The 72,089-nt window shown below is 42.1% G+C and overlaps 1 protein-coding gene and 1 long non-coding RNA gene across 3 annotated transcripts in view; one reads left to right on the top strand and one right to left on the bottom strand.

Moving 5' to 3' along the window:
• LOC130211214 (uncharacterized) overlaps nucleotides 1–720 on the bottom strand; it is an 802-nt gene extending 82 nt beyond the window's left edge. Inside the window, exons 1-2 of the long non-coding RNA XR_008834967.1 lie at nucleotides 433–720; nucleotides 150–318 (exon numbers count right to left, since the gene is read on the bottom strand). This is a non-coding gene — a long non-coding RNA (uncharacterized LOC130211214). The remainder of the gene's footprint in view (nucleotides 1–149; nucleotides 319–432) is intronic.
• A 25,259-nt stretch (nucleotides 721–25,979) lies between these two features.
• On the top strand, nucleotides 25,980–70,072 carry gpr4 (G protein-coupled receptor 4). 2 transcript variants are annotated; one of them, XM_056441778.1, is made up of 4 exons: nucleotides 25,980–26,121; nucleotides 63,534–64,333; nucleotides 65,877–66,141; nucleotides 66,924–70,072. In XM_056441778.1, the coding sequence occupies exons 2-4, from the start codon at nucleotides 64,205–64,207 to the stop codon at nucleotides 67,643–67,645; spliced, it is 1,116 nt and encodes a 371-aa protein (XP_056297753.1). In that variant the 5' UTR covers nucleotides 25,980–26,121; nucleotides 63,534–64,204; the 3' UTR covers nucleotides 67,646–70,072. The 2 variants fall into 2 exon arrangements, with proteins under 2 accessions (XP_056297753.1, XP_056297754.1); XM_056441779.1 differs by lacking the exon at nucleotides 25,980–26,121 and adding an exon at nucleotides 27,561–27,623.
• The last annotated feature ends 2,017 nt before the right edge of the window (nucleotides 70,073–72,089 follow it).

Raw genomic sequence — 72,089 nt, 5'->3', positions numbered from 1 at the left:
AGATATTTTATAAATAAGAAAATAAAGCAATGGAAAAGAAAACATTATTTTTGCCTTCAACAGCTACTTAATAACTCTTTATTTCAATTTAGTTTTAATGGACTTGGCAATTTGGGCATTTTTTACACAGAAAAACTGTCCATATTTACCAAAGTCATTCTCAGCCTCAGTGTCAAAAGCCAGCAACTCCTCGACATGGAGACTTCGGAGAAGACTCTGGCATTCTGCGATGACTTTGTCATTGAAATATGAAGGCCACTTTGCAAGAAACTCCCCAGATACTTCAGCCCCAAACATCATTGAGAAATCCTGTTCAATCTTTAAACAGAAACACAATGGCCATATACAGGTTAATGAAGTATGCTTTGCATTTAGAAGGATTCAGTTTTGAAATATTTCAAATAAGATGAAATAATCAATGCATATCCTTACCAATCCAGGTGTGTCAAGAAAGCGCTGAAAAACATCCAAGACGGAAGATGTTATAACCACAGATTGATCAGTTGAGTGTTGAATTGTTGAGAGAGCCTCTCTGCACTCCTCACCAAAGAGCTGTCCACCAATTAACAGAGTCTCTCGTTGGGTTGTTGGGCTGTCCTGGAAATCGTTCCTGGAACGCCGACGAAAGCCGTCATAGGTGGTGCGTTGGACTGTTTTGAGTCTCCAAGCTAGATAGCCAGTGTTGGCCTCAGCATCATAGAATTGTTCCTGCTCATGCATGAAAAACATGTACATATAACAATGCACAAACAAACACACACATATAAGAAGTACAAATTAATTGAATTATTAAAAACATTAAGCAGTCCATTGACAATTTTACAACACGGACTGGATTTTAAATTGATATTAAAACTTACGTATCCATTTTTGGAATATGGATCTTGGAGATCAGGGAAAAGGGTCACAATTCCAAAGTGCACAAATGTGTAAATTAAAAAAGCAAGACTGCTGTAACGCTTATCCGTTCCCAACTTGAGTTTCCCGAAGCATAATGACAGCAACAGACCAGCATTGATGTTTCTTAATGCTTATTCATTGCTCAGCGCTCTTTTAGGCTGTTTGTGTGCGCAGCAGAAGGCATTACAGCGGTCTGTACGCGCCGTGCGTAAGACACACACACAAACAGCCGTTGCCCTCATCGTGCTTCGGGAAACTCAAGTTGGGAACGGAGAACTTTACTATAACTAAAACTTTTTGTTCTTCTTTTCTTTCACAATTTTTTTTTTTCTTTCTATAATAATTAAAATACTCGGCGGGCCGGATTAAAACGTAGCGTAGTTTGCCCACCCCTAGTCTAAACCCATGGCCCGCCACTGTCTTCAGCATTATTGGGAGTGAATCAGCTAGGTTAGCTTAATGCTAAGCTAACGCTAATGTTAAGTGTAGTGATGGCACACAGTAACGCCACCGTTATAACACAAGACTAACGGTGGCTCATCATGCCAGAAGAGAAATATCAATATTAAAACATATAACTTACTTAACAGAAAAGTACTTACCGAAAATGTTATGCTAAAAAACCACGGTCATGGACGAAGTTTCTGCCTTCTTGTTGAACTCGGATACTCACTGGCTTGATTCAGTCGGTGTGTAACGTACATGAGGGCAGAGCTACCAACTCTCACGGTTTCGCCGTGTGACACACGCTTTTGCCTGTTTTCACACGCTCTCACGCCACACAACCAATTTCTCACGGCAAAAGAAATTCTGATTTTGGGCCGAGGCGCATTGGTTTCTTTTCAAACTCCGCGATGATAGATGGCGCTAAGGAGCGCATCTATAAACCTATTCGCTGCATTCACATCCTATTTACCCCAAAGAGACCCGGAGTCAGCAACAGAAGAAGATTTTCAAACGGACACAACGAGCAGAGACTACGGTGTGTTAATGCAGGGCTCTCAAGTGTCACGCATTGAGCGTGACAGTCACGCATTTCGGTCTTACGTCACGCACTCCCGCCACACATCGTATTTCTCACGCTGAAAAAGCTCTCGGCTATTTAATGTTTTAATGTGCCGCAGCGCGCAAACATGAACTGGCCGCGCTGCCCTTACCGTGGAGGAATCAAGCGCTCCCCTGGAGTTCTGCTGTGAGGAGCCACTTATCCGCCAATCAAAAAAAAGAAATGGGCTACACAATAGCCAATCAGAAAAAAACCTATCTGGGTAAGATTTAATCCAGCAACCAATGAAAATAAAGCATCCTGGATAGATATGTCACTCTTGCCTGTCTTCAAAACTTAAGAGCCCTGTTAATGACATGCGGTTCAATTAAGTACTCACTCTCTTAAACTTTAAATCTTGAAATTATTCGTTGTTTGTGCGTGTGATTTTGTGTGGTGATGTAAACTCAGCTGTCATAACAAGCAGCAGGAGAGCACCTTGTTAACCTCTTGGTATACTGCATGCTCAAAACATCATAGCATTGTTTGTTAAGGCTGCCCACATAGCATTTATCACTTTATTCACAGGCCTAGGAAAAGCACCCTCTCAAAAATTTTACAAACAGCACTTTGAACAAGTAAGATGTATTATAAAGAATTTAACATAAAGACAGGACATTTGTGCAATAGAATTAGGCATGTTTTTGTAAATGAGAGTAGTTATTAAAAAACATTTTAATTCTTTAAGGTAGCAAAGATGTCTCGTAAAAGACCTTTGCCAGGCCAGAATGTAGGGTACAACATGGATACAACGCCACATTAATTCAAATTTCCTGATATTATAGCCACCAACGTGTGTGGTTGCGTGCCACAAGTCAGGTGTCACAAGTCAGGTTCGGAGTTCAGACTTAAAGATTCAGAGTTAACGTAACTGAAGTGACACCTACAGATTTAATTAGCATACTTTTTGTTTAGACACTCGGTTTTGACACTGACTATTTGTCAACTGAGAGTTACATATACAAGATTTGATTCTATATAGGGTCAAATTAACTCTACATCTGCTCACATTTCACCAACACCAACAAATTAACTCTTTTCAATTTGCTGTGTATATACTCTTATTTACTATTATTTTATGTTGTTTCGCCTGCGTACTATGACAGCAATAGGCGTTGTAACGGATCCCCGTATGAATTGGCGTGAAGAATTACTTTTGCTGAAACTTCTTTATTTTCCTTCTTTATTTTTATTTATTTATTTAGAGAATAAGGGACAGTGCATATTGATAGACAGTACAATGTACATGTAAATATGCCAGATTATAGCCGGGAGGCTAGTTTCCATCTGTAGTCCCTTGGCAGGTTGATGTAGTTTAAGAATACAAGCACAGTGAAATAGAAAGCACACATCACTTCACACGTAATGACAGTACAGCAATGCAAAAGAAGAAAAGAAGATTAATAAAAAGGTGCATTTAGGACATTTGGATACCGTGCGGATTAACTCTAATGGTCACAGGGCTGATTAAGTCTGAGCCATGCCTTCAGGTGGCCTTTGAAGGTGACCAGGCTGGGGCTTTCCCTTATAGAAGGAGGTAGGCTGTTCCACATCATGCATCCTTTGAAGGACAGCACATTTTGCCCAAACAGGGTTTTTCTAAATGGGACCTCACAGTCCCTGTTTGTGACAGCTCTGGTGGACAGAGTGGAGTTAATAGATCTATGTTTGATAAAGGTTTTAAGGGGGGTGGCGCTAGGCCATTTAGTACTTTGTAAATCAAACAGGCCGAAGTGAATTTTCTAAAGTTATTAAAACTTAACATGTTGTATTTGGTTAAAATATAGCAATGATGATACTTAAAAGGTTTTTTATCCAGTATTTTCAATGCTTTTTTATAGAGTAGTTCGACCGGTTTAATAATTATTGAGCTTGTCATAGACCAACTGGTTAAGCAGTAGCTCACATGTGAAAGTATCATAGAATGTAAAAACAGCAAAGCGGCATTATTCGATAGAGAGTTTCTTATTTGTTTGAAATTATGTATATGGAAATTTATGGTTTTCGACATCATTTTAACATGGCTCCTAAAGGAGAGTGTGGAATCAAGCATAATGCCTAAGTATTTGAACTCATGAACAACATTCAATTTCTCAGTTCCCAAAAACACATTAGAATGTGCAACAGTTAAGGATTGCTTAGAAAAGAACATACACACTGTTTTTTTAGTGTTCAATAAGAGACAGGACCTGGTGAGCCAGCCTTGAATATGACTCAGAGCAGTAGAGAGCACTCGTGCTGCCTCCTCACTATTTTTGGCCACCGTAAAAATGACCGTGTCATCAGCATACAGCTGAACATCCACATTGAAGCAAGAGTCAGGTAAGTCATTAATATAAAGAGAAAATAAAATGGGCGCCAGTATGGATCCTTGGGGGACCCCTACTGGACAGCCCAGGTAAGAGGAGCTGACACCATCAACCACAGTACATTGTTCTCTATGGGATAAATAAGATCCAAACCATTTGATGGCTTGATCAGAGAAGTTAAAGCCTAACAGTTTGCTTAGTAACACATCATGGTTAACTGTATCGAACGCTCTTTTTAAATCTAAAAATACAGCACCTATGCAGCTCTTCTTATCTAATAAACTTTTAAATTTCTCCATGAGCGTAACCAGTGCAGATTCCGAGGAATGATGCGGTCGAAAACCAAACTGCATGGGGTGCAGGAGGGTTTGACCATTATTAAGAAATTCTATTATTTGTTTCGCGATCCATTTTTCTATAATTTTAGAGATGATAGGCAAAATACTAATTGGTCTGTAGTTGTTCATATCGGAGCTATCCCCCGATTTGAACACAGGGATAACTGAGGCCATCTTCCATGCTCCAGGAACCATCGAGTGTCTAATCGATAGGTTCACTAGGTGCATGATTGGGGGTGCCAGCGCCTCCTTGGTGACAATACATTTATTAAAACTCGTAAAATATCACCACCGTATGACCACCGTAAGAGAGTTAGCCTCATATGGGTCCATTAAACTATTACACTTTTTAGAAAATTTGCATCTGTCCATGAGATCTCTCGCCGTACCATCAACTTCATATTTTAACATAAAAACAATCTTCGCTTCTTTTTATCTTTCAAAATAAAAGTCTAAATTATCAATTAAGCGGAAGTTGATTAAAACGTCTATAAAATATTCAAATCATACAATATATAAGGCATACATAAAAAATCAATAGGGCAAATGCAAAACAGTCAATAAACTCAAAACAATAAACCTTTCATGGGGTTACAACAGGTGTTTACTTCTCATAAAACAAAAAGTGAGGTATCCGTTAAAAAATCTGGGAAATAATTTGTGAATCTTTAATAAAACATCATTTACCCTTCCTTTTCCACTGACATGCATGCAAACTAACACATCTTTTCACACACACTACTCTGCAGACTGACCTTCGACATTCAAATTTTCTCTAGAATATAACCTTACTGCTTTATATTCAACATAAGTCTTTTAGTTAATTTGTCATACTTCCAATCTACTTAGAGATGTGGATCCTTTTCAAATTCAAAGAAGGGCATCTGAATACCCTAAGGTTTAGAACCGATAGGTCTGAGTTAAGGTCCCCAAAAATAGGTCCAAAGGGTCAAATTGGGCCTTATTCTCTTGTATTTGCATATTTATTGACAGGTGCAAAAATGGCCATAATGTCCAAAATATTATTCCTGGAAATTCTAAATTGAACGCAGACACTCAATACAGGGCCTACAATGATGTGTTGATGACATTTCCTCCAAAACACCCACAAGAGTTAATTGGCTGTCTGAAATCCAGGACTTGAAGAGGGTGTGTGATTTAGCAAATCTGAGACCCTGTTGTGAGTTTGAGCGGATTTTAGCTTTTCTTTTTTCTAAACATGTCAGAGCTTAGCTTTCTTTCCCAGGTTGTAGCCACTCCCACATGGGGCCCAACCATGAAGGCTGGCAATATATAGGGGTACGCAATTTTTACTCAAAACAAGTTCCAAACAAAGTGATTGATCTCTGAATTTTCCCAGCTGCTCCTGAACGCATCATCTCACTCTTCCGGTAAGCTCTGGTTGCCAGCTCAACAGCGAGCATGACTTCTTCTTCTCTCCCTCCCGCTCCCTCTTGCTCAGTGTGTCTCATGTATAGTTATCCCCCTGCCTCCCTTAATGATAACGATACATGCAACAAGTGTAGTTTATTTGCTAGGTTGGAGGCAGGTCTAAGTGGGTTAGATGCACGGCTCCGCGCTATCGAAGCTCAGACAGCTATGCTAGTTAGCCCGCCCTCTCCCGTAGTCGGCGCGGAGCTACAGTCAGCTGATAGCTGTTCCCCGGCGGTAACCGTGCAGCCGGATGGTTGGGTAACTGTTCGCAGGAGTAGTAAGTCTACACAGAAGCCCGCTGTGCACCAACCACTTCTTGAACCAGTTTCAGTTTCCCTGCTCAGCGACACACCCGCTGAGGAACACACCCTGGTTATCGGGAGCTCTATAGTCAGGAACGTGAAAATAGCGAAGCCGCGGACCAGAGTCGTGTGCCTCCCGGGGGCCAGAGCGGGCGACGTGGAGTCTTGTTTGAAGCTGCTGGCTAAGGACAAGCGGAGATACAGTCAGATTGTAATACACGCCGGTGGTAATGACGCCGAGCCCGTCGGTCGGAAGTCACTAAAATTAATGTGGAATCGGTGTGCTTATGCCAAGACGTTGTCGGACACCGTAATTTTCTCTGGCCCTCTCCCAAATTTGCAGACAGACGAATTGTATAGCCGAATGTCGTCTTTCAACCGCTGGCTGTCGAGGTGGTGCCCAGCGAATAATGTGGGCTACGTAGACAACTGGAAGACTTTCTGGGGAAAACCTGATCTGATGAGGAGAGACGGCATTCATCCCACGTTGGACGGAGCGTCTCATTTCTGCGAATATGACCAAGTTGATCACCGGACTTAATCTATGACAACCCAGGGTTCAGATCAGGAACCGGGAGCAGAGTTGTAGTTTAACACCCTTCTCTGCTCTTCCATTCGAGCAGTTACCCTCCCATGACTTTAGAGTAGAGACTGTGTCTGTCCCACGGCCACTTCAATTAAATAAATCAAAAGTAAGCAGAAGAGAAGTCGTACACAATAACCTTATACAAGTTAACACCATTATTTCAGCAGTGCAACAAAATAGGTCTATTAAATGTGGTCTCCTAAATATTCGATCTCTGTCATCTAAAGCTGTGTTACTAAATGATTTAATATCAGATAATCACATTGATTTATGTTGCCTAACTGAAACCTGGCTGAGCCATGAAGAATATGTCTGCCTGAATGAATCGACTCCTCCAAGTCATATTAATACTCACATTCCTCGAGGCACCGGTCGAGGAGGTGGAGTAGCAGCCATCTTTGAATCGAGCCTATTAATTAATCCTCAACCAAAATTACACTACACCTCATTTGAAAGCCTTGTTCTTAGTCTTTCACATCCAACCTGGAAAACACTACAGCCAATTCGATTTGTGATTCTGTACCGGCCACCAGGTCCATATTCAGAGTTTATATCTGAATTCTCAGAATTTATATCAAGTTTGGTTCTTAAAACCGATAAAGTTATTATTGTTGGAGATTTTAATATCCATGTGGATGTTGATAATGATTGCCTTAGTGCTGCATTCATCTCCTTGTTGGACTCGATTGGCTTCTGTCAGAGAGTACAGAAACCCACTCACAGCTTTGGCCACACGCTTGATCTTGTTCTTACTTATGGCGTTGACATTGAGCATTTGAACGTCTTCCCACAGAATCCTCTTCTGTCAGACCACAACCTCATAACTTTTGAATTTATACTACCGGAGTGTACTCCGTTAGTCAAAAGTTTCTACACCAGATGTCTAACTGACAGTGCTGTAGCTAAATTTAAAGAAGCGATTCCTTCTGTATTTGATTCGATACCACGTCTCAATATAACAGAGGACTCCTGGTCTAACTTTAGTCCATCCCAGATTGATCATCTTGTTGACAGTGCCACAGGCTCTTTGAGAATGACACTGGACTCGATAGCCCCTCTGAAGAAGAAGACAGTGAGGAAGAGGAGGTTTGCTCCCTGGTATAACCCTCAGACCCGCAAACTGAAGCAAACGTCACGAAAGCTTGAAAGCATATAGCGTTCAACTAATCTCGAAGAATCCCGCTTAGTTTGGCGAGATAGTTTTAAAACATATAAGAAGGCCCTCCGTAATGCCAGAGCAGCCTATTACTCATCAGTAATAGAAAAAAATAAAAACAACCCCAGGTTTCTCTTCAGCACTGTAGCCAGGCTGACAGAGAGTCACAGCTCTGTGGAGCCGAGCATCCCTATAAACCTTAGTGGTAATGACTTTATGAACTTCTTTAATGAAAAGATTTTAACTATTAGGGACAAGATTAATATTCTCTTGCCCATAACCAGTGCCAATCTGTCCTCAAGTGGAATGGCCTTGGAAACCGCTGTATACCCTGGTGTATATTTGGAGGGCTTTTCTCCCATCAACCGTGACCAATTATCTTCAACGGTTTCTACTTCGAACACGTCTACCTGTCTCTTGGACCCCATCCCGACGAGGCTGCTTAAAGATGTTTTGCCTTTAATTGGAGGCTCTCTATTAGATATTATCAATGTGTCTCTGCTAACAGGCCACGTACCACACTCCTTCAAGGTGGCTGTTATTAAACCTCTCCTGAAGAAGCCCACTCTGGATCCAGAGGTATTGGCTAACTACAGACCGATCTCTAACCTCCCCTTCCTCCCCAAGATCCTTGAGAAAGTGGTCGCAAATCAGTTGTGCGACTTTCTACATCATAATAGTTTATTTGAGAAATTTCAATCAGGATTTAGAAAACACCACAGCACCGAGATGGGAGCCAGAGCCTTTAGTTATCAGCTCCTCTTTTATGGAACCAGCTTCCAATTTCAGTCCGGGAGGCAGACACAGTCACCTCGTTTAAGAGTAGACTTAAGACCTTCCTCTTTGACAGAGCTTATAGTTAGGGCTGAATCAGGTTTGCCCTGGTCCAGCCCCTTGATATGCTGCTATAGGCTTATAGCTGCCGGGGGACGTTTTAGGATGCACTGAGTGATGAATTTTCATCTCTCAATCACACCTTATTAACTCTGCTTTCTCCCCGGAGTCCTTTTGACTTCACGTCTCATGGGGTCATCGGACCCTATGAGACGGCATAGATCCTATCTGCCTGATGGATCGTCTGGGTCGTGGAATTCCTGCTCCTGACTACACCACTGTCCTGTTGAGACTCCGCCCACTGTTGAGACTCCGCCCACTCCTCCTCCCCACCGCCATCTGCCTGATGGATCATGGAGGTCTCCATCGTGGAATATGCCTACTATGAACTATTCATACACTCTGTCATATTCATTGAATGTATTTTAACTCTAAATCTGTCCTTCTGTACACATTACATCTATTGCATCTGTCCATCCTGGAGAGGGATCCTCCTCTGTTGCTCTCCTGCAGGTTTCTTCCCTTTTTTCCCCTGAAGGGTTATTTGGGAGTTTTTCCTGGTCCGATGTGAGGTTTTGGGGCAGGGATGTCTATGTGTACAGATTGTAAAGCACTCCGAGACAAATTTGTAATTTGTGAAATTGGGCTATACAAATAAACTGAATTGAATTGAATTAAGTAAAAAAACAACAACAACAGCATATGCAACAATATTTCAACACAGAAACAATTCAGTTATAATTAACCAAATCTACTCATTAAGTAAGTAGTCATATGGCAATAACTTTACCAGCATTCACAAAAAATAATAACATGGTTAGCAACAAAAAGTCTCAGGAAGAGTTTTTTCAAATTCTTGGCGAGTTTTTCCAAAGTGTATGCAGTGTATTTAAGTGAATAATTAGGTGCGCGGAAGGAAATTGTCCTGGGGATGTAAGTCAGTGGGGGACCCGGGTGAGAGGAGTCAGCTACAATCTTCCTTGCTCGCTTCAGGGTCCTGGAAGCAGACAAGTCCTGGAGGGATGGCAGATTGCAGCCAATCACTCTCAGCAGAGCGGATGATCCGCTGCAGTCTGGCTCTGTCCTTAGCAGTGGCTGCAGCGTACCAGACGGTGATGGAGGGGCAGAGGATGGACTCGATGATGGCAGTGTAGGAGTGCACCATCATGGTCTTTGGCAGGTTGAATTCAGCTACGTCAGGAAGAACGTCCCCTGCCATGCCTTTTTAGTGATGGAGCTGATGTTCAGCTCCCTTGAGGTCCTGTTATTTAGCTGACTTGAACTTGAATTTCCTGAAAGTTTGTAGAGTAATATCTCATTAAAATAACCATGGGGCTAGCAGAGATCACCATTAACAAGACTGCAGTGTAATTTTTTTCAAGAAAGTTACAGATTTGCTTAAAATAAAATTCAAATATTGCCATAATATTAAGAATATTTATTTTTCGCTAAATCTAAATTGAATTTATTCAAAATCCACACAGTAATATCTCATGAAAATAATCATGGCCCTAGCAGAGGTCACCATTAACAAGACTGCAGTGTAAGTTTTTTCAAGAAAGTTACAGATTTGCTTAAAATAAAATTCAAATATTGGCATAATATATATAATATTTATTTTTCGCTAACTTTAAATTGAATTCATTCAAAATCCACAGAGTAATATCTCATGTAAATAATCATGGGCCTAGCTGAGGTCACCACTAACAAGACTGCAGTGTAATTTCTTTCAAGAAAGTTACGGATTAGCTTCAAAGAAATATCAAATATTGGAAATATATTACTATTATTTTCTTTATGAAGTGCTTTCATTTAGAAATCAAACGTCAGAATGTCTTGATTATCTCTGGGTGACACCTTGAGGTACTGTAAAGAATATATATTATAGCTTAGCATAGCCTAGTATTGTTTGCATAAATATTATGTGGAAGATGGAAAAGACTGGAGGAAAGTTAAAATCTTTAACGGGGCATCTGGCGCCTGGACTGATCTAAAGAAAGATAACAGTGACACTTGGTGAGGTTTTGTAAGCCCCCCTCCCCCGCCTCACGTACATTCCAGAGGTGATCACATACAAAGTGCTCTCTATACTCTCAGAGCAGGAGAAGGCAACAGAGACATTTACTGAGCGCAGATAAGATAAGGAAAGGTCCAGATGGGGCCATTATTCTCCGGAGCCCCCCCCTCACTGACCCCTCACACACACTCACACACACATGGCCTTTCTCCGACCCACACACACACGTGAAGGACCCCTTTTGACAAACGACCTCCAGCGCATCCCACCTCGGAAGAGATAAGATTATCTTAGAAAACTCCCGAGCTCAGACAAAGGAAGCTACATGTGAACTCTCTTCTCTTCCAACACTTTTCACAACATATGCTCTCATTGGCAGGCCACGAAGAACCAATGAATGAACGACAGCGATGGAGGCAGAGAGACGAAGAACCAATGAGAAGACACCGCCCTCTCTTCGCCGGACCAATCAGAACTGGTCATGATGATTATTTAAACCGTTGCGCCCTCTGCTAAGGCGGCTCTCTCTGGTCTGAATACTCTAGGTACCAGCCGGAGGGGGGTCCATGCATGATGTCTACTTGTATCCTTATTTCTGAATAAAACGCTAATAAATGTAAAGTAGAAGTCTACTGCTGTTTCTTTCAGTCAGTGCCGTCCAGGTGGTGTCCAACTCCAACAGTACTCTACCATGAATCAGAAGTGAAAGTATTTTGTAACTACGCACCATTGTGTTCTAAATCTATTCTGAAATTAGACACACAATTTGCGCATGAATGTGATTTTCTATATCTTTTATTTTGAAATTTTAAATCAGAACATCCAATATTGGAATAATTACCTTCTTTTATGTATTGTATTCATCATTCATTCAATTCGTGATTTTTCATCTCTTCAATTAGTTTAATCTATCACTATATCTGTATTTAAAGGCGTGTTTCGTCATATCACGTTCACCGGAAGTTCGCTCTTATTTTGAAGACAGTTTTCACACGCTCGTACCGTAATGCTTGGTATATACGTGTACTGAAAAAAATCATGTGGGCTGGCTTGACTGTGTTTTCCGAAGTGGCGGCTGGCTTGACCGCAGTATATAGATGGGGGTGCAAAAAGAAACTGCCCAGTAAATTAAAAAAAAATCCAATTTACGAAGATTCTGAATCAGGAAAATAAATAGTTTTCTGATTGTTTTGTGGCAGTTATGATCTCAGCAGAAATTAAACACACACACACCTTTTCAAAAACATGTCGGAAGGTGCCGGATCTTTAATGTTTGCAGCCCAAAGCTTCATCCAGCTGTTGCGGCCAAACGCAAGGCCCAAACGCTCTCTGCTGACGCCCAGAAACAGAGGCAAGGGGCACATTTAGACACCGCCATGGACTTCAAGTGGGTCGAAAGTGATGATTGGGAAAGGATTGTTTTTGTATAAAAATTGTTGCATAATATACCATTAAAAAAAGAAGGGTAAAAAAAGGGACGTCTTTGCATTTGTAGCCACAGAGATTCAGATGTTCTGGGATCAGATTCTAGAGAAGCTCTTCAAACACATCTGGACTGGAGGGATGCTTGTGGAAAACCAAAACAGTGACACGTCCACGTTTTCTTCTTAATTTGTATATCCACTTCAGTTACGCCAAGGTTGGTGTTTAGGGAGGAGACACTTTGATTTACAAGTCTAGTTATTTACTTGTGTTGCATTGTGAAGAGGGAGTTGTTTGGCAACTGTATTTATTTGTAGTTTCTGTAGGTGTTGCATCCTTAATTTGTTAAAAGGGTTTTCCAGCCAGTAAATGCAATATGTTCTTCTCGTGTGTTATTTAGCAAGGTCAATGTGTTTAGTTACGGTTTTACAGCATGTTGTGTTCATCTGCGTTTGTTGACGTCTTTTGGGACGTCATTTAATCAATATCCTCTTATGCTTGTGTTGAATTTGATCCAAAACACGTGTCCTCTTGCCTGCCTCCTCAGACTTTCCTGGCTTTGTGAAGCTTTCATCCACATCTCACATCTTCTTCCGCTAACAAAGTTAAAGAAGAAAACTCAATACAGTATTTGAGCGACAACATGACAACGCCTGAGTCAATTAGTAGAGATGCACGAGATGAACTCCCAATCTGGAGTTTAGTTGAAGCTGCTCATCAACATGTTTATATCATTAGCATATGAAATGACGATAAGATAACTGTCACCACATGTACATGTCATGATGGAGTGATCTAAGCATCTTCCAGCTCATTGTTTTGGTTTTACAGCCTGCAGCTCATCACCATTTAGCGTTCATTTAAACTTCAGAAGTTGATGCTACACATTGTCTCCAGCCAAGTGTCCAAAAGTAATCACTTATTGCATCGCTGCAGTTCATTTCAACACAAGCGACAAATTGACAGCCCAGAATGAGGTGGAAATATTAATATGATAACAACAACTCTACACACATTACTTTGATTAATCTATATTATGAACTGTGTTGCATTAAACAATGCAATGATTAAGTGACAAGTCGTCTCTTTCTGTGTGCATATATACATGGATATTAAACTGCCTGTAGTCACTACTGTCGCGAACATATCCACCTTTATTTATTATTTATATTGATTCATTAATGTTCTGCTAACGTTACCCTGCTATGTGTTTGCATCATAGAAGACTGTAAATACGAATATCTATCACTGGCTTTCATTTTGACTTTCATTTAAGCACTTCCGTTTTCTCGTTTTTCGATTCAGACGACAGAAACGGAAAACCACTTCTGTTTTCCGTTTTTGGTTTCAAACGGAAAACGAAGAAACCACGTTATTTCTGTATTCCGTTCAAAAGACAAAAACAAAACGTACACAGACCCAAATACCCCTTAACGACACACGTGTGTGTATGTGGAAGGGACAAAGTCCATAGACAGATGAGGTGCATCTCTGATTCCCTATTGACTGTCAGTGCTGGCTGCCCTTATCCAAGTGTTTATTATTGTAACCATGGCATTGAAGGCCCCCTAACCTTAACAAAGTACTAAGTTTGACCTAAATCGTGAGGTTTTCCCTTTTTTTTGGCTCAAACTTTAACACTGTGGCGGTGCATGTTAACGTTTTGAGGATACGTTGTAGTGTAGCAGTGTTTGTTAGCAAACCAGGTATGAGAAGTTGCATTCACCCCACATCCTGAACCAGACCTCCACGTTTGTGTCTGACTGCATACAGATGAGAAGTATGAACAGGAGGTTGTTTTCTCCGAAAAAATTGGGGCCGAGAAAGAGAGCAGAAAAAGAAAGATGAGAGAACAGGATACAAAGTCAGAAACAGGGATGGGAGGAGAGGAAAATGGAGGGGAGAAGGTTAAGAATGCAGGTTGTGTATAACGGGCTATTCTCCGCTCCGCCAGGGCGTCTGAGGTGCTGCCAACGGCCCGTTGTGCAGCGTGTTGAAGTATGGGGCGTCTGCTGGTTGTCCCGCAGAGCGAAAAAAAAAGAAAAACTGGAAGAGAACCGTTTTGTATGTCCAGTATGTGTCCAGTTTCTGCTTTCAGTGTTACTGCCATGTCAGCATCTGTACAGCTGTAGAAATAGATGCAGGTGCACATCACATTTGCAATATATACATGTATATTAGTGCTGTGAAAAATAACGCGTTAACTCAGTTAATTCAATTACAGGTTTAACTAGTTAATTTTTTTAAACGCATTTAACGCATGCGCAGAATGAGCTTCCAATCCGTCTGTTGTTGGTCGTCGGGACGAAAAAAAAGTCACTTGCAAAATGAGCTTCCAATACACCACTTCAATCTGAACTCTGTCCGCTCTCATGCAGACGGTCTGTTCATCGGTAATGATCCTTCCGCAGGTTCACCTACGGAAACCTTGTTACGACTTTTACTTCCTGTAGATCAGGGTAGAACAGCTTCTTCAGTCAGGCCATCAGGCTGCTGAACAAGGACTGAGACCCTCATTAAAACTATACACCAGAACATATTCTGTGAATATCTATGGCCATGGTGTATATTTTCTTACATTGTTTTATATATATATATATTGTATATATATATTGTATGTATATACATATATATATTGTCTCAAAAAAGTGTATATTTTATTACATTGTTTTATATATATATATTGTCATGATGTATATTCTATTACATTGTTTTATATATATATTGTTAATACTTTCTTCTTTTTTTTGTGTGTGGATATTGTATAGTTTATTCTCATTCTTATTCTTTTTTTAGTCTGCTACTGCTGTCGGGTGTTTTGCACATAAGAATTTCACAAACCGATTATACTTGTATAAAAGGGGATGTGACAATAAAAACTTGAAACTTGAAACTTGAAACGGGGTCTCAACACGTCGATCGCGACCTGCCAGTCGATCGTGGCGTAGTGTTGGTAGATCGCATGACATTAAAAAGATTGGCCCGCCCCCTGACATGTTCTCTATAGCACGTCTTTGTTCTTTTATTAAACTAAACGTCTGTTGTTGATCGTATCTCCACAGCAGCATGTCATTTCTGTCTCTTCGCATTGCGTTAACACTTATCGATCTCCGTTTCGCGCGCCACAGAGCTCCGTGCGCGCGCATCGGGACCGAGCAAAAAAGTCACTTGTCAATCTATCCACCTGTCCGGGCCGGTGAGGTTTCAGCTTTGCAGCGGTGTCCCCGCCGTCCCTTTCATCACGGCCCAGTTCATGAAGAAAACCCACACAGTCAGTTTGCCTCAGCAGCTGCTAGAGGAAGACTAGAGGCCTTTAGATTGTATCATGGTGGAGTTAATGGTTGACAAACAAGAGAAAAATGTTCTGTTTAACCCTCCTGTTACCTTTACATTTACTAACATATTTTACCCTCGGGGTCAATTTGACCCCAGCAATTAAAACCTCCAGAAAATTATTAGAATTAATATTGCTTCCCAAGTTTAAGTGTGAGGTACTTTATGTTTGTTTGTTGACTACCTAAATAGCCCTTTAAATAAATAAAAAAGTTGATATTTCTTATATGTTTGACACAGTGAAAAACAGCCTGGGTCAAATTGACCCCAAAGAACACCGACATTAACCCTTGTGTTGCCTTAGGGTCATTATGACCCGAATCAATATTACACCCTCCCCCCGCCTTTGGGTCATTTTGACCCGATTCAATGTTTCACCCTCCTGTTACCTTTATATTTACTAACATATTTTACCCTTTGGGTTCAATTTGACGCCAGCAATTAAAACCTCCAGAAAATTATTAGAATTAATATTGTTTTCCAAGTTTAAGTGTGAGGCACTTTATGTTTGTTTGTTGACTACCGAAAGAACACCGACATTAAACATTGAATGGGGTCAAATTAATCCTAAGGCGGGGGGAGGGTGTAATATTGATTCGGGTCAAAATGACCCTAAGGCAACACAAGGGTTAAACATTGAATGGGGTCAAATTGACCCGAAAGGTAACAGGAGGGTTAAACATTCTGTTTAGGATGAAGATGTATTAATGTTCCATATGGAAGAAAACTGCTAAATAACTGCTGAGTTGCAGCACCATTGTATAGAAGAATGTATAAATGTATATATCCGTCTTTTGTCATAAATCTCTATGTTCTCACAAAATATACCAAGAATATCGGTAATATGTGATTAATCATGATTAATCCACAAAAACCTGTGATTAACCCGATTAAAAATGTTAATCGTTTCACAGCCCTAATGTATATATATATTTTTTAAACTCTTTTTATTTAGTTTTCAACAACATAACAATATGTATTTTCATACAGTCATTTTCAGTTGTATGTCTTGGTACACATGGTATTCAGGTACAGTGTACAACACAGAGAGAACAACAAACATCAAATGGCGCTCACTCCATGAAAAGAAAAGAGGGTAATAATGAATAGATTGCATTAAAGATAATTAAATACAAATAAAGTAATTTATTAAAATAATAGTTGTCCACTCCTGAGTGTAGTGTTGTATGTGCTATGTATGCTTACAGAGAGGATTGTGTATGAAGTGTGTGCACAGAGTAAAAGAGAGCAGTTCAAACAGAGGGCCGAGCAACATACAGCACAACAGTCATTGTAATAATAAAGCTGCGACAGGACCCCATCGTTTAGTAAAGATAGGCATCTGGAGCCTTAATAAGGATGTGATTCGCTCCATTTGGTAGATGTCCCATAATTTTGGATCCATATGTCGTATGTCGGGGGATCCGGTTTTAACCATCTGATTGTTATACCCTTCAATGCTGCTGTGAGTAATATGTTTAGGAGGTATTTTTTGGCCCTCCCATCCAGGCCCTCAGGTATCGCTCCCAATAGCGCTACTGTGGGCGTCATGTGGATGTCCTGTTGACATATTTGTTTAAGGGCATCAAAGACTTCTCCCCAGTATGCATTTAATTTTGGGCATAGCCAGAATATATGTGTGTGATTGGCAGCACGTCCACAGTTCCGCCAACATAAGTTGGAATATGTTGGGCCCAACTTGGCTACTATTTCTGGTGTTCTGAAGAATCTGGTGATTGTTTTCCATTTAAGTTCCCTCCAGGTGTTTGAATTTGTAACCAAGTGTGCCTCTGTGCACATTTCCTCCCAGGTATTCTGTGATATGATCGTGTTCATTTCCGCTTCCCATCTCTGCTTTATCTGTTGAGAATTATGTAGATTCATAGATAGAAATATGTTGTATAATTTACTTATTGTTTTCTTATCTTCCTTCCCCATCTGTATCTCCATTAAAAACCTTTCGAGAGGTGAACGTTTCACAAGCTTTCCCTATTCTTTGTGTGTTGTTAGAAAAGTTCTCAATTGTAGGTATCTGGAGAAATCTGTTTTGGGACGATCAAAATCTTTTTTCAGCTGTTCGAATATAACAATATAATATAAGATTTATTTTTATTAACAACATTTTTTTTACAGGATATTTGTGGTGAAATAGCCAGCATTTACAGTTTGTTATACTGAAATTCTCATTTTACAAAAAGAAAATACGCAAATGTATAACCTTATAGAAACACCACACAAAGGATGATGGGTCTTTTTTAACATCATAAGATGAAAACAAGGAGAAAATAAAACAAGACAAAACAAAACAAAAATATTACACAAACTTTTCCCCATCCCACCCCCTCCCCTTGTATGGCTCTCAATTTCCTTTCATTTATATATCTACACAGTCTTTATACAATTTACATACACCCATCCGTACACATTTATATCTACATACATTTGAATATCTTGAGGTTATTCTCATTAAATACCTGGTGCAGGTAACCAGCCCCATGTCTGACCACTTTCTAAAGCCTGTATCTAGACTGTTAGGTGTGAAGGTCTTCATAGATCCAATGCTTGTTAATAATGAGATTGAATTTGGAAGCCCAAAAGCTGTCAGTATTTTGTTCCAGATTTTGAGAGTAACCTGAGTCCACTATGCCACTTCTTTTATGGGCGTATCTAAAAAAGGCAAGATTTGTAAGGGCTCTGGGCATAGGTTTTTCTCAATATTAAGCCATTGAGTTTGTGTGCCATTCCTTATCCACACTATCAGAGGTTTCATTTGTGCAGCCCAGAAGTAATATTTTAAATGTGGGAGTTTAAGGCCTCCATTTACTTTAGATAGTTGTAATGTTTTAAGTCTAATTCTAGGATGCTTTTTTTGCCAGATAAATTTGGAAATTATTTTATCCAGGTAATCAAAGCTAGATTTTGGAATTACTAGAAGTAGCATCTGAAATAAGTAGAGTAGTCTGGGCAGGAGATTCATGCGAATACTTTCAACAAGACCGAGCAGGGACAAAGGGAGCGTAGACCATCGTTCCAGGTCACTATCAATATACCGAATTATTCGACTATAATTGGCCTCATATGAATTCTGTAGGGGTGAGGGGAAGTATATGCCAAGGTATTTTATGCCGTCTTTTGGCCATTTAAATCCACCTTGGAGCTTTACATTTCCTGAGATGTCTCCATTGATATCCATAGCCTCTGTTTTTTCCACATTTATCTTGTATCCTAAGTAGTATCAATACTGTGAGATGAGGTCCTTTAGATGTGGTATTGTTGATGCAGGTTGCATCAGATATAATACATCATCAGCATATAGTGATATGTTATGCTCCTCTTCGTGTATTACAGTTCCTTTTATGTTATTATCATCTCTGATGCGCTGGGCCAGCGGTTCGATACTAATTGCAAACAGCAGAGGTGATAAGGGGCAGCTTTGTCTGCAGCCGCGTTCCAGTGTGAATCTTTGTGATCTATATCCGTTCCCTTTAACAGCTGCTTGTGGTGACGAATATAGTGTTTGTATCCAATTCAGGAAGTTGGGGCCAAATTTGAACCGTTTCAGTGTTTGGAATAAATATTGCCATGATACCCGGTCAAATGCTTTTTGACCATCTAAGGACAGAATCATTGCTTCTACTTTCTCTTCTTTTTGATGGGATGTTATGTTAATAAGCGTCGTAATTTGCAATATTTAAACTCAAATCTATATTGTGGTTTTCTTTCCCGTTTAGTTTTTTTGCATTGTGGACAAGAATGGCTCGCAAACCAAAAAAAAAGAAAAACAAAAGTTCCCTTTTCACCTGTGAAAGCCAGATAGCAAAAGCATTGATTAAAAACTAACAAGGAATTCAGCTGTGAAACACATGGTCCCTTCAACATGATGTATTATGTTAGAGGCAGTTCGTCTCTAATGACTTCCAGGAAGGTTAGACCTCCTTGAACTTGGACCGTATGAACCTAAACAAACTAAACACAAAGATACAACAAAGTAAACTTATATGGTAAACTGTTTGCACCCAAACGGCTGCACAGTGTCCTGGAATGCTGCACTTCTGGCTGCTGCACAGATTTGCTAACGATATTTGGGGTTCGTCCTCCAAAGGGCCGTGAATGTGAGCACTCAACTGGAAATACAACCAATTGTTGTTGAGATATTTCAGTCTCGACCTACCCACTGACTGATCTAAATACCTGGAACCACCGTGCATTTTTCAGGTATTGTTCGAGGCTCGCCCACCTCACAGGCACGGAGTGTTGTGCCGAGCCCAGCGATGAAGATAAAGCTTGGCTCTTTCATCTCCGCGTGCGCCGATTCCTGGATCCGTTCGGCGAACTCCACCTGTCTAAATAAAGTTGGCACATGGCGATAGGTGTGTGTATATAGAAATATTTAAATGTGTGTGTAAATACATGCTAACAGGCACATGTTGAAGTGTACTGCACAGAGACGGACCTATTACATAAAAGCCTTTCGTACAGCGTGGGAAGACCGGGTTGCAGCTATGCAGGAACTCCCGCACGGTTCGGCATGCATGTGAACCGCGGGTTAATCACACTGTTTAACCAACATATTGTGAAATACAGTTTACTGACTCATTGATATCCTAGCCGATCTAAGTAATGGGCGAAATGATTCTTAGGCAAAGGTCAATTCTAACGTTATGATGTTGTCACATTTTGGTGATGAACTCTAATACACAGAGTTGTTAGAAGGAGATGTCAAATATCAAGAACATGTGAAGAGGATCCGCTTCCTATGTAGATATAAATGGCTCCTTTAAGATAACACAAACATTTCAGCTGATTAAACACGAAAGAAATTTTATTATATTCCATTTCTACTAATTGATCCCCCTAAATAATAGCTATTGTACTTTTTAAATAAAATTGATAATACCACACCAAGAAAATACTCCATTAGAAGTAAAAGCCTGACATTCAAACCTTACTCCAATAAAAGTATTATACTTCCAAGTATAAACGGTTAAAATGCAAGATGTTTTTAACTCTCCTCGACTAGTTTAATCTACAGCAATGGATCGTATTCAGATACTTCCAGTGAGAATCGCGTATCTCTCTAAAAAAACAGCTGCTCCAAGAGGCTTCTTGGAAGAGATTATTTAACTTAAGAGGATTGTCTTCAACTCATAAAGGAACACTTCATTCTTCAGTTTATCACAAACATTCAACGTCAACACATCCAGAGTTACGTTTGTTTTTTACTGTAAAGGACTGGGGGGTCAAAGTAAAGTAACTGAAGCTGAAGTGAAGTGTGGAGGAGAAGAATGAAGTATAGCATGAAATATAAATATTCAAATAGAGTACAAGTACCTTGATACTTGAGATGAAGGAAAGTGTGTGTGGAGCCACTTGTCCTCTGTAGCGTAGCATGATGCTACATGTTAGGCCTGCCCCCCTTTTAGTGGTCCAATCAAATGCAATGGGTTTAATTTAAATCCCTGTTATAACTGCAGGTAGAAATATTCTGTTTCACCGGGACTTCAAGTACAGAAGTACCTTGGCATACCGAGGGATTTCAGTAAAAGAATATTTTAGAAAGACGGTAGGCATCCTCTTTTGACTTGAACCATCACCGATCTTGCACGTAGTCCTACCTACCGTCCCCACAGGTTTTAAGTCCCCCGAGGGGGGACTCCGATCCCAACGAGCTGTCCCTGCTCAATGATGCTGGTGAGCTGTCTTCAATGCGAGCAGTGGTTGCATACTGGAACGAACTGGGAGCAGGCGGAAACTGCATGATTACAGGGAACACAGTGGCTGTGGACTGCAGGCGTCATTAATGATCCGGCAAACAAGGAGGTTGAACGCTGGGTCTGTTTATAGTGTGGAGCTAACGACTGGGAGGGGAACCTGATCAGGTGGGACTAGTGGACAGGTTTGTCACAGCAGACTTTTGGTGTCACCGTTATAGCTCCGTTCTATTCAGGTGTTCCAGGAAGCTGTGACAACAAGCCAGCGGGAACTAAGTCAGGATACTGAAACTGAACTTAAGCCGCGACATGACAGAAACCATGTGGCAGGGGGCTCAGCAGTGATGATGATGTGATTAATATGTTATACGAGGCGCTCGTCATAAAAACCTCTGTAGAGACTCAGTGTGACTGACTTGAAGCGCATCAGCATCCGCAGGAGCCCGATCTCACGGAAGAAGAAACGTATTTTGTAGCAATGTCCGTTTCCTCGCTTTAATTGAACGTTATGAAAGCCAACAGGTCTGCAGACGATGCAGTCAACATGGCCCTTCACTACATCCTCCAGCATCTGGACTCCCGAGGAACCTACGCCAGGATCCTGTTTGTGGACTTCAGCTCTGCCTTCAATTCCATCATCCCGTCCCTGCTGCAGGACAAGCTCTCCCAGCTGCACGTGCCCGACTCCACCTGCAGGTGGATCACAGACTTCCTGACCGACAGGAAGCAGCACGTGAGGCTGGGGAAACACGTCTCAGGCTCCCGGACCACCAGCACGGGTTCCCCCCAAGGCTGTGTTCTCTCCTCTGCTGTTCTCCTGTACACCAACAGCTGCACCTCCAGTCACCAGTCCGTCAAGCTCCTAAAGTTCGCGGATGACACCACCCTCATTGGACTCATCTCTGGCGGGACGAGACCGCCTACAGGTGGGAGACTGACCACCTGGTGACCTGGTGCAGCCAGAACAACCTGGAGCTCAACGCTCTGAAGACAGTGGAGATGGTTGTGGATTTCAGGAGGAATGCAGCCCCACCCGCCCCTCATCCTGTGTGACTCCCCGACGCTGTGGAGTCCTACCGCTTCCTGGGCTCCATCATCTCCCAGGACCTCAAGTGGGAGCTGAACATCGGCTCCATCTCCAAGAAGACCCAGCAGAGGATGTTCTTCCTGAGGCAGCTGAGGAAATTCAACCTGCCAGGGAAGATGATGGTACAGTTCTACACGGCCATCGTTGAGTCCATCATCTGCTCCTCCATCACCGTCTGGCACCCTGCAGCCACAGCCAAAGACAAGCGCAGGCTGCAGAGCATCATCCGCTCGGCCGAGAGGGTTATCGGCTGCAATCTGCCTTCTCTCCAGGTCCTGTTCACTTCCAGGTCACTGAAGCGGGCCAGAAAGATTGTCGCTGACCCTCCCACCCTGGACACTCCTGTTCGAGTCCCTCCTCGGGAGGAGGCTGCGTCCATCATGACCACGACCTCCCGCCACACCAATAGCTTTTTCCCGACGGCGGTCGGGCTCATCAATGGAGCCCCGGACTAGCTGACTGTCACCCCAGGACTACCACCTCTTCTTCCACCTTCCTCTCCTCCTTCTTCCCGCTCCTTCCTCTTCCTCCTCCTCCCTCTTCCTCCCACTCCTCCTCCCTCCTTGCGTTGATTGTTGTTTGTCATGTCCAAATGTTGCACCTTCCACCAAAAAAAATTCCTCGTTTGTTTGTGAAAACATTCATTCTTTGGCAATAAACCTGTTTCTGATTCTGATTCTGATTCTGATTCTGATTCACCCTAAAAAGCTGTCGCAGCACCGCCACTGCATCGAAAGAAAAGACAAGATATGGGGAAATCAGATCAGCGCTCGCTTTCCATAAGACGGCGTAAATGAGCTGGATGGAGTTTTAATGGGGGCATGATGAGGTCACCGCTGGGAGATGTTTTACACCAACGAGCTTGGCTTTTATTTGAGTGAGACACACACACACACACAGCTCTTTTAACTTCCTGGAGGCAGACCCCCAGTCAACTGAAACTTCAGCGTGTTTAGCGGGATATTGTGTACAATTTAACCACACAGAATTATTGTCCCCCCACAATGCAGTTATCCTCGGGTCTGTTTCCAGCAAAAGAAAGTGTGTCTACCATGCACGTACATTCAGGAATAAGGAATGGAAAACATCAGTTTCACGGGGTAGACATGACATACAAGACTGGTTTTGTACAGACTATTATAGGTAAACGTTAAAATGTATCTACTTCTCTCACGCCACCATGTTGCTACTTTGGGAGCCACTTGAATCAGATGGCGGCTGGAGGTTCCTCAGTGTTGATCTCACTAGAAAGTCGGAGAACTGCGGTGGACTACAATGGGAACATTACAATGCTAAAGGCTCTCTAGAGCCAAAGTTTGGTTTGTCTGTTCTGGGGTATGTTACATTCGCAAACGTTTCTGAGGCCAGTGGTAGAGACTCCGGAGCAGAGGAAAACACAGGAGTTTAGGTGAGGTGAAAAAACTCTCTTTTACTTTGTAAAAAAGTCGGCCGAGGACCACACAGGAAGTACATCACTATCAGGCACAGGGCAAGGATTAGACAGAGAAGCCGTTTCTCAATTGCGTTCTTGTCCGTACTTTTCTGTACTTGTGGACTCGTGAAACGTCATCAGTCGCAGCCCGAGTACATGTTCAAATTCAAAGTTCGCTTCTCGCAAAGCACGGTCAAAATACCCGGATGTGACTTGATCCTCCCACTTTCCGAAGGATGCATCAGAGGAGACTTGTGCGTACTCTGGCCAGCCGATATCCCAGAATGCATTTCACACCAGCAACCGGAAACAATAGCAGAGGAGAATTTAAACAACTGACAGTTTACTTTTTATAAATACTACTGTTGTTGAGTTACGGAATGTAATTTTACGATGTTTTCAGGCGAGAAGTTAGTAGTTTAACAATCAAATCTGTGGTCGGTTTATTATGATTCAGCCTAATAAAGATCTGCGCCGTAGATTTGAGGTTCTGCTCGCTCACTGAGCTCTGCAGCGCCGGGTGGTCAGCGCACTGTGTGGCCGCTGAGAGCAACCTGATCTCAGCAGGACTTTTTTAAATGCTCCACTGGCTCTGACGTCTCCGTAGCGGTTAAACGAGATATAATTCGGTTTGGCGGATCTAACGAGCACAAAGAGTTTATTATTTATTCACAGATAACGTTACATCAGTTTGGCTAAGGGTTAAGATTCATAACGTAATATTTTAATTAAACTTTTAAAGTTGAACTCATGGTGTCTTTATACTTTTGACCGAATTGTTTGCAATTACATATATAATTATATATTCATACAAATATATATATATAAATATATATGTATGTATATAACATATTTATTATATATATATATTTATATATAATCTAAATATTTACAAACAATATATATATATACATGTTTTTATTTTGTACACAATATTAATACAATTATATGTGTATGATTATTTTATATTTAATTGTGTGCATATAAATATATATATATATAAAAAATTGACTAAAAAATAATTTACAGTGAATAATTGGAGTAAACTCAGGAGCAAGAACAGCTGAGGTGGTGACGTCATCAAGTAAGCTGCTGTTCCAATAGCAGAAAGACCGTCCTCCCGTCCTCTCGTCCTTCGGAGTCTGGACTCCCAAGACCAAACTCCAAAAGAATACAAGTCTGTACTCAGTGTACTTTGAATTGAGAAATGGCTAGAGACTAAATATACAGAGGAACAAGACACAGGTTTCGGGCATGAACAATCAGGGAGGCAGAGGAGTGGCTGAGGGAAGGTGAAGGGAATGAACAATCAGGTACAGGGCAATCACAAGGACAGGGAGTGCAGGGAAACAGAGGACACGAGAGACAGGACTTCAAAATAAAACAGGAAGCACACAGGATGTGACAGGGTACTGTAGAGACACAATGGTGCAACATAGTCTCTCTGGAGAGGACCTACTCCTTGTGGAGATATGAAGGGCTCATTCTAAGTGAACAAAACAAACACGTTGCTTCTTAGTTTCAGGTGATTAATCACTGTGAAAACATTATGAATATGATGTTCCATTTCTGTTAATAGTTAATCAATAATGAGGTCAAAAAGCAGTTGGCCCCGAACTTGTGCAACATATCTAATCAATACATTGTTTTACTCTTTCTTGTTTGATCTCACTTTTAGCCCTTCAGTAATATGACTGACTTTCAGGGTTAAATGTTTCACAAACTTGTTGCCCACAAGAATCACGTGCATTTATTTGATCTTTCATGGTAATTGCTTTAACCGCCATAATATTAGACATGAGAACAACTAACGTTAAGTGTGTACTTGCTCGTGTGTGTGTGTGTGTGTGTGTGTGTGTGAGAGAGAGAGAGAGAGAGAGAGAGAATTGTGCTTTACTTGAAGACTGTTCCGCCCTCCCACCCTCTCTCCCCCCCTTTCTCCTTTCTCTCTCTCTGTTTTCTCTCTCTCTCTCTCTCTCGCTCTCTGTTCTCTCCCCCTCTCTCGGTGTCTCTCAGTCTGCCGGCCGCCGTCTCTCTGTCCGCAGTGTGGAGGCTGTTTAAACCGACCAACAACTCCACGACTGAGCGGGCTTTTTCTTCTTCCTGCGGAGACACACTCACTCTCTCTCTCTCGCTCTCTCTCTCCCCCTCTCTCCCCCCCTCTCTGGATACGCGCTGTCGTTGGAGGGGACGTCGCTGCCCGTAGGAGCGCGCGGTGAGTAGTGTTTGCCTCTTGCTCTCTTCTCGTCCGTCTTCACGCGCAGGGGGAAGAGGTGAAGCACCTGCCGCAGAAAGCGGGACTCTGCTCCGGGTACGCAGCGGGCATGTGGGCGTAAATGTGTATTTGCAGACCCATTATTCATATAGATTAACACGCACTAATGAGGTGCCTATGTTAACAAATACTGAATTACATTCATATTAATATGTTCGTACATCTTTCATATAATGTGGGCTTTCTATTTAATCCTGCGCAATTATGGCAATTTTCTAGCTCACCAAATATCTGCTGTTTTTTCTAGTATACGTGTCACTGCAGGAATATACAAGTGATGGGAAAAGGAGTCCATCAATCAATCTATCTATCTGTATCTCTCTGTCTGTCTGTCTCTATATATAGTCCCTAAATCAATAAATGAATCGATCAACCTTTCTATCCATCCATCAACACATTTTCTGTAGTGCTTCAGAAGTTGTTTGTGTTATTCCTCGCGGTGGATCATGAGGTCAGTTTGTCATGTGTTTCTCATCCCATTACAGTCACACGTCGCTTCAGTGTTCAGGATCAAATGCGCCACAGTAAGTGAACAAAAATGCTCTCACCGTAGATAATAAACGCTCGTCGGATGGACTTTAAAGCCATCAAAGGAAAATGTCATGCAGGGCATGCTGTGAGAGAACATCTCCGCTCTCTCTCTGCAAGCCTCTAAACTCAGCTTGTCTCCCACACTCGTCACACAGCAGGCTTCTGTTTTTGCTCCCATTAACTTGTTGCAAAAGCAAGTCGAATTGCATTAGCGAGGGGATGAGCTGGAAGCGCTGATGGTACAGTACAGCGGGCACTTCTGTGTCTGCCACCGCTTCAGGGGTTTAGACTGCAGGCCATAAATAAATCATGAGACTGTACAACTAAATCAGCCGCCTGTGTCACTGAACCCCTCTGACTTCATCTCGCTCTGTGCAGCGGACCGGACCAGACCGCCGAGCCAGCGACGATGTTATTCAGAACGCAGTTTGTTCTGTGTTGAATCGAGCTCAACGGGTTCAAGATCATATATCACCGTAAAAAAAACATTTGATGGAGACAGCTCGTGTCAATCAGAGTTGAAGCTTCACTGCCCACCACTAATTCAATATGGTTATTTGTCGTATTCTAATGGAATCACTTTGTGATTATTGCTTGCGGAGATGGATTACCTCGCGCCACAGAAGTTGATTTCCATGCTGTACGAGCATGAAGCCGCTTGCTTATCCTTCGTAGTCCTGAGGAATTATTGTTTTTAACACGAATGAGATCGCTTATGTGATTTTGCCGTTCAGCAGTTTAGCATACGAGGCAGGGAGGGAGAGAGAGGGGGACTGTGATCTCTGGAAAGCATCGCGCTTCATTGAGCTGCAGGGTGATATTTCGACAGCCCTTAATGGTCTTCTTTTAGTAAACAGCCGGCACAATGAATCCTCTGTTCCTCCTACAGAATTCCTCCTTTCAACGGCAAGGTAAACAGTTGTCATATTAAAATCTGTAAGATCTTTTTTTCTCTGCTTCCTCATAAGTCTGCACTCTTCCCCTCCTTTTCTATTCCCTCACTCGCTGTCTTTTTATTGCGATGAGCGTCAGTTTCTTTTCTTTCTTTCTTTTCGTGGGATTCAAATTCTCAGTTCTTTTTACTTGCTTCAATGTAAGACACACACGAAAAGAATATATATAGAAAAAGTAACTATGTTTATCTGTTCCTGTATTTCATTTATAACGACGTTTCAAGTAACCCATCCTCTCCTGCTTCATCCTCTCGCACTGAAATTGTGCCGACTTCGTCGGAGAGATAATCCTTATTTTTTTGTTTGCCCTTGAAGGCAGAAGGATGACTGCTTTACTTAGTGATCGCTTTTACCGCTCCCCAACCAATCTCCCCCACCCCCGACCCGACCCGACACAGAGTTCTCTCTCCCATCCCCCATTGTTTGCCGTCTCCCACAGAAGTCATACAGTGGTGTGGCCTTTAAAAGAATGCGTTCGCCCTGGAGTGAAGTTGGGTGTGATGTTGTTCGCCGACAGTACATTTGGTTGAGAAGTGCACAAATGTGAGTATGGATCGACTAAACAAGACATTTAGGTATCGTTTAAAAAAAAAGCTTAAGTTTATCTTTTCATTTAGTTTGTTTACGTTAAAAAAAGGAAATGGCGTTCGATCCAAAAGTTGAGTCCAGACTAAAATACTTTTGGATGTATTGCCACTTCATTTTCTCCAGATATCTGGGAGGCTCAGACGATGAATCCTAAGGACTAGCGATCATGACATTTATTTATTTTTAGCGCCACTAGCAGATCAACGTTTTCCCTTATCCTGTGAAATATCTAAACAATCTCATAGATGGATTACAAAAAGATTGGATTTGGAAAATAACAATTCAAGGAGAGGATATGAGATGGGACCAACTGGAAAGAGAAGAAAGAAGACATGGATGAACATGAAGTCGGGGGAAAAAAAGAAAGGAAAGGAAGAGGTTGAGAGGAGGGCGATAGGAGACATGATGGATGGATGGATGGGAGAGGAATGGAGGATGAAAGAAAGAACTTCATAGGAGGGTGGATGTGAAAGAGAGCAGAGGTGGTGTAATTGCTCTCCAGAGGAGTTTTGATAAACAGCACTTAAGAGCCTCTGTGGTTAAGTAATCACTGTGATTAGATGCCAGAGCGGCTACAGTGGTACTGTGGAGAACAACGCGAACAGCCAACCGGACCGGAGGATGGACACCTACCGTGCTCCTTGATCGCATTATACTGTGACATAACATGGCCGAGCGTCACATAATATAGCATAACTTGACAACACGCTGTCGTGCAAGAAAAAATAAAGTTGTGGTATTTTGTGTGTGTTTGATTTACTCCATTACGTAATGTATGGGGTCCGAGCTGGCAGTTGACGTATCCTCATAAAGCCTTTATGCAAATTTAGCAAATGTTGAAAAAATATTTTTGGGAATAGAAACTGTTGTTGGTGGGACTAGAAACAGCTATTGGCAGTACTAGAAACAATGAAAGCGCATTCTATCAATCGATGTCCTCGTCTCTTTTTCAGCACTACGGACAGCGCCGCACGGTCCATGGTTTCAAAAGTTGATAAACAATGCAAGTGACAGATAAATGGCAAAGCAGCAATCAGCGAGAAAGACCACTGCCCGTTTAAATTAGAAATTTATGTGTGTAGATATATATATATATATATATATACATTTCTAATGTACAACGCCATGCAATAATACAAACATACAAAGTAAGCTAATACGTAATTTCAATCTACTGTAACTATACAGTAGTGATGGTTAGCAATGATTGCTGGAGTGATCCATCCACCAGGGCAGTCATGAACGCATAACTGTTTCATCTCCTTAAAACTAACCGAACGCACACGTTGGGGTGACGGATGGACAAGTGGAACATTTTTCGACCAGTTCCTGAGAGATAAACGTCCGCCTGCAGGCTCACGACTCGCCTAATTGGATAATTGTTCCGGAGACACAGAGAGGTGTCGTGATTCAGGTCTCTTAATTAGAGGGATGACTCATAGGCGATTGTGGGGAGCAGTGGTTTGAGTCACACACACACACACACACACACACACACTTAATTGGAGGTCTCGCAGCAGAGTGGTGTTTTTGTGCCAGTGTGTTTAAACGTGGGCGATTCTGCTCGACTGTTTTCCAGCGTCGAGAGCTCATTTGCAACAGCAACAATGCCTCCTGCCAACTTTGTGCTTTGTTTGTCGTCATAACGATAAGAACATTTTATTTGTTTTGCCAAATGCTGATTAACGATGAACTTATCGGTTTGACTTTGAAACGTTGCCGTGTCTTTTTACTACTCCTCTTACCATGTGTGCTAGTCTCTTCTGCTCTCCTCAGTTCTACTGCTCCATCACTTCATTCATGGACGCACTCATGATAACAAATTGATTAGCTCATTTAAATTTGTCAAACGGTAAGGAATTATAATGATTCACTTAGTATCATTAGAAGTTTTTGCTGAAGAATGAAGGGAGGTGATTATCAGGCTGTGCGTGTCCGATATTTACATCAGTTTAGAAATTAATTGAGAACTTTAATTTCCAGCAGCATACTGCGGTTGTATGCCGGCCCAAAGCATCAAGTTGCAGTTTATAAGCATGTCTGTACAAAATGTCTATAACTTCCTTTTAAAAAAAAAGAAATATGGGTGAACTTGTCATAAATAGCGTGTTAATTGTCGTGTTAGAGCCCCAGAAGGATTCTGTGAGGTCACAGTGACATCACTTCAGATCCTTGAGTCCGAGTGGATGTTTTGGGCCACTTCTGTAGAAGTTCCCTCTATAAACACACTGCCTCTGGCCATTCATCCAAACATAATGGTTTTTGTTGTTGTCGCTCTCTTTTAGCTACTGCCTCAAGCTAGACTCTGTCTTATTGTCAATATTCCACACCTGTTATGAATGTTGCACTATATTTAATCACTCTTTCTTTCTTTTTTTGCTTCTCTATTCTTTGAAGCGTCGTTGTAGCGTCTCAGAAAAACCACATGCATGTGTGTATGACTTTGAGCAATCAAAACATCAAGCAAGAAAGGGAATTTTAATAACTTTGTTGTGTTGCTGCATTTCTTTAAATGGAAAAATGGATCCTGGTATAAAAAAACTGTGAAAGCTTTCTCAGAACCCGGCAGAGTGAGTCTCTGTAATGCAACCAAGCAGCTCTTTTGTGTGTTGATGAAACGATACGGATGACGGCCTGCAGATGGAGAGAAGGAGATTTAATCAAATGAGAGGGAGAACGTGTTTGTGTGTGCGTATGGGGCGGATTACAGTGATCAGAGGTGTGTGTTAGACGCTCCCTTTTTCTCTCTCTCTTTCTCTCCGTGTGTGTGTGTAACTGCTAACAGTCTGACGCCGCATCAAAATGTACCCAGGATGTGATGAGGTCACCGCCGTCTCTGTCTGTAAAGACTGTGAGCCCTGACACACACACACACACACACACACACACACGCACACACACACACGCACACACACACACACAGAGACACAGACTCAGATGTCTCCAGTGTGGAGACAGTAGCAGCACCTGCGGCCAACATTAGAGCAGTTTCAGAGGGTCGATAACATCTCTCTCTCTTTGTCTACCTTCTTTCTCACCCATTAGATCTCCATCTTTCGACCCACTTTCCCTTCTCTGTCCTTCATTTTATCTAACCCCTCTCTCTTTCCTCATTTATCTCTTATGTTCTCTATTTTTATTCTTTCTCTCTTCTTCTCTGTTATGTTTGTGTCTCAACGTTCCCTCTCCTATTATTTATTTTCCACCGCTTCTTCTCTTTTCATCATCTCTTTTTTTTCTGGTCTGGATCTAAAATTACACTCCCAGTATCCATTTGGCTCTTCTCCTTTTTCCATCACATACATTATCATCACTCTCTTTCTCCTTCTCTCATCTCCCTCATTTTCAATCTCTTTCACCCCTCCCTCTCTTTACTTTCCCTTCTCATTGTTTCTTATTTCCTCTCTCTCTCTCTCTCTCCCTCTCTCTCACACACCACCTAAATAACACTTGGTTCTGTGTTCTGGGCCGAAAAGACTTGATTATAACTTTAATTGTGGCATTAGGGGAATGGGTTGCAGTGCGTTTCTTTAGCGCTGTGTTTTAAGGCTCTTCCTCAGAGCTTCATTCTGCTACTTTCTATTTCACTGCATGTTGAGGAATAGGAGGAAGATGCTCAAAGTGAATATGGATTCACTCGGAAACAGTCTGACGTTGGCTATTTATCGCTTCATCGGCAAGAAGAAATACGACACATCAGATACAAATCAGGCCGTGTGGGTGGCATCTCTGTGTGCATGAGTGTGAACGTCACACACGTTGCGCTGACATATGGTGCGAGTATTGTGCAAAATGGCTTCTACGATCACCGTCATGTGCAAAGAGCGGCGATGTGATTGCTATCCGAGCGCTGAGGGGAGCCGCGGAGTCGACTGATATATTTCCCAGTTGGATTTGTCACTGCCAGCGACCGCTCTCACATGACACATGATCCATTATTCATACAAACTATAGATCAGTCCACCTTTATATATCAATGTATTGATAATACAATGTATGAAAAAGAAGAAAAAAACACTTGAGTAAAAGAAAAGAAAATCTATAAGTGCAATTACATGATTAAAGACGAATCAATGAACATAAAACGCGGAGAGAAATGTTTTATGCTAAAACCCCTCAAGGTTTGAGTTGTTGTAATGTGATGTAATTGCTGGAGAGCTGCTGCAGCTGCTGGTGTTCTGGTGAAAGCCTCATTGGAGTTAAAATGTAGATGAACTTTTGCCTCCCGGGGCTCAAGGTAAGAGAAACCCACACAGGCGAGTTCAGACACGTACCGAACAATATTTTACAACAACGTCAAACACGGGCAGATGCAAAATTTCCATGGTAACAATTTGGATATGACTCGGGCTGCAATTAACGATTATTTTGATAGTCGATTAATCTGTTCACTATTTTTTCGATTAATCAGATAAAAAAAACAATTTGAAACCCTTTATTCAAAACAGGGTTCATACGGTCGTGGAAAACCTGGAAAAGTTATGGAATATTAAAATGTTTTTTTCCAGGCCTGGAAAAGTCCTGGCAAAAAATAAAATCCCAAAAGTTTGGGGAAAGTAATGCAAATTTGTTATATTCATATGTTCATCTACGCGGTACATCACTTATGCTCTCGAATTCTCATTTTAAATAATACATCTTCTCACTTTTTCATGTATACACGAGTTTTCACAAAATATTTGGTCATGGAAATTTGGTTTAAAGTCCATGGAAAGGGCCTCGAGATCTATTGATCAGCATGTGTATGAACCCCTTCAGAACTGACAACGCTTTACTCGCCCGACTATTTGTGGTTTAATCGCGTCATTCGCGCAAAATATTTATATAATATATAATATAATTAACCATTATTTCTACGTTATACTTCTTGTGGAAATCCCACACACATGTCATAACATCTAACGCCCTGGTGTCTGGGTTCATGACATCACCCCTAGGCGCACACAGCTCCTTGAATGTCACACCGACTACGTGAATGACTTCCGCCTCCAGCGCCACGAGAGCAGCAGCAGCCAATTAGATTCATCAAAGGAGGAGCAGCTTAACGCTGATTGGCTTTCGCAACGCAGCGTTACGCTCTGTCCTCCCTCCGCTCAGCTCTTTTTTTCTGTTGCGCCGCTCTGTGCTCAACTCTTTTTTTATACTTAAACATCTCCGCGACTTATTGAGTGATGTAATAATCGCGTGACACAACGAATCGGCAATGAAATCCGTTGCCAACTATTTTAATAATCGATTTTTCGCGATTTTATTGATTTCATAGACATGACCAGGGGTCCCCAAACTTTTTCCTGTGAGGGCCACATAACGTTTGCCTTGTCTGATGGAGGGCCAGCCGGGTGGGGGGGGGGGTGCTAGTGAGAAGTGAGAGTGTGCTCACCTGTGCGCGCACATCACGGCTGAGTGGTGCGCGCGCATCACTCACGCTCGCTGTGAGCGCTGCGCGTGCAGACAGCATTTAACGGAGCGGAGCAGCGCGTGCGCTCTGATCGCTCTTTTAATGAAGTATCGATTCTAAAAATATGCTAAATCACATCGTTTTTAACGTACGGGTACTTTGTTAGTATCGCTACACCGTGCAGCGTGACGGCAGCAGATGTAGTGGGCTAACATCCAAGCTAACCTAACTTCCCAAACGCTGTGGACATCTGAACGCTGATTGGCCGAGACGCGACACGTCCCATCAAAGATGTTCTATTGCGAAGAGCAACACTCCACATTTTCTCCGCGTCTCACTGCAATCTCAACGGCAGCGGGCCAGGTGAAAAAAATAATAAATCGGAACGCGTCTCTGATATTGTTCAGGGGGCCGGTCCAAATGGGGAGGCGGGCCGGATCCGGCCCGCGGGCCGTAGTTTGGGGACCACTGGACATGACTAAACATTGAGGTAAATATTGCCATTGAATCCAGTGGCTAAAATGTCCTGTCCTCAAATCTGTATCAAGACCTATTGTTCCACCGCCTGCGTTGGACTCAAGGGATCCTTTTTCAGAAGCAAAGTAATATATATATATATATATATATATATATGTAAATATATCTTTTGGAATTACTTTGTATTTCTTTACAGATTTAAAGGACCCGGGAGCTGTAAAACTCACTCAACACAACTTTAAATAGTGTTTTCAAAGATTTATTATGTGATTTATTAGAAGTCTAGTTTATAGATATCTATGTTGCATGTTGATTCATATACAGTTCATAGCAGCATGGTCACATTAGAAATTCTGACAATTTAAAAACTCAATTGTCTCGCAGGAACCTTCGTGAATATTTCGGATCATATCATAAAGCAGGACCCACCTTCAAGTTATACTCACTTTTCATGAAATTAAAACCTATTGATACTGGTCTGCATTTATTGATTTGTTTTGCAATAGCTATTCAGTGTCATTATAGCCAGTAATTAACTCTCTGTACAGTCATTTCTTCCGCTACCCCTGCACTTGATTCAGATGGCCCTCTTAAACACAAGGAAATCAGATGATTTTATCGATTTGTACTGATTTGCAGTTTCTGATGAAGACGTATGATGTATGTTTTTGGAGCATTCTCTGGAGCTGTTTATGTTCAATATATCAATTGGTTTCGATCAATAAAATAGGTCGTTTGTTAACTTTTTATTACAGTTTAGTGTATTCCTACCACACATATTGGACACCCCGTTTGAGTCGCCACTCTTTCTTATTTATATATAACAAATATTCAGTTCAAAGTTCAAACAGAGAAAAAAACATTTTTGAAACATCAACCCTCTTTGCCCTTCTGCCACTCGACACCACCAACCAGAATAGAAGAGACCAATCAGACGAGAAGAGACCAAACAGGATGCAGCCACATCCTGGCAGCAGGCTGTTGTTGGCAAACACACACACACACACACACACACACACACACACACGCATACATGGTTCTTTTAGACTATTGAGGACCTCATTGACATAAAATGATGCCGCCTAACTCTAACTCAATGACACAATATGACTAAACTCAACTGTTAATAAGTCTGACCTTCGCCACAGAACCACGTCATGACCCTCACATTCCCAGTTATTTCAAACAAATGCAGAACATCCCTTGCAACATTAGTCCCACCTGATATCTTCAGTAATTTTTTTGTGAGAAATGTGTGGTTTTTTTCATGACATTTTCATGGATTGTTGTGTTACCAAATTAAGTTTGGCTGCTTTGTAGGCATTATACTACATACCATTTTTCTTTATGTGTTTCTGCATATCGATGAGGGGACATTCTAGTGCTAGAGCTATTGGTTAATAGTCTCACATGCTCACTCATGGCAGGCAGCGCCTCAGAAATGAGTGGAGGTTTTCTGCAGCTCGTCATTAAAACTGCTGACACCTCCACATCTAAATCTCCACTGGAACAGCATTTCTCTGAGGTGCAGCGCTGCAACCAAGGACAAACCGCCGTGTCCCACCAACAAAAAACACTTCAGACATAAAAGAGCAAACAAGACAGCGAGCAAACGCACGGCTCGTTATGATCCAACGCGTTCTTACTCCCTAATCGACAAACACGATTGGTCAGTGTCCCTACGCGTCCAATTATGACCCTCTAGCATCAGTTTTAGAGGAGACACATCCAAATTAACTTTCAACCTAGGTTTACTTATATTTAGGGATACTTCTGCAAAACAAACTACTCAGTTAGGGCTAAAGGTGCGTTCACACCAAAAGCAAAAAAAAATAATTGCGCAACCCAATCCCATGTAAAGTCAACATACAGACGCGTGTGGCTGCGATAGACGCGATATTTTCCTGGGCGACGCATTTTCAGCGGCGCAATTTTCAAAACATGTGCTCAGCTACCAGGACACAGCAGCATTCATCATGTCCTGTGTATTGGATACTGCAGAAATGAACTAGAACGGGCACTCGGTAGAGCGCATACCTTCGCATATCACAAGATTGGGCATTGAATTATGAACATTTTGGCATTAGTTGCATGCCAATTGGATGAAAATTGACCGCGCTATGGTAAAAAGAAGATGTTGACCTTTTCATGACCTTAACCTTTGACCCGATCGATCCCAAAATCTAATCAAATGGTCCCCGGATAATAACCAATCATCCCACCAAATTGCATGCGATTCAAGAATATGTTGACCTTTTCATAACCTTGACCTTTTACCCGATTGATCCCAAAATCTAATCAAATGGTCCCCGGATAATAACCAATCATCCCGCCAAATTTCATGCGATTCGGTTTAATGCTTTTTGAGTTCTGCGAATAACACGCATACAAATAAATAAATAAATACACGGCGATCAAAACATAACCTTCTGCATTTTCAATGCGAAGGTAAATAAGGTAGTCATACACAAACATATACACACACACAACGTGCCTCATTCATTTCTTTCCAGAATTACAGTAACAAGCTCTGTTGATCAGATCAAGGCCAAATAAAGATGTGTCCAATAAAGCACAATGCGGGAAACGTCACAGGAAACGGTGGCACTTTTATTGGAGTCATTAACTTCCCCTGCGGGGCTTCAGGTCGAGCTTACGAGGGCTTTGAAACATGGACGGCTGCACGGCCACCCGAGCATGAAATGAACAGCCAGGATTAACTACCTGCAGCCTTCGACTCCCCCCCCCCCCCTTTTCTCTCTGCCTCAGGTACAATGCAATAGGAGGTTAAGGAGTAGCGACTGAGCCGATGCACAGGGCCTTAGCAGCTGCACTGCGAGCTTTCACAACGTGAACGTGATGAGACAGCTACGACATAATGTGGAGACATTCCGGCTCTCGTTTGGCGTCTAGTAATGATTGCTGATAGTGAAGACAATGTGGGTATGTACTGTATCTTCTGCTTCTCAGTAACACCAGCCATTGTTTTTGATTCCCAAAAAACACAATGAAGAAGAAATGCAATTTGTATGTGACTCGGAGGAGAAGATGACACAATAATGGAGCAGGAAGTGAATTAGCAGGTTACATAAATGTCTCAAGAACATCTGTGAAAACAAGTCAACATTGACTTATTTGACCTTCGTTCTCTTTCATAACTTACCAAACCAAGTGCTTTTGTTGAACTTTTATTTTGAAAAGACACTGTATGCCTAACGAGCTGAAACTGTATGTTTCTTGTGAAGATACAAGACAGACATTCCCTCCTAAGGACAACAAATCATCCCGACACACCTAACAGCTTTTCGTTTGTTATCAACAACATCTGTTTATCATCTGTTACTGAGGATTGTTTCAAACCCAAACTGTATTTCGGAATGTGATTGTCATGTCATGTAGGCAGTGGTGTATAGTAACGAAGTAGAAGTACTTCGTTACTTTACTTAAGTCGTTTTTTGGGGTATCTGTACTTTATTTTACTACTTATATTTCTGTTTACTTTTACTTTTACTTCACTACATTTTGCAATGAAAACTTGTACTTTTACTCCGATACATTTCCCCTGAAACAGTATCGTTACTCGTTACTACGGAAAAAAATAATCATGAGAAACATCGGGGACTGTTGTGGAACACACCGCAGCGCACCTGAACGCAGCACGAACACCAGGTTGGGGATCAGTGGTCCTTGCCGCGTTCTTTCTCTTCCCAGTGATGCCCAGGATGCTAGCGAGCGAGCGGCTACAGATACGACTCATTTCATGTGGAGCAGCAATGGAAGCTACTCGAACAACCACGGGGACCAAGATCAACGTCCGTGGCCATATTTGGGCGAACTCTTTTCTTTTGTCGGAGTGAAAGTTTCTTCCTACCGGATGAAGTGCCTCTTATGCCGACCGAAAGCTACGGAGATACTGGCCTTCAAAAACACACCATCCAACCTCAGGAAACACATTGAGGTAAATTAAGATTAATCCCATTAGCCGCAACGTTAATGTTTAGTTTTGATAATCATCATAAACCTGTTAAGATATCTAGCAGTGTTGTCCTCAGGATTGTAGTAAGTTATATCTTTGGCAGGAGGGGGAAGGCAGCTGTCTGATTGTCCTACGCATGTTGTACGTTAGGCTAACGTTCGCTAGCTATCGTCAATTAAATGAGACAATTAGCGTGAGTGGAGTAGACGGATCGCTAGCGAGTTAATGAGCTGAAGAAGTGTTGACAGTTGTGAGAATTTGTTGATTTGAGTCGTCTTGGCTATAATATAATGCTAATCATTACAGCATTATTATAATTATTTGTATGAATATTATAAGAGTGACGGTCCAGTAATGGCGACGATATTGATTTGGGACTGTTGTTGTGTTTAACTACAGAGATACAAGTACATATTCACAAATCAACTCTGGATGCACGGACAGTGCATGAAACTAAATGTATAAACCTCAAATTAAAACAAACTATTTAGTACAAAACTGTTGGTTGGGGTCATGACATGTTAGGAAGTGTTATTAATTCTATCATGTCTGTAATACTCTCACTTTATTTCAGGAATGGACTACATCAAGCAGCACATGGAAGAACCCTCCCTGCAGCTAGGTGATGCCACCAGGTCCAGTTCATCTGATGAAGAGGACTTCTTCTTCGTCATCTCAAGCGTGTGACAGCAGCAAACGGCTGGATGGAGACGTGGATCACGTTGACTTGCTGAAATGCTTCCCAACTGTGTGCTGCTGTCTGTGAAGCTAGAAACACTCTACCTACATCAGGGCCTGTGAAGCGAGACACACTCTACCTGCATCAGGGCCTGTGAAGCTAGACACGCTCTACCTGCACCATGTGAACGGCTCTTCAGCATCGCAGGACTCGTCTTCAGCCCCAGAAGAGCGACACTGAAATCTGTCCATTTTGAAAATCAACTTCTTTTGAAGATGAACAATACATTTTTCACTTTAAAGTGATGATTCTGGTTGTTACTTTTGGTTCTGCTTTTTTCTGTGTTAATTGTGTTTTTATATTTTAGTAATTTCATAGTATTCATATTTTGCTAAGTTCATATTAGCTCATACTCCTTGTTCATGGCGGCCACAGCACCCAAACAAATAAACTTCATAATTCTCAAAATTCTGACCTTGTTTTTTTATTAACAGCATTTACTTTTACTTTTACTTTCAATACTTAAGTACATTTAATATCAGAAAATTACTTTTGATACTTAAGTACAAAAAAAATCAGATACTTTAATACTTTTACTCAAGTAGTATTCTCATAGGTGACTTTTACTTTTACTTGAGTAATTTTCCAGTCAAGTATCTTTACTTTTACTCAAGTATGACTTTTGGGTACTTTATACACCACTGCATGTAGGTACTTAAAGTCTACAATTTCTGTATTAGCATTGGAGAAATGTGTCAGATCCAGCCTGTGGATTGACTTTAGCATTTTAGTTGAAACTTACTGGTAATGTTTTATAGTTGGTCGTTTTTTCTCTCTACTTTGTTATGAAGAGTGAATAAACTCTGTACTTTAATACGAACCAGTATATATTTCCACTACAGTAATCCTTTATAAAAAGATACAAATATCAGAAAAAAGAGTCTGTGACAACAGTGGGAGGGACATTTAAAAGAGAAAGATGTTCCCGTAATAAAGTTTGGCGAATTGTTGACCGATTCACTGCACAATGGAGCCAAGCTCCTGTTATTGTGTGCAGTACACATGGTATGAATAACCTATTCATTATCAGGCTGTCTTTGTTTCTTTTTATGACTTTGTGTTACTGTAAACAGGCAGCTGGTCAGAAGTGGAGCTGGTTGATTGAGTTTAGGCTTCCTGCAGTCGGATATAGAAACAGGATTTGACACACTTGAAAGAGGGACACAAGTGAGATACAGCAAACAGTCTTGAATGTTTGCTGTATCCATTGTCGAGGGACATGACCTCAGCAGTAAGTGACCCAGTCTGGCACAGCACCTTAAATTCCTGAAATATTTCTCAGCTGTTCAAGTGACAGAGCAAGGAAGGAACACTTTCAGGCTGTGAACAAGGCAGGTAGGAATCTGTTGAAATCTGAAAAGTGTTGGAAGGTTTGGGGAATTCTAATCGGTACTGAAGTTAGACCTACAAAGAGAGTTGAGGAAGGAAATTGACTGGGGTTATGTTATCATACCTGTCTTTCTTTTCAGCCGCAGCTGTTCTAGTCTAAAAGTTCAAAATCAGCTGTTTTGTGCTGCAATCTGTTACAGCCGCTGCTACATAGAGGACTGTGTGTGGACGCTCAGCTTAGAAGGAACTCAAGCCCAAACAGCACTCTTTGCAACACATAACGTCAAATATATTTGTCTAAATGTCCCACAGATTACGTGTGTTTGTTTGCTGGCATATTTGCATTTACTTGTTTATCCTCGGTGCCTCTAAAATCTCTTTAACATTCAGTCCTCCCTATTCCATGCATGTTCCCGTTTACAGAAGAGACTGATGAAACACATAACATAACTAAAGCACAAGGATTTCTGCTGTGAAAAGCAGAACATTGTGGAATTTGCCAAAATGTGGATCCAATTTATAAAAATCCGGGTTTCCCCGACCATTGTGAATGTTTTTTTAACTTAAAGCTCCGAAGCAAAAACATGCTCACTCCCTACTCGTAGAAGTAGAAGCAAAAAGCAACGTTGTTGACTTAAACTAGACTGACTAGCGCAAAATTACAAGTCGCGTTACTAGCGACATATTGGACTCAGGTAACTAAAGCCCGCCGGACCTGGGGTGACAGGGCCTTCTCAGCTGCTGCACCCCCGCTGGAACCCCATCCACATCTATCAGGCTCCCACTCTTTCACCATCCAAGCCAGCCCTCAAAACCCACCTCTTCAAACTCACCTTCGCCTGCTCACCCTGCACCTGACCCTCCACTACATGACTCATCCCACATAGCTTCTACAGTTTTTTCTTCTCCCTTTTCTACCCGAAATGTTCTGTTTGCTTGTTTTGTTTGCTACTTGTCTTTCTATTTAGTTTTGTTCTGTTTGTCTTCGATGCCTTATGTCAAGCATCTTTGAGTGTCTAGAAAAGCGCAATATAAATTCGAAGTGTTATTATTAAAAACACTAATAGCTCAGGGGACAAAATGTCAATGTTTACTTTCCGTTTCACAGGAACAGCGGTGACCTTGATGAAGGTCCTGTGTTTGTTTGACCCATCCACCACCACTTCCGCCTGCCCTAGGCAGACTAACGCAATTCACACTCTGTCTTTTGCACCATACTGTCCACTAATACCGCAGGAGGGTTGATGTTGAAGTTAGTTGAAAGCCCGGTACTTGGCATCCAGGTGCTAAAGGGGACATCAAGTTCACATGTCGAGGGGCAGTGACCAAACATAAACTGAATGAAGAGAAAACAATGGTGCCACTACTTGAACTGTTGATAAAATATGCTTATATCTTAAAACACAGAAGTCAGAGCTATACAAGTGCATTCATTAGAGAGCAGATTACTCAGCCAGGTGTGTCTGCAACGACCACTGCTGTATGTGTGATTGAATGAATGCAACCAGTTCTGTGAAACGTTGCTAAACAGACCTCGCTCAAACTCGAAATCCATCTCTTCTTCAATTTCGTAATCTCTGTCCAACATCGCCACAAATTAGATTTTGTATGCCGCCTGTTTTGGAAAATGTTTTATGTCTCAGCTTTCAGCAGATTATTAATATTCAGGAAGACGGAAATAAGCGGTACTTTGTTTCCCTTTTTTATTTGTACCTTTAGTTTGAAATATTTGCTTCTGTCTTTGCTTCATTACATTTTTTATTGTCTCTTTTTAGGTTTCTGTCCAACTCTGTTTCTTTTGTCTTTCTGTCTTCTTACTACTCCTTTCTCATTGTTAATATGATTGTACTGTGTGTGTTTTAACAATTTCTGCGTGTTTTCTTTTTTTGTCTGTTGTCTAAAAATGCAACATAGCCTACATGATTCACAACAACTTTATATGTAAAGACGTAGTGGAGTAACGTCTACCTGAGCAGAGAATGAAGTTGTTATCTCAGTTTTCCTAGCTTTTTCCAACATGAATGCTTTTAGCACATGTTAATGCACGTGAGCGTGACCCGCTGGCTAGTTGGCGGCTACACTGCTCTCCTACAGCGCTTACAGCTGGTTATTACATCTTTGAGTCGCCCTACATGCAAACCCTGTTCGCTCTGTCAGCACTTCTGCTGTAGTTTGCATTGTTAGCACTGTTAGCTATAACAACGAAGTTGTCGCCATGTTGAGAGGCAATGGAAAGGCTCCCGATCTTGAATGGACGGGTTTCTTGTCTACAAAAATTGCCACTTTCTTCTCGAACGCGTGCAGCTCGCTTGTCACTGTACTGCCGCTCGCCGCTGCGGTGTAGCTGCACTCGTGGAGCCAAGCTCCAAAGCTGAGAGAACAGGGACTTATTGTGCAGTAATGTGTACCCACCATGAACAGATGGATGGAAGAAGGTTAATATTCCCAGGGCCAGTCTCATGACTCAGCAGCTGATGATGGGCTGAGAGCTGTTATCATGCGGCAGCTCTTCTCTTGTTGTGCTCCGCTGCTCTCAGCAGCGCTGTCATCTTGTCTAACATGTACTGCGGTGACAGACTCCAAGTTTTAGGGCCGCTGCCTGATAATCATCAGGACAGGTCCTGATGATTATTTGCACTGATATGGCCGTCGTGAGACATGACTGCTCCCATGTAGTCGTTCACTTTTCTCACTGGTGACCTGTTCTGGAGAGACTGACTCACAAGGAGTTTCTTTTGTTGATCTTCACTGAATAAGAGCTCGGTGGTAAAATGCACGATTATTTTTTTATGTCCTGGTGTTGCACTTTACGTAGATCGCTAAATTACAGCATATTTAACATCAAGACAGATCCCTCCATAGAGTTTTTTATTTGTCGCTGATGCTGACACTTTCTTTCTCCCAACTCCCTAAATGCAGACGCGTTGGCAATGGCCTCAAGCTTTAAACTAAGGTACCCCTCGAGTCAGTTTCTGACGTCTTTTCAGTTCCCGCTCATTTCAGTGCAGTGTCTTTTCAAAATAAACTTCCACCATAGGTTTACTTTGTTGTGCTTTAGGTTTAGTTGGGCAACAAAACTACTTGGTTAGGTTTAGGTTAAAATAAGTGTGTTTGTAATATTAGATAAGTAGGCTATGTAAGTAATGTAAAACGGGTCAACCAACACACCCTTCGAGCCTGTAACATGCTCCAGTCAGCTAGCTGGGACTAGTGCCGGTCAATATGACACACGGTGTGCAACAGTTTCCTGCTGAGCTTTACAAAGGCGACACAGGTGAGACGATGACAGACGTGTTGGTCCCTGCTGATGACAGATACTGACTGCTGCACTTTGCTGACTCACACGCTCTGCAGGTACATGGAAGTCAGATGCCATGAAAGTAGCATTTTACTCCTAAGATATTTTTAAAAATGGATTACCATGCTGGAGACTGAGCCTTTTTTAATAATACGGTCTGGCTGTTTTGTCCAGATGTCATCTTCACTGCAATCTAATCTAAAGTCACCGTCTGATGTGACTCACCTGTCAATGGATTAGGACCTTGATGGATCGCTTTAATAACTGTGACTGTACCACAGGAGACAACTCTCATGTCAGCACGTCCTACACGTAATGTAAGATAGGTGCTTGGCAGATCATGGAACATGAAGCAAATTATATAATCATCAAACTATGAACTACGGGAACGTTATTTTAACAATTACAGTGTGGGCTCTCAAAATATTTGTACATCATTCCTAGATTTCAAAATGTTCATTATGTACATATGATATATCTGTCAAGAGATCGCACACTCACTCTGGTCATATCAGGGGACTGCTAATATTAATGACCTGATTCCCATCATCCTCAGCTGGACTGGAAAGCTAACATAGCCCCCTAACACGCTAAACAACATGTTTGTTCTCCGGCAGTCCAAAGACATGCAGCTCAGGTTAATTAGAGACTCTAAATTGCACGTAGGTGTGGACATGAATGGTTGTCTGTCTCTATATGTGCCCTGCGATGGACTGGCGACCTGTCCAGGGTGAAACCTGCCTTCTGCCAAAGTCAACTCACATGGATCGGCTCCAGCCTCCCCGCAACCCTGAATGGGGTAAGCGGTTCAGATAATGGATGGATGGATATGCAGATTCCAAAATATCTAAAATATGCATCAAATAAAACCATTATTTAATAATGATAGAAGTTGTTGATATGGTGGAATTGGTATTTATAGGTATTATCAGGGCAACAACGGGCTGTCTACTACTGTAGCAGACACAGGAAAGGGACCTTAGTTTTTTTTAACAGTTCAACACCGTTAACTGCAAGCCATCGGCTCAGCCCTCCCCATGTTGTTCTAAATCTTCAAATTGTTGCACCTTTAAAGAGTTGCTAGGATGTTTGTGGGGGCAGCAGTAGTATCATGTTGGTTTGTACTGTAACATGAGAGCACAGTTTACTGTATAGCTGTAGCCTTTACTGACAAAAGGACAATTGCATTAGAAGCATGACATGTCTAAATCAGATTTGTGAAATGTTTTACAGCTGGTTGAGGACTGCAGCCAGCGGCATTGATCTGTGACCCTATCCTGCCGTTTGTCTCCGTGTAAAATGAACACCGGTGTCATAGCCAGTGGCTAAATATGTCTGAGCTCGCCACAGATGGTGTGTTTACGCAAACAAATTTGAAGGGGTAAGGCTGTGATTGTCACAGGGATGTTGTTTTTCCAGGCCTCAGGCGAGCTGGCTGTCAAGAGCAGCAAACAGCCAGCTCACAATAGATCTGTTTGGGGAACTATGACGCATGAAATCTTGTCTGGACAGAGGGGCACAGGGTGCAGGTTGGTGCCTATGACGAATTTGAGTGAAACGTGACCCTTTTCATTCAGATTAATAAACTGAGATCAATAAAAGAAGGAAATCAATATTTGTAGTATGCTTCCATACGGAATAAAGCCCACGCAGCAACAAGCTCTTAAGTGTGTCTTAGGTTCTGGCTTACTTTTCTGTTCAATGGAGAAAAACTTCTGGAAGTCATCCTGCATACCAAATCTTCTACAATCTACACCATCCAAATCAGCTCTAAACCAGGAGTCCTAAATGATGAATCCAAATTGATCATAAATCAGAGGCATGTTACCAATTGTTTACTATTAGCAAAGGCAAAGCGACCTAAACACTATGTTAGGGCAGGAGTTGTGTTGTGTGCAAATACTGGCATATGCCCAAGAATTGCCACCAAGAAACGTCTATAAGAAAAAGAACAAGAACATCAGCAGCAATGCAATCAAGGTAATGTTAAATATACCTCGTAATCAGTACTGGTGGTACAGAAAAAAATAAAATCATTGAAAAGCAGTATGTTAGCTATTCAACAATGGCACATTGGCATTGCGCTGAGAGGGCAATGGGTCAACAGAAAGGTCCTGCCGCTCCAACCCATCCATTCACTGTTCACAAGAGTGAGATAGGAGCAGTTGGCAGTCATTCTGGTAGCCTCAGGTCATCTCTTGGCACAGCGGTATGCAGTAATGACTGAGATGATGGCACTCAATCTCAGAGGCAGATGCAATTGGTGGGCTACGCTCCTGAGAGGGGCAGGCTTAGGTGCAGGCCATCCAAGTGGTAAGAGCGGGATCCACCATTGCCTGTTTAGGTGTTCAGGGTTCCAGCGTTGGTGTGAGGAAAGGAGGCTAGATCCCTTGTCATGTGTAGTTGGATCTATTTGTTCTCGTCTGGTGGATAAAGGCTGTCTCACGCCACTGTTAAAGTGTTCACAGCAGCCATTTATTTTGAGGTTTTGGCGACAGACCAGTCTTTTGTCACCCTCTCATGAAGCACTTCCTGTAGGGGTCAGGAAACAGCGCCCTGTGGCCTAGGTGCTCGAGGCTTTGGTGAAGGCTCCTTTTGAGCCCCTGGAACATCCTTCTCTGAAATTGTTGTTGTTAAAGACGGCTATAAGTTGCTTGCAGAAAGAGTGTTTGAACTCAACAACCCGTCGCCCCTTGCTGGCTGTTTTGTGGTGATTGTAGCGAGGCTTCCTTCAGACCAAATCCCTCATTTGTTCCCAAGAACTTCAGCAGTACTTTCAGGCTGAGGGTCCTACATCTGGATGCCTTTTGTCTTCCACAAGGAAGGGGAAGCCAAGTTACATCCGTCCTGCCCAGGTTGTGCGTTGGCATGTTATGTTGAATGCACTGAACAGCTGGTTGTGGCTTTTAGAGATGGTATGGTCGGTGAAGCCATATCCAAGAACCACCTGGCAGGATGGCTACTGTATGGAAGTGCATCTCCCGAGCCTATAGGCGGGCAGGAAGGGACCCGCCCACCTCTACCATGGAGGCCCTGCCGCTTGCTAAAGAAGGTATCGGACAGTGTAGCTGTGTGTGTTGCCTTATATACTGTGGAGTCTGAATGTATTCGGGTAGGCATGTCCTGATTGCCGAATGCCTGCTCGTGATTGGAGGAGAGTATTACCCGTAGATTCCAGTAGAGGGCTTTGCCTGTGCTTGTAGAACAAGGGTTACAATATTGTAACCAATATTTAGATAGAGTTTGGAAGAAGAATCTTTCCAATAGCTCAGCTGTTAGTGTTTATTGATGCGTTAAGTTCTTTTTTCTTTTCTTTTGCAGTAATAGTGCTCGGGGGAATTACAGTAAGAACCGTTACTGCAGAGGAGACTCAAACAAGCCCCACAGGAGGAAGAAATAATACAAACAACAAGCATCAGCCATCTGGAGGCGTCTGTGTGCGTGAACAGTTGCTAAGCTGACTAAGGTGTAACTCAACCTATGACTTTTGTTCCTGCTATACCAAATACTCTCTGAAGGTCTTAAATTAAAATTGCGCTCGAAAGAAAGATGGACAAGAGCACACACAAACACACAGTTTCAATGCAGCGTTCAGCCTGACCCAGTCACTGTGTCTGTACTTTCGTCATGGAGGTGGTAAGTCAACGTTCTCCCAACAAACCTCTCCTCTTCTCCTGCTGTGTTTATTGTTGCGGGGTTCGACAGGATGATGCCGGCCTTTTCCCACCACACTTATGGGAGCTGACACTGAGCCACCCTGCCTCCTGTTTACAAGTCATTATGACAGTCGGGGCCCTCTGGGACCCCCGGCTCGAACTCGGAGCCCCGAGTACAGGAGACGCAGCCCAACTGTCGTCTGTGACGCTCTTGGCAGCCGTCACCGTTTCACATTAGATCGTTTTGAATTTCCTGAAACTTGACACGAATAAAAACCTGACCCTTCGGTGAGGTGGGTGAGATCAACTCAATATTTAGTGGAAGGAGAAGGTGAGTAAAATCCTGCAGCATTCTGCTTGGTAAAAAGGTGTCCTAAATGTTGTAAATGGGACAAAATATGAGAGACACCTCTCTTGATAACACAAAACAGTTCAACAACTCAACAACAGCTCGTAATAACCATGAAGTGGAATAAACATTCCCTGAAACAGTTTCACCGAAGATTGAACACTATAACATTCATGACAGATGGATTTATGGTGAACTGTTTTATTTGTGTGATTTAGGTTTACTTTAGAGGACTCTGTAAACAATTGAGTTTATAATATTACTATTAGCTCGGAACGTCCCCTTATTAGACATTTTGAAGTCAATACCAGTGAAACACTCAATTGGATACCACGGTAAAATACAAAAACAATGTAGTCCAGCATATCCTCCTTTATTAGTTTTCCATACTTCAAATGTATTATTTATTCCTTCTGGTCTTTTTCACAAAAAACTAAATGTTTCTTTTAAAATGAACACTTCAATATAAATGACCGATGACCAATAATATTAAATATTAAAGCTGTTAAACTGATGTCTTCTTTGCCATAAAGACTTTCAGTAAAAATGAAAAGCTTGCATCGTACAAAGAGAGAGGGACCAGATCCGTGAAATGCATATGTAACAGAGTAAAATATGTACGTAAACAACATCAAAGTATGTCAACAAAACCTTTTGGTTTCAAGCAGAACACAAACAGCAGCCTCCTGGGTGAAAGTCCTGTGTTTGTTTTACTTCCCCCAAAAGCTCACTTTCTATATCCATCGTCAAAAGAAAGCATAATCTACTTAAGGAAGGGAACATTATGTAAAAAAGACTGAGGGAAAAGAAGAGGTAGAGAACACATACAAACATAACTTGTAAGCAAGAGAAGACGTAAGCATCAATCATTCCTTATTTAATTGAGGTAATTTCCTGAGCAGAACTAGTTACTGGTGACAGACACTGCTCAAATATCATTGACCAGACTGTCACAGTCAGAAAAATATCCCATTGCAAATATCATATCAGATATGGGACGGGGCCAACTCTTTATCTCAGTGACCTGCGAAGCCAAAAACAACACAGCAGCACTCGGTTGCATTTTTACATTTGTTCGGCTGAAGTCACACGTGTTCACAGCAAAAGTAGAGCATGACTACATTTGAAGCTGCTTTGTTGTCGTATCTGATTCGCGGCTGTAAAAGCCTCCTATGTGGACATGGAGTTACTTCAGACGCTCATGTCCACAAAAATGTGCACGTAGCAAAACACATTTAACATCTATTCAATGCAATAATGGTCCAAAACAACAGGCATCCAGGGCTGCATGCTGGGGCTTTACATCTTCACCGACCCCTTACCCCTTCCCCCTTCAGCCAAACTGTCCCCCGTTCTGCAAGCATCTCCATGGAACGCATTATCTCCTCAAAAGCTTAAGTTAATATCACCAGTGTGACATTCTGGGGGCGCTGCAGCCTCTGCACGATACCAGTGTAAAACCTTTTCGGTCAAACGGCTCAATTCCACAACAAGGTGACCGGACCTTCTGGTTTTACTAGGAGAAAAACTACAGATGTGGTGAACATGTGCCTTCGATTTACACAGATGCACCAAAGCAGAGATTAGATGTAAACTTCTACCCATGTATACTCAGTTGAAAGTGAATGTGAGTGGGAAGCCAGTGAGGGATCAGGGACTTATCTGGTTAAATAGAGGTCAAATTAAAAGAGGGTATCAGGTTTTTTTAAGATTTAGATTTGTTTAGGCGCAGAGGGTTTGCATCAACAAGGGTTGGAGACTATTAACTGTTGTAAAATGCAAAGAAAAAGCTACATCACTGCTTATAGGTATATACATTTTGGCCAGGGCACATACATTTGCTTTTCCTCATGGTACAAATGGTAAAGATCCAAAAATTGGCACTAAAGGAAAAAGTGATGTACTTTGTAGTGCACTGGTGACAAAAGGTCAATACCTTATTGGCTTTAAAAAAAAAGCTTTTATCCAGAGCACATTACAATTTGCCCCCTATTTACACAGACACACAAACACACACACACACACTCAGACTCAGAGGGCAGCAATCATTTCAGCAGACACGATTAGTTGTAGAATGTTAAGACTGCTCACTGATCTTTCCATTGTTCCCTTCGATGATGTCATGGTCTGTGCATGATAGACGAGGGTGAGAGAAGACTAGATTGTATTTAGTGTCGCTCTCAGCATTTCTGGTTTGGATGCAAGTTGTGATCCCAGATTTGAAATACACACCCAGGGTTGCTAACAAAAATAGATAATCAATGACACGCAGCCAGATGAAGTTGACTAACTGCAGCTCTCGGTCTGGTATTACAAACACATGTTTGACCAGAACAGAGACGGCTCGTTTTAAAACTGTTTTATGTTATCGCTTTGCCTTTTTAAAAATATTTTAGTGACCACCAACATCATTTTGTAAGATCATCATAACCTCAGGTTTCCAGGTAGGATGGAAATGGTGATGCTTCGGGAGGTCTTTGTTCCTGTACAGAACCTTCTGACTCACATCCCTTCAAATATTCCTCCAGCAGATCTGATTCTTTTATAATTTTTTTCAGCAGCTTGATCCCAAAGGAAGCATGCTGACCAGTTGGTTACCAGTTTGAGTCCCCAGAGGAGTTGATACATCTCCCTCCTCCCTGAGAATTAACAACTATCTCTCAACGGGCAGTTTCAATAACAGTATGTTTTTTTTCCTCCCCTCGAAGGAGGACTGCAATCACAGGAGAACTCTTTGAAGAGCTTCCAGGGAGGAAAGTAACCGGCCCAACTGGGTGTATGCATTATAGCAAAGAATTATTTGAATAGACAGGATCTAAAACATGTTAACTGAACTGTGTGCAGCATATTTGCATTATTTTCATGTGCAAAACAAACATTACAGTAGATTTTTTCCCACACACTGCGAGTTATGTTCGGTTTGCTTATGCGTGCATTGGGAGGTACCTTTTGACATACAGACCGTGTGGAAACGTGACGAGGATCAATATACACAGGAGAACCCGTCAAGCAACCAGGACTGGTGGAGACTTTCAGTGTTTTTTTTACCAAAGGTATCGGACAGCGTTTGTATATTTCTGTGTGCCTGTGGGCCCGGGGCAGTTGACTCGACTTTAGGTGGCGTTTTGTTCGGTCTTTGTGGGTGGTTGTTGATCGTCTCACTTTATCCAAACCCTACACTCCCATCTCCAATGTCGATGAGTGTAGTCTGTCACATGCCATAAGGGATCAAATAATAAAGAGGACAAATTAAGACAACAATGTCGCAAAATTCATGTGAGCTTTCAACCGCAGGATGTATAATGCCGATAATGTTGAACGGAAAATGGACAAAAGTGGCAGGAAAGTATCAGCGTCTGAGTCTCTGATGCACAGTGTTTGTTTTTACAAGTTGGTGTAATTTTGATTGACTGGGAAACTAGAAACACTCCTGTGAATTCCTTTCATATAAGTTCCCAGAGTAGTTTAACGCAGTTTAAATTGTTTCCGACTGAATCAGCACTCAAAACCCCAAAAGACACGATGGAAAAACATGTTTTCTTTAAGCAGTTGCTAAAACTATCCAGTTTATCAGAGCCAGGAGCTGTACAAAATCTCATCATCAGCACATGTGTATCTTTCCGATGGCCGTTATAACGTGTGACGAAACGATTCGCTTAAAATGGTGATATTTCATTCACAACTATTTTATTCTACAAATGTACAAATGTGAATAGTTCAATATATACAGGACTGTCTCAGAAAATTAGAATATTGTGATAAAGTTCTTTATTTTCTGTAATGCAATTAAAAAAACAAAAATGTCATGCATTCTGGATTCATTACAAATCAACTGAAATATTGCAAGCCTTTTATTCTTTTAATATTGCTGATTATGGCTTACAGCTTAAGAAAACTCTAAAATCCTATCTCATAAAATTTTAATATTTCCTCAGACCAAGTAAAAAAAAAGATTTATAACAGCTGAGTGTTTGTCAAGGCTCAGGAAACCCTTGCAGGTGTTTCGAGTTAATTAGACAATTCAAGTGATTTGTTTAATACCCTACTAGTATACTTTTTCATGATATTCTAATATTTAGAGATAGGATATTTGAGTTTTCTTAAGCTGTAAGCCATAATCAGCAATATTAAAAGAATAAAAGGCTTGCAATATTTCAGTTGATTTGTAATGAATCCAGAATGCATGACATTTTTGTTTATTTAATTGCATTACAGAAAATAAAGAACTTCATCACAATATTCTAATTTTCTGAGACAGTCCTGTACAGCACATGAAGCTCCACCTACATCCCCACCCCCCAACATTGGTAACACTTGCTGCAACTTGGAAAAGAGTTGTATACACATATTCCATAGTTTTTCTGAACAAATGTTTAGAAAAGAAATTCAACATTTTGGTTGTTTGTTTTGATATAATACAACTTTTAATTGTATTATATTGCACAAAATACATTTCTAAGTTATTTCTCTAGCCACGGTTGTGCTGTTTCCATAGAGGACGCAGAACTTAAATATTGCAGTGAAAATCAAGGCCACAGAAAGAAAAATAGGACAGGAGCGGGAAAACGTCCCAAAACGGTTTGGGGTTCAGAGAGATAAAGGTTATTCATCTCAGCGGTTACCAGTGACATCGTCATCGTCTCAGTCCTTACTAGGACTGAACAGCGTCTGCGTTGGAGAAAAGGTCTGATGGGACTCACCCTCATTCAGGACAAAGTAAAGCATTTTGGGTTGTCTGAATCGAGTACAGACCAACCGGACTCACAGAGGATGAGTTCAGACTGATCGGTGTTCCTGGTGAATAACGTCGCCTGAGGAAACGCTGCAAGCGTTTTGACGTAGCTAATAGCCAAGGCTCATGGAGAAAGTCTGACGTCATCTGGTTTGCTTGAAATCCCCAGAGCCGTCCCACAGTGGACCGACAGGCCATCAGCTGCCGTCACACGGTGGTGTTTGACCGTCAAGTGTCTTTTTCTGGCATGTGAGGCTGAGCCCTCAGAGCCCTCTGTCAGCCCCACGTTGGGCTCCAGTGTAGATTGATTTATGTTGCCTAACTGAAACCTGGCTGAGCCATGAAGAATATGTCTGCCTGAATGAATCGACTCCTCCAAGTCATATTAATACTCACATTCCTCGAGGCACCGGTCGAGGAGGTGGAGTAGCAGCCATCTTTGAATCAAGCCTATTAATTAATCCTCAACCAAAATTACACTACACCTCATTTGAAAGCCTTGTTCTTAGTCTTTCACATCCAACCTGGAAAACACTACAGCCAATTCGATTTGTGATTCTGTACCGGCCACCAGGTCCATATTCAGAGTTTATATCTGAATTCTCAGAATTTATATCAAGTTTGGTTCTTAAAACCGATAAAGTTATTATTGTTGGAGATTTTAATATCCATGTGGATGTTGATAATGATTGCCTTAGTGCTGCATTCATCTCCTTGTTGGACTCGATTGGCTTCTGTCAGAGAGTACAGAAACCCACTCACAGCTTTGGCCACACGCTTGATCTTGTTCTTACTTATGGCGTTGACATTGAGCATTTGAACGTCTTCCCACAGAATCCTCTTCTGTCAGACCACAACCTCATAACTTTTGAATTTATACTACCGGAGTGTACTCCGTTAGTCAAAAGTTTCTACACTAGATGTCTAACTGATAGTGCTGTAGCTAAATTTAAAGAAGCGATTCCTTCTGTATTTGATTCGATACCACGTCTCAATATAACAGAGGACTCCTGGTCTAACTTTAGTCCGTCCCAGATTGATCATCTTGTTGACAGTGCCATAGGCTCTCTGAGAATGACACTGGACTCGATAGCCCTCTGAAGAAGAAGACAGTGAGGAAGAGGAGGTTTGCTCCTGGTATAACCCTCAGACCCGCAAACTGAAGCAAGCGTCACGAAAGCTTGAACGCATATGGCGTTCAACTAATCTCGAAGAATCCCGCTTAGTTTGGCGAGATAGTCTTAAAACATATAAGAAGGCCCTCCGTAATGCCAGAGCAGCCTATTACTCATCAATAATAGAAAAAAATTAAAACAACCCCAGGTTTCTCTTCAGCACTGTAGCCAGGCTGACAGAGAGTCACAGCTCTGTGGAGCCGAGCATTCCTATAAACCTTAGTGGTAATGACTTTATGAACTTCTTTAATGAAAAGATTGTAACTATTAGGGACAAGATTAATAATCTCTTGCCCATAACCAGTGCCAATCTGTCCTCAAGTGGAATGGCCTTGGAAACCGCTGTATGCCCTGGTGTATATTTGAGGATTTTCTCCTATCAACCGTGACCAATTATTTTCAACGGTTTCTACTTAGAACACGTCTACCTGTCTCTTGGACCCCATCCCGACGAGGCTGCTTAAAGACGTTTTGCCTTTAATTGGCGGCTCTCTATTAGATATTATCAATGTGTCTCTGCTAACAGGCCACGTACCACACTCCTTCAAGGTGGCTGTTATTAAACCTCTCCTGAAGAAGCCCACTCTGGATCCAGAGGTATTGGCTAACTACAGACCGATCTCTAACCTCCCCTTCCTCTCCAAGATCCTTGAGAAAGTGGTCGCAAATCAGTTGTGCGACTTTCTACATCATAATAGTTTATTTGAGAAATTTCAATCAGGATTTAGAAAACACCACAGCACCGAGACGGCACTGGTGAAAATTAAAAATGACCTCTTAATGGCAGCAGATAAAGGACTCCTCTCTGTCCTGGTCTTGTTAGACCTTAGTGCTGCATTCGACACCATTGACCATGACATCCTGTTACAGAGACTGGAGCAGTCGATTGGCATTTCAGGCACGGCACTAATTTGGTTTAAATCCTATTTATCAGATCGATCTCAGTTTGTATTTGTAAACGATGACGCCGATAACCACCAACGTTAATCACGGAGTTCCACAAGGTTCTGTGCTTGGACCAATTTTATTTACCTTATACATGCTTCCTTTGGGCAATATTATCAGGAAACACTCCATAAACTTTCATTGTTATGCAGATGACACTCAACTATATTTATCGATAAAACCAGAGGAGAGCAACCAACTCTGTAAAATTCAAGCATGTCTTAAAGACATAAAACATGGATGACCTGCAACTTCTTGATGTTAAACTCAGACAAAACCAAGTAATTTTAATCGGCCCTGAGCACCTCAGAGATCAATTATCTGGTGATGTGGATTCTGTAGACGGCATTGCCCTGGCATCCAACACCACTGTAAAGAATCTTGGCATTATCTTTGATCGGGACTTGTCCTTTAACTCCCACGTAAAGCAAATCTCAAGGACTGCATTCTTTCATCTACGTAATATTTCAAAAATCAGGCACATCTTGTCTCAAAAAATGCAGAAAAATTGGTTCACGCGTTCGTTACTTGAGACTGGATTACTGCAACTCCTTATTAGCAGGCTGCTCTAATAAATCTCTTAGGTCCCTCCAGTTGATCCAGAATGCTGCAGCTCGTGTTCTCACTAAAACTAAGAAAAGAGATCACATCACTCCTGCACTAGCTGCTCTGCACTGGCTCCCAGTAAAATCAAGAATCACTTTTAAAATTCTTCTCTTAACCTACAAAGCCTTGATTGGTGATGCTCCATCATATCTTAAGGAGCTTGTCGTACCATATTGCCCCACTAGAGAGCTACGCTCACTAAATGCGGGACTACTTGTAGTTCCTAGAGTCTTAAAAGGTAGAATGGGAGCCAGAGCCTTTAGTTATCAAGCTCCTCTTTATGGAACCAGCTTCCAATTTCAGTCCGGGAGGCAGACACAGTCACCTCGTTTAAGAGTAGACTTAAGACCTTCCTCTTTGACAGAGCTTATAGTTAGGGCTGAATCAGGTTCACCTGGTCCAGCCCCTTGATATGCTGCTATAGGCTTATAGCTGCCGGGGGACGTGTTAGGATGCACTGAGTACCTATCTCCTCTTTTTTCTCTCCTTAAGGATGAATTTTCATCTCTCAATCACACGTTACTAACTCTGCTTTCTCCCCGGAAGTCCTTTTGACTTTACGTCTCATGGGGTCATCGGACCCTATGAGACGGCATAGATCGTCTGGGTCGTGGAATTCCTGCTCATGACTACGCCACTGTCCTGTTGAGACTCCGCCCACTCCTCCTCCCCACCGCCATCTGCCTGATGGATCGTGGAGGTCTCCATCGTGGAATATGCCTACTATGAACTATTCATACACTGTCATATTCATTGAATGTATTTTAACTCTAAATCTGTCCTTCTGTACACATTACATCTATTGCATCTGTCCATCCTAGGAGAGGGATCCTCCTCTGTTGCTCTCCTCCAGGTTTCTTCCCTTTTTTTCCCCCTGAAGGGTTATTTGGGAGTTTTTCCTGGTCCGATGTGAGGTTTTGGGGCAGGGATGTCTATGTGTACAGATTGTAAAGCACTCCGAGACAAATTTGTAATTTGTGAAATTGGGCTATACAAATAAACTGAATTGAATTGAATTGTAGCAGCTCTATTGCCGCTACCCATGGGTTTCCCCCAAAAGCTCAAAGGATCAGCCAGGCATAAAGAGGTTCCGTTGGATAACATATTTATTGGTATCACGCAGACCATACACTGCGCCTCTGCTCACTTCCCTCTCTACCTCCAGCTCTGCTGCCCTTTTTACATGAGCAGCATCGGCTGCTGACTGATTGCCAATTAGTCAGAGCAGCTGACTGATTGTCAACCAGCCAGCAGCCGAGGCCAGATTGGGGACAGCTGCCACACCATGGTATCGCACCTTCAAGCGGGCTGAAGTGCAGAGTCAAACCACGTCAAGCCAAGCCAGCATGTTATAGGAGAACAGATGGGCTTCAATGAACCTCAGCACATGAGCGAGGACCCCTGATTAAAATATCAAAAGTATCAAAAAGCGATATCAATTTCAGGAGGATGACGGCATGAACATGGGTGGGCCGACCCAGACGAAGCTCCATCGTGACCCCTTCTGTCTAGGGACTCCGTTCTTCGTGACTCCTGTCCCTTTTGTTTCCCATGGGGACGTTGAAACCAGACTTGAATGGGAAGCGTTCTATCACAGCTGTTCACGTCGGTCCGACTAGGCAGAAGAAGGTGAAAGACGGACTCGTCCAACATGTTTAGTTAAGTCACAATGACTGGAATGATATTTTTCTCTCTTAACCAAGCACCGAACAGGTTACCAAAACTCCACCCGTGACCCCGTGTGACTTGTGTTTGACTCATTTAGAACAGCACAGCATGGATCTAAACAAACCAAACACAAAGATGCAGTAAAGGAAATGTTTCCACTGTGGTTTGTGCCAAAGAAAATTAAGTGTTGGTGGGAATACGCCCTGGGGGGGGGGGGGGGGGCGACGACCCTCAGATGTTGCTGACGCTGTTAATGAGGTTTGGTCCCAAGGTCACCAGCTTTGAAATACAAAAGATCTGCTGAATTTCACTGTTCAGGGTCATTAATGATGGCTTGTAATGGGAAAACGTTTTCCTTTTAATGAGTTTAACATCCCCTTTAACTCCCCTGTGACTGTAGTGCCTACTGTACAGTAGTGTGCGTGTCCTGGGATTGACCGAGTTGTAAGAAGTGTGTTGAGATATTTGAGAGTGTAGCATTACCGTCTTCCTGCTCCCAGTGTTTGATTGTCTACACTCTACCATAATGTTACTGCCAGAACACGAAGACACACGTGTGCTCACACGGGTTGGGACAGCGAACATCTTTTGAGGACCTTCTTCGATAGTTTCCCTTTCCCTGAACCCCAGCTTGACCTCAACCTACATGTTTTCCTTTACCCCTAAAACCAAATCTGCAGCGTAGACCAACGTGCTCCCTGTTTGCACCGGCACCAGGCCTCGTGTACGTGAATGGTGGCGTGATGTGCATTTTCAGGTGTGTTAGTGAAAATAGTTATAAAAAAGAGTGCTAGAACGCTTAGTGTTGATGGAGAGATCTTTTTTTAAATGAAAATGTATGAGTGCGGATGCAGCTTCAGACCTTAGTTAGAACCGTGATTAACTGTCAACCACTGACAGCATCACAAAGAAGGACCAGACCTCACATTCCAAAAATGTCTTCGCACTCAAGGCCGGAAATTCGGTTTGGAAACAAACAAGTACAACACCCACACACACACACATGCACGCACACACACATACATACACACACACACACACAGACTACTTGTATTTCCTCCTAACAGGGTAGATTACCGAGCGTAGTGTTTGGTATTTTTAGATACAGGTCAGGGTCTGTTTGTTCGTCTTCCCTCTGAAGAGTTTCTGCACGACACAGAACGGTTTACAAAAACCAAACAAACAAAGAGACATGTTGCCAATGAACAGAGCCAGTTAGCTATCTCTTACTTTAAAAGTAGAACAAATTGTGAATATTTCACTTAAAAAGATGCCATGTCTTTTTGCCAAAACAAATTTAACAGATCAAATTTGATTCGTACAAACTTTACACTGTAATTTAAACTGTGACCCATTACATGTACACTGATATTTAAAGAGGTTTTGATTGAGCCAATTAATCAAGTTCCTTAAATAAATAAATGTTGGTTCAAATTTGGATTTAATTAACGGAGATTAGTTTTTTGTTGTTCATCCAACTTTTGCTTCATTTCCAAACTAGGTTGACTCGTTTTAAACCTATTTTTGGTACACTCTGACTAGAATTAATGTTAGATTAAATTAATCCTTGCTTTTATTGTGAAAGGTAAGAATGTAAATAGTGTATCTGCTTTTAGTTCTGACTACAGCGCCTACTTGTACATTTTGAATATGTCTGTTTTGCACAACGTGATTGGTTGATGCCTTTATTTGCAGTGCATAAACAACAAAAGCCTTTCATCGAGTTATAATAATAAGACGAGAGCCAATTGTGTGAACAATGTGGGGACTGTAGCGTGGAAATGAACGAGAGATAAGTACATTGCAAATGAAGGACAAAGAGAAATGTGAATGTGTTTGGAAATACAGCCCCCGAGCATGCTATATGAAGAGTATAGACAGTGTATATGAGCGAGAGCACATACATGTGTGTGTGTAGGTGTGTATGTTTGTGTGTGTGCTTCCAACCAGCATGACGTCCACATGGCTGCCTTGACCTAATCTCCTCTGGCAGCAGATCAGACGCTGCCGTGTTGCACCGGACGGTCCAGAACAGGTTCCTGGAGGCCCCCATTGTACACATTCACGTACATGGACATCCCTCATTCTTCTTCACCAATAGAGCTCTTGAACCGCTTTACGGCTGTGAACTTTAGTCAGAGTATGTCTCCGCACAACGGGGTACTTAAACACGAACAAATTGTTGCATTCATCCCCAGAGAAATTCGATCCCCCTCATTTCCCCCGAAAGGATCGTTGATCCTTGAAGAATAGTTTTTCAAAGAGTGACCCAGTATGTGGTTAAATGTCCTAAGAGGACTCCCAAGACTAGAACGTCCACTACCATCTGAGACACAGGAAGCACAACTGGACACTGTCGATTTACTGTAAAGGTTATGTTGTCATTGTAGCGGATCCCACATATGAAGTGGCATGAAACTTACTGCTGGTGAAATTACTCCTTTATTTTCTTCCGTAGGATCAAAATACTTTCATTAACCTTGTAAACTATCACGGCCGTAAGAGCTTTAGCCTCATATGGGTCCATTAAACTATTACACTTTTTTTTATGTATAAGCGCATCCGTCAGTAACAAGATCCGTAGCCGTACAGTCAAGTTAGCATTCAAAAGTAAAACCAAACAAAACTGCGATTCCTTTTACCTTTTTAAAATAAAAGTGAGATTTATCGATTGGAGAGAAAGTAACATAACGCCTCTATCAATTCTTCAAACAATACAATATCATCTAGTGATACGTCAAAACCAATAAGGCAAATACACAGCAGGCAAACAACCCCAAACCATAAACCTTCCATGGGGTTATTTACAGTGATTAATAATTAATAAACACCGCCAGCGGCTCCACTTCTGTTAACATTCGGCGGTGTTGTGGCTCGTCACTCAGCTAGTGTGATAAGTGACGTTTGTTCTTACATTAGTTTCCTGGCTACTTGGTATGAAAAGTAATTAGTTACATTACTACTTTTTATTCTTTTATTACCCCCAAAACAATGGCTATTGCGTATCGTGCTGCGAACAGATCATGTTCCGTCTACATCCGGGATACGGTCAAGCTTTACACCCCGGCACGTTCACTCCGCTCGGCAACAGCCAATCGCCTTGTGACTCCGTCACTTCGAGCTAATCACTCGACAGAATCCAGACTGTTTGCCGTCCTGGCTCCTCAGTGGTGGAACGAGCTCCCCACTGGGATCAGGACAGCAGAACGTCTGTACATCTTCTGCTGCAAACTAAAAACACATCTTTTCTGAGTATATATTGAATACAAAAAAATGCACTTCAGTAGCACTTAAAATGGCACTTGCTCATAGCACTTTATCATTGGGCTTTCTTGAAGAAATTGTACCTTCTTAATTCTTGTTGTTTTGAGTTTGTACTCATGGTTGAACTCACTTCTTGTCGCCGTTGCATGCAAACATGTGTGTGATCAACATCTGTAATTGACAGAACAAACCACATTTCTGGCAAAGGAGTGGACAAAGATAAGTGCTACATGCTGGGAAACAAACCCATGTCACTGTGTGCCAGTCACATCAGCGACACACGACACCCCCATGTGGCCCAGACGTTTTATCTGATGAGGAAGTGAGGTCTCTGTGTGCGGTGCTCAGCCGTGACAGACATGATCTCAGCTCTTTGATAGTGGAGCACTGTAACCGCACGATAGATACTGCATTTCGTTTTTCTGGCCAACCAGGTTCACACGTGTCTGACTTGTCTTTTATGATCATAATGGAATAAAAGACAAGTGAGACACGTGTGAACCTGGTCTCCTGCCTGGTAAGCCGGCCTCCTGTCATGGCCCATGGAGTTTTTCCTGATCCGAGGTCCTGGCAGAGGGATGTCGTATGTGAACAGATTGTAAAGCCCACTCAGGCACATTTTTTATTTTTGATATTGGGCTATATAAAATAAACTGAATTGAATTGAATAAGTTGCTCTGGTTAAATCAGGTCAGAGAGGTAAGATAAAATCCTCTGGTCATGCATGCACCTGGGGATGCACTAAAACCCACAGCTCTCAGAGGGCTTTGCCTACACTCATAGAACATGGAGCTATGATACGTAACTAACACTATTTTATTCCTAACTTTTTTTCTTCATCATTCCATGTTTTTTTCCCCTATTCATTCTGTTTGAACCCACTATTTCTATACAGTTGCAGTTAAAGATCGGACTATATTCATTCTTTCGTGGCCATTAATAACGTCTCCTCTAGTGTGGATCACGTTTTCTGTACTGTTCACAAAGGAGTGGCTAGTGGACAGTATTATACGATTTGAAGAATTAGATTCAAGTGGTGGCAGTTTAAGATTATTTCCTTTGTGTACCCGAAAAAAAGTCAATATTTCATGAAAAGATTATGTTATAATTTCAATTGAATTATGAAAACGATTTGCTCTAGAAGAGAGGCATGGTGAGTTGCATTTAATAGTTGATATACTATAAGAAGACTCGCCCATTTAATCCAATTAATCACTTTATTCAAATGGATTTTTTGTGTGTGTTGGGTTATCTTCTTTTTTCTAAAGGTCCTAAAATATTTGGATGGACAGATTCTGATTCCCTGATCTAGAGCTTCATTCAAAAATACTTGATAGAAGCTTTGAATGCAAAAAAAAAATAAAGCCGTTGAGTTCAGCCACAGCTGTGGCCCAGTTGTGATCCAGCTTATCAACATGCATGGTGTTTCCCCCAGAGAAGAGCTATTTGACAAGATCACTGTATAAATAACCCAACTTAGCCCACGTGTGCTGTACCTGCTGGACGACTCTGGCATTGCATCAGCGCTGTCACAGTGTCTGTTCCACACCAGCAGCCATCACATCAGCACAGGTGAAGCTGCTTCCTTCACCGGTCTTTAAACTCTTTTGATGTGTGCTAACAGACATTTTGTTCGACCCTTTCAGCCAGGAAGTGAACACTGACTCAGTGTACCGGCCTTCTGCTTTGGAAATGAACTGTTCTGCTTCATAATGGGAGCCATCCAGTACAAGCAGTTTCTTTTTAGGCCCTTGATCCTGGACCGTGGCAGCGCAGGGGTGATTCTCTCCGACGCTCATGTAACTCATCTAATTGTCATCTTTGTACTCAAGTAACCATACGGTTGGATTGTCCTGACATGTGTGATGTACATTCATGAAAAACATCCACAGAGAAACATCCCCATATTGCCAACATCAGATTGTCATTTTTACATTACAAGAGGAATAGGAAGAGACATTCTGATTTCCTGAACTAGTGTTTATGGTTAAAGATCTTAGAACACAACCTCTGGTGGGTGCTAGCAGGGCTGAGTGGATATGTTTATATTTCTTAATTTAATTTACACTTTACTTTGATAAATACCAAACAGAAATACACAAAAGCCCCAACATCCTGTCGGCTCCTCAGGCAGAGAAACCTCCATAGTTATCCTTGCAATGTATATATCGATCTAAGAGCAAGGGAATGAAAAGAAGATGAAGAATACATAAACTCTTTGATTGAAAGCATATGTGGACTCATATCAGCCATATTCAAAAATATAGAGGTGGTCCAAGATGAATAAACAGAATCTGAGCTCAGGGTGGGAAGTGAGGAGTCGAGGAGTGAAACTGACCTCCCACCCCTCTCTCTCTCTACTGTACATACACATTCAGGTCATGTTTATATGAAGGCTTACATGAAGCTTATCACATGTCCCAGTCTCTCTGTTTGCACTCCTGCACAGCGCGTCAGTATATTCAGAGTTATCAAACCCGATGTTAGAAAGTCTTTGAACTAATGTCCCCCAGATGAGCGTCTGCTGCTTCACCTTGTGGAATAAAGTCTTGTCTCTGTGACACTTTCTTCCATTTCCACTGCCTCTCATTCCATTGAGGCAGAGTGCAATACATGAGCATGAAAGTGTTTCTGTCTTGAGGGCGTGGTCATTACAGGCTCTTTGGAGGGCTTTGTTTTCATGTGGGATTCACTTCGAATAACCAAACCAAAAACGCCTAAAAATTAGTATGAGTTCTGATTGCAAGAAGCCGTAGTGCATTTAAATGAAATGTCGGGCACATCAAATGCATAAAGGAAATGAGCCTGAAACATTTGTACTTAGTAGCAGTATGTGAAGCATGACATTTCTGCACCAAGAGCTTTGTGCTGACTTCAGGTTTTAACGGCAATCACTACAAACTCATGCGACACATTGCTCCCATGTTTATATTTAAATTCCTCTTTCCAAAGGCACCTAAAACTGTTTGAATTATTCAGCTTTGATTACAAGCCGAGGCCAGCTTATGATACTGTCAGACATTAGAGCACGGCCCTGTGGGTGGGCCCAGGCCGCTTAGGCCACGAGCCCATCCTGAACACCATCCTGAACATTTATCTTCTTTCATTATATTTTTTAAATATTCAAATTAACAGAAGTACAGAATAAAGACTACAATTTATTTTACTATCGCGATTTCCATCTGGACCAATCACATGAGGCCATTGACGTGACGTCAAAGGACAGACAGCGGTTGGCTGAGATGTCTTATTATTTATTTTAACAAAAGAATACCAAAAGTCAAAGAAAAAAAGATTTTAGAAACAAATGTGTGTAATAATCAACCTGATGCACAAGTACCCTCGCTGCCTGGTATCAGTCATCTCTGTTTTAGTGAGACTACATTGGGAAACCAACCAAGGAAGGCAAATAATATTATTAAAAGGCCAACATTGAAATCCTGGCATTTATAGATTTCATTACTAGGATAGTCCCCTACTATCTGTTTTAATCAGCTCCTATTTACCTTAATGATGTCACAGTTTCATCAGATTTATCGTTTTAAGTTGTGATCATAAATGCAATAAATCAAATATTTCCATTGAAACAAGGACAAAACATTTCTTTCCCATTGTATTAGCGTTTCATTATAAGGCTCTCACTCTTTGTCCGTCTCTCTCTCTTGCAGATGTCCAGCAGTCCAGAGTACGGACGGCCCTTCGGCTCCATTATGGTGAAGCTTTTTTAAAGCCATTCCCGGGTTTTAGAGCGAGCATCCTAGAGGGGTTGTGTGTTTCATCAGGATCTTGGGACACACACACACACATTGATGTCCGGCCTCTCCCTATGACAGTAGACCTGGCAGACCTGTAATCTCTAAAAGATTGATGAGGTCTGCGCAGGAGGCCTGGCACGGCGTCGATAAGGGAGCTTCCATTTCACCACATTCTACCCCTCGCTCCCTCCTTTTTTCTTCTTCTTCTCCTCCGTGCTGAGGGATGCCGGTGCTGGCGTGGAAGCAGGAGAGAGGATTATGACACGCCGAGGCCCCTGGGCAAGAAGGACAGTGTTTTAAGAAAAACGGGAAACATGAACTGCTCTGGAAACAACAACTCTGTTTTCTTCTGTGGCTCCACGTCGGACCGCCGGGCGGTCGCCGAGCAGGACGCCAGAGTCGGTACATCACTGTCAAACTGCTCGAGCTGGAATAAAGTGAAACTACAGAGGGACAGTCAGAGCTGAGAGTTGCTAAACAAGCATCACACAAATACACACACAGACCAAAACACACATACACACACAGACCAAAACACACACACACACAGACCAAAACCCACCCAGAGCATTCCACACAGGACAATGTGCAACATCTCCTTCTGTGATGTGGACAGCCAGGTGGACCAGTTCTTCCAGCCAACGCTCTACATCATAGTCATCGTTCTGGGACTGCCCACCAACTGCATAGCCCTGTGGGCTGCCTACATGCAGGTGAGGAGGACACACACACACATGTTGAGCATACTTTTACTTTGATCACGCTTACACCGACGCACAATGCCATGGTTAGGTTTAGACAACAAAACTACTTGGTTAAGGATAGAAATGATGTCATGGTTTGTGTTAAAATAATGAAGTCACACCGTTATGTACCAATGTAACTAGCATAAATAAAAAACAACCGTCCTGAGCAGACTGCTTAACGTTATGTCAGAAGCATAAACTCGTCTTTTAGTTTACGGTTCACAGAGGACACAACCAGTGTTCTCCTGGGTGAAAGTCCTGTGTTTGCGTAACAGACCCATTCATAACCGTTACTCATGCTGCATTTCTTGCTCTGCGCACTGCTCGTGGGAATACTTGTTCAGCCCAAATGCTAAAACATCCGTGTCAAAGAGAAGAATTTGAAACAGCAAAAGAGTGAGCTTACATGCGTGGTGTGATGCAGCGGCATCTTAAATCATTAAACAGCGTGTTTTCTGTCGAAGATGAGTCCTGTAATGTGTTATCTCGCTAATTACGTTTGTAATTGAACATAATAAGTAGCAGGATGTTCACTGTGTAATAACAGATTTTCCAAGTAACATGTCCGACATTGCTGACCACAAACACCTCCACAGAGCACTGGGGCTCGTGTTCTCATACAGTAGACAACATCTCCAGTGATTCCCACAGACTCTCAGTTTACTTTGGCAGCAGCACACAGAATTGTTATTTACTTTTCATTCAAGCAAGTTCACAAGCTCATACAAGTGAGGACTTTTAAACTTTTAGTTTTGCTTCCATCTCAGCATCAAGGCGACTCCTCCAACTTTTAAATTCTAGGTTGACCCCTGGACCCAAGCACAGCACGACTCCAGAGAGCACAGGAGCGCTCTGTCGTAGGTGCATTGTGGTTAGTGTAGTTCCCTTTCAGCCCTCAGTCGCACTAACTGCGTTGCTGAGAGCCACCGGCCTTGTTAATGGCAACTCCTGAACTGGATCCACAACACCACCATACTTACCGCGCTGTTTATGTTCCGTCGAAAACCTTCAAATGTAAAATCAGTAGTGGATGTGAAGCAGAGCGGTCTCCTCGTAGGTGGATTCAAATCCACGTGCTGACCAATCAAATTAGAAAAGCTGCTGCCAAAGAAATGATTTTCTCCCACTCCTTGACAAGCCGTCGTTGTGGTCGAGTCTGAGACGGATGAACATATATTAAACAACCATAATTCAGGCTTTGCATTTCTTCCAAGTCTTGACACTGAGGAAGTCAAATGGTTTGCGGTCGATATGAAAAACACATTTTATTTGCATTTTATTTTATTTCACATTTCAGAGGTTTGCATTTTAAAAGCAAAACACTGTCTGTCTCAACTGATTGTTCAACTTTAACACTCTTATCCCTCTCTATCATTGCACCAGCCGTTTCCGTTTTGATCCGTTTGATCCTTTAAATTAAAATCGTCTTCTATCTCCCAACTCCCAACTCCTGCCTCCCAAACCCTTCCCCCGTCATCTTTCCATCCCCTCGTCACATTCCTCTCTCCAGGTACGGCAACGCAATGAGCTCGGTATCTACCTGATCAACCTGTCAGTGGCGGACCTCCTCTACATCGGCACTCTTCCTCTGTGGATCGACTACTTCCTGCAGCACGATGACTGGATCCACGGTCAGGAGAGCTGCAAGCTCTTCGGCTTCATCTTCTACACGAATATCTACGTCAGCATCGCCTTCCTCTGCTGTATATCCCTGGACAGGTACCTGGCCGTGGCATACCCTCTGCGCTTTGCCAAAGTTCGACGTATCAAAACAGGTATGTTTGGTTCAGGATGGGCTTTTGAGAATGTATCTAATCTAAAAAACAACCGACAGAAACTGAACTAACTAGAATGGGCACTCGGTAGAGCGCATACCTTCGCATATCACAAGATTGGGCATTGAATTATGTACATTTTGGCATTAGTTGCATGCCAATTGGATAAAAATTGACTGTGCTATGGTAAAAAGAAGATTTTGACCTTTCCATGACCTTGACCTTTGACCCGATTGATCCCAAAATCTAATCAAATGGTCCCCGGATAATAACCAATCGTCCCACCAAATTTCATGCGATTCGGTTTTAAACTTTTTTTGTTATGCGAGGAACACGCATACAAATAAATAAATAAATAAATACACGGCGATCAAAACATAACCTTCCGCATTTTCAATGCGAAGGTAATTATGCTCAGTTGAGCTCGATTATATGAAATGTCATGCTATGTTATTAGCAACTCCAGTGGATAGATCTAAAATGAAATATTTAGTGGGCGGAGAAGGACCTAACGTTCCAATAAAACAAGAGTCAGTACTTTCACTTCAGGGTGCTGTACTCATAAAGTCACGTATCCTCATGGATAACATTTTTGTCGAAAGCAGAATGCATTGAGGCCGGTTTAGTGAATGATTACATGGGTTGGAAGCATCATGGAGTCACTCAATCAATTAAAGGTTCTGGACTTTCCAAGAGCAGCCGTACTAACGTCTTCACAGGAATGTAAATGACTGCAAAGTCGAGTATTTCTCATTCCTTTATTTTGTCTGAACTTCCTGCAGCTGTCCTGGTCAGCGCCATGGTGTGGATCATTGAGATCGTAGCCAACTCTGCGCCCCTCTTCCACGATGAGCTCTTCCAGGATCGCTTCAACCACACCTTCTGCTTTGAGAAGTATCCCATGCAGGACTGGGTGGCCGGGATGAACCTCTACAGGACTTTTCTGGGCTTCCTCGCTCCATGGACAGCCATGCTCGTGGCCTATCGGGGGATCCTGGCGGCGGTGCGCTGCAACGTCTCAACAGAGCGTGAGGAAAAGGCCAAAATTCAGCGTCTGGCACTCAGTCTCATCCTAATTGTTTTGCTCTGCTTCGGACCGTACCACATCCTCCTCCTGGTGCGAAGCATCATGTTTCTAAGGAAGCCGTGTGACTGCGGCTCAGAGGAGAACTTGTTTGCGGCGTACCATGTATCGCTGGCGCTGACGAGCCTCAACTGCGTCGCCGACCCCATCCTCTACTGTTTCGTCAACGAGGGGGTTCGGCACGACGTTGGCCGAGCCTTCTCGGCTTTACTCTCTGCAGCTTGCAAGAGGGGCTCCTCTTCCTCACCATCGCACGGGGACATGCTCCACGCCGGCTCAGTGACTGTAGATACGCCGCTGTCAGCAAAAAAGCAGACTTTGGTGTACTCCGATGGAGCCAAGACAAGCAGCTACAAGACAGAACTGGTGGCTTTGAAGGAAGAGTGTCTACAGATGACCATCCTCGGCGTTAGGAAGTGACTCCAGCCAGAAATAAACTGTCTGTTGCCATGGTAGTAGCCCCTGTGAGATTGCGATACAGCAGAAAACTAAGTTAATGGGTGAAGTACTGGGCTATTGCTATAGTGGGGCATAACCATGTGTCCTGAGGGTGACACTTGAGGACATGTTGTGAATCAAAAGGGAGAATCCGCTGCACAGCGACCGCTGCAGCACATTCTGATGGACAGCTTGCCGGGCTCAGTTCTTCGTCGCGGATTTGGTTTTAACGTTCATGACTTCAAGCTGTAGTTTGTCATCCTCTGCACTGCTGCACCGCATGCTAATGTTAGCATGTCAACATGCTGCATTATCTTCATTTCCAGAGTAACTTAGTAAGTAAAGTTTATTTATATTGCACTTATCACAGATGAAGTGTCACAAAGCGCACTACAGTAGTCAATTAAAACAAAGTGTCAATAACAGGGGCCAAAACATATCAACAGTTAAAAGAGCAAAGTACAATACAGAAGATAAAACAGGCGTAAACAGGTGTGTTTTGAGATGCAGTTTAAATGATGCTGTGGAATCTGAAAACCTTTAGGGGTGCCGGCAGAGCGTTCCACAGCGTTGGGGCTTCTGCCTCAAAAGCTCGATCACCACGAGTTTTAAGGCGAGTGTGTGGGACTGACAGAAGGTTTGGGAGGTTGGATCTGAGAGATGGCGGGCTGTTGAATATGGGTGAAGTCATTCAGTGCAACTGAGGCGGACAAGGATTCAGTCGGTAGCCTCCGAGGTGAAGGGTTGGACCAGAGCAGATTTTGATCTCAGGATTCAGCCTCACAACCACAAATGTTCTCCCAATCCGTCCTTTCTGTCAGTCTGGTCCAAAGTGTTGGACCAACCGATCAAAAGACGAGCTGGGGTCCCTACAGTCGTCCCACTGGAATAATTCACAATGCCCAGGAAAACGCTCTCAAATACTAAAGTGGAATTATTTAAACGCTCCACATCCTGCATGGATGAGTATTGTTCGTGGTCTGAAAGGAGACACGCTTTGAATCCAAACTGGACCAAGGGAAGGATTGGGATTCCACAAATAAATGCACCACTTTGAATTATGTAAGAAGAGTAGAAGGGTACAAAAAAATACTAGAATAAATAAAACAGAGATTGTCAATTACTGGTCAATAAAATGTTTTTTGTTGAACCATTGTATTATTATTTTTGAATAAATAATGAAGCCCTATGAAGTACCTCAGCTTCTAAACCGTCATAGCAAGAAGTCTTAGAAGTGTCTCTTACGTTATGTGAGCAGTGTTTATCTCCTATCATTTCTACAGGCAGCGAAATTGATTTAGAACTCCACGATGACAGAAGATTCTCAACCAAAGCTTTGATGTAGCTCGGTTGAAAGTCAGATGTATGAGTTATTGTAACCACATTATGTTGAGAGCACAAATGCCTTAACTGAAACTATGCTGCATGAAAACATCTCCTTCTTCAATCCTGGCTACGCGCTTGGGCTTTGGTGAAGGCTGCCCACGGTTCACCTGATACTCTTTACATTCCTTTCACTTTAACTGTCTCGAAAATTAGGTCATTTTTATTCTCATCACATCAAATTGTACAAGAACGTTTTCAGATGGTTCTCCCTGGAGGAAAGAAGTAGACGCTCAGTCGTGATTCAAATGAGACTCGAGAGAAATTTCTCTGTAATGTCAAATGTGTGATGAGGAAATTTAGAAACACTTCACTGGATATCCTCATATCATATCCTCATCGACAGTGAACAAAAAATAGACATTGAGCGTAAGTCTCTTTTTTTATATGGAGCTGAATTTTATTACGACAAATATGACCGTTTAGATCCACACATTAGCTGCCATATTTTGCCATATAATGACTTTAATGTCCTGACGTGAGAAGAACATTTGAGAAATGTTCACGTGCTGTGCATATTTATCATAATTTGACAATAAACTGACTTGAGCTATCTTCCTCTTCCTAGTTGGCCGCTTGTTTGTATGGTAAATCCCACACATAGTGTTTTGGCACTGAGCCATTGCGAAGGCATTTTCAACATAGAAAATCAAGTTTCGAAATAATTTTTTTATTTTGAACTTTTTTTAAAATCTCGTGTGTTTACTTACAGAATGTCCAACTGTATGTTCATGTTGGGGTTCCTCTGGCCAACAATTCACTTTTCAATGGTTAGAAATGTTTTAGGAAGCGACGAGGTGATCCCCAGCTACAGCGCTTTAATGTTGTCTTGGCATGAAAGCGCTCCTCTACCCAGAGCAACGGTGTGAAAGCCTGGAGGCGTTGCCCTCAGCGCTGCTGTTGTGTACCATTGTTTTAGTTGTGCATCCGCATGTCATGTCTGAGAGAGGAGGCGCCAGGCTTCAAAATGTGTATTTGTGCATCGACAATGTCCATGGGAAATAAATTATGCATATGAAAACCGTTGCATCTTTCCGGGTTGTTTGTCCGGCCCCCGCATCATTTCCCTCCGTTGCGATAACACTGGACCGTCTCTGAGATTGCTGAGACCTGAGAGAGCTTCGACCTCGGAGAAGAAAGATGATTAAAGTTGAGCCGAACAAAGTCAACCTGTAAAAAAATTATTAACCGTGACGTGAAGAGAGAAGATAAGACAGAGCTAGACAGACAAGTAATGCATGTGTGTTTTTGTAAATACATGTGTGTGAGAGATAAAGATGGTTAAACTGAAGCACACACACACACACACGCACACACACACAGGCCTCTGTTCTTTGGAGGAAGAAGAAAGGACTTACCTCGCTCTCTTAGGGGAACATTGTGTCTCGCCCTCTATGCTTCACTCACCTCTGCTGCATCGAGGCCGATATATAGCGGCTCACCAGAGGCCAAGCTGTCATTACCAGGAGCCCACCTGGTTATTACAAGCGTCATTTATTATCGGGTGAGGATACGGAAAACACCTTCCGGGACATAAAAGATGGGTGTGTAGTTGTTTGCATGAGATATTCATATTTATTTTGGCAGCCTGAGTACAGTTCAGGATCAGGTGTAAAATATACAGTTTGATAATAGTAACTGAAGTAGTTATAGTGGATGGAGGGATGCATATGTCCTTCCCCTTCAATTTAAACCAGTACAATTAAAGCTAGGGTGGGTAATCTTGGAATTACACAAGATTTTTTTTCTAAACTTTCCCAACTGAAAAGCCCAGTGTTGAAAACTCGTTGCCAACAAAACTAGCAGCACAAGATCAAGAAGTTGCAAAATCTATTGAGAAAGTTGCCAAGTCAGCAACAGCCCTTCAGGCCTCCCTCCAAAGCCACTTCCCCCAAACATGATCATTCTAAACATAACAAGCTAACATGTGATTGTTAGTACTCACAGAGTGTTCAAAGGTAGAAAGGTGGTTTGAATTAATTGGACAGCAGGCTAATACAAACATTTGTTTGGGTCAAAACATTTGATTTAGTGATTCCTGTCTGGATGTAATGATAATTTTAACAACTACTGATATTATAGCAACCAGCTTGGGATTAGAATACATGACACAAATCTATGATAAAATACACCTATTCTAAAGACTTGGCACCCAAATATAGTTAGACCTTTCCTGAATGCCTCATTCACTACAAAATTAACCCAATTTCAATGGTGTGCAACCTGTATGGAGCACACGGTGAGCTGTTTGTGTATCCTCCCACTGTGACAAATGTGACCCAGAATCCATTTTTAAGATGCATGTTATAATCTTATGAGTAACTCATTCAGTTGCATTTCCATCCTTGGAGGAAGCGGGTCCCCAGTCCCCCCTGAACAGCCCAGACAAATGCAACACGGTAAAAATAGACCTCCGCATTGCTTTTGGAAGCGAACCACGTAATCGTGAACGGAGCAGGAGTCCAGAACAAAAGGCCCTAATTTCTGACTGACGAGTGTTTATGTTTTTGAATGTTATCTCATTTTAGAGAGGCGTTCAGAGTCGGCCCCTGTGGGCTTATCGAAGTATTTTTGGCTGGAAGAGACCATGTGAACCACACCGCAGTGAGGATCACACTGTGACATCAACAGTAGATTTAATATACTCAATAGAGGGACTGACGGTAAATAATGCAGAGTCGACGATCGTTGATTAGATGGTGATTAATGTCAGATTTATTTTGGTCAGAAAATGTATCAAATTTAAGTAATCTACATTTTTTATTCATTTTGTTAGAAGTGGGACAAATAAATGCGAATTTTTCTGAGATTAGCCAGAGGAGCCGTAGACCAGGCCGGGGAAAAGCGAATGCGGAATGTGAGTTATAAAACAGATCAAAGGGGACCCCAGTTCCATTAGACTACAACAACAGGAAAGCAACAAGGCATCCATCAGGCCGGCCGACGGGGAGAGTGGCTGTAAGATCAAATAAAAGCGTCGAGGCCATCGCTAGGACAATAAGCGGAAGGCCAGGTGCGAAGAGAACAGGGGTCCTGAGGGGTC

This window comes from Pseudoliparis swirei, chromosome 20 (assembly GCF_029220125.1).
Source record: "Pseudoliparis swirei isolate HS2019 ecotype Mariana Trench chromosome 20, NWPU_hadal_v1, whole genome shotgun sequence".
In the NCBI taxonomy this organism is placed as follows: Eukaryota; Metazoa; Chordata; class Actinopteri; order Perciformes; family Liparidae; genus Pseudoliparis; species Pseudoliparis swirei.
This window is presented reverse-complemented; position numbering and strand designations above follow the sequence as displayed.

What these genes read in the sequence shown, in the direction of transcription:
- gpr4 (XM_056441778.1), top strand. Translation starts at nt 64,205, where the DNA reads ATGTGCAACATCTCCTTCTGTGATGTGGACAGCCAGGTGGACCAGTTC. An exon ending in TGTGGGCTGCCTACATGCAG is followed by an intron (nt 64,334 to 65,876) that starts GTGAGGAGGACA and finishes TCCTCTCTCCAG; the next exon opens with GTACGGCAACGCAATGAGCT. An exon ending in AGTTCGACGTATCAAAACAG is followed by an intron (nt 66,142 to 66,923) that starts GTATGTTTGGTT and finishes AACTTCCTGCAG; the next exon opens with CTGTCCTGGTCAGCGCCATG.